This window comes from Lissotriton vulgaris, unplaced genomic scaffold, assembly GCF_964263255.1.
Source record: "Lissotriton vulgaris unplaced genomic scaffold, aLisVul1.2 SCAFFOLD_1907, whole genome shotgun sequence".
NCBI lineage: Eukaryota > Metazoa > Chordata > Amphibia > Caudata > Salamandridae > Lissotriton > Lissotriton vulgaris.
Genome location: NW_028250116.1, coordinates 5,588 through 77,676, shown reverse-complemented (window position 1 = coordinate 77,676; position 72,089 = coordinate 5,588).

Sequence of the window (72,089 nt, the reverse complement as noted above, 5' to 3'; positions counted from 1 at the left end):
CAAGAAGGGTCAAATGGCAGGCCTTCGACTTTGTTTATAAAATCCATGGTGTCCCTCAGGTAGGATGGCACCTGGACCACGAGGGGTTTCAAAAAGACATCCACGAATTTGGAAATGGGTTCAAACGCAGAGTCGCAACCGGAGACGATTGGACATCCTGGGGGTATTTTCGGGTCCTTGTGCACTTTGGGGAGAAAGTACAAATGCGGGGTCCGTGGGTGTTGCTTGACAAGATATTCCGATTCTTTTGGTCCAAGAATTCCTGCTTCCCTGGCAGTATTAACAAGTCTTCTGACTTCATCCTGAATCTGGGCAGTGGGGTCATGGGTGATACGACGGTACCACTCCTGATTGTACACATGATTCCGACCCTCAGTGCGATATAAGTCTTTGGACCAAAGGACCACCGCGCCCCCCTTGTCAGCTTGCCTGATGACAGCTTCCTGTTGAGTCTTAAGTTCTTGGATAGCTTCTCTGTGTTTTTTCGTGATGTTTCTCGGAACAAAGGGACGTTTCTTCTCCAGCATGTTCAAAGATGACATAACTGAGCGTTCAAAGGCTAAGATGTTTTTGGAGACATTATGATTGGGGGGACAGAAGGAGGATTTATTCCTCAAACCTGAGGCCTCAGTAGAAACTTGATCGGTCGCATCCTTGAAAAACCATCTCAGACGAACCTTTCAGAAAAATTCCATTACTTCCATTTTGATTTTGGTGAAATCCATGGCGACCCCGGGTACAAAAGAAAGGCCCATTTCTAGAACTTCTTGCTCAGCTCTTGACAGGATCTTTCCAGAGATGTTAATAATGGCAGACGGTCTCACGAGTTGTAGTGTTTCTTGCGTGTGGTCATCTCCCATTGGGGTTTGAATCTCGTCCGCTTCTGCTGTTGGCCCTGGCCTAAAAAAGGCCTCTTAGGAGTGTTTCTATTCTGTTGATTCCTATTTGAGGTGCCTTCTCCTGCATCGGAGTCCTCCATTGATTCCGACGAGGATGTCTCCGAGAATGTGGTGAATCTTCTCTTAGATCTCCCCTGGTTGGTATTCAAATACCTAATCGAATCAGATCTACTGTAAAATTCATCCTTCAAGTAGGGGTACACAGTCTTGATGTTAAAGTTTTTCTGGTCTTTTTCAAACTTTGAGGTCTTGAAGTTGATGGTATTATCTCTGAATGTAACCAGTTCCTTTTCAATCTTTTCTAAAAGGGCCTTTGCCTCAGTTTCGGTGTGGTTATCCCTGATAGCTTGGAGTTGTTCTTCAATTTCCTCCTCCTCTTTTTTAAGGATTCGCTGGGCAGTTTCCACTGTGTGTACCATCAAATCCCTACTGCATTTGGTACTAATGAAGCTAAATCCTTTACGATAGACTGGATCGTCGGTAAAGATGACAGGGACGTTTTTAATCTGGAGGCCCCAAGGGATCGTTCCAGCTCTAAGGTTGGCAAGTAAGAAGTGACCATGAAGCTCCGTTCGGACATGTTTTTTCCGAAGTCTGGTCAGTTTGTCGGCATAGTTGAGTTGTTTAGCTGTGCTGCTGAGTTTTACAGAAGAGAAAAGAGTGGAGTCAGAGAGGAGTTTCTTAATATGATCCTCACTGAACGACAGCGTATCCTGTTCGGCCATGTGAAATTCACAGGAAGGCGCCTTGCTGTGTTAATTACGAGTAATTCCAATTCTTATGAAGGATGCCAGAGGGTCCCAGATGGCTAGTACTGTGCTTTCGAGTTTCGCTGTGAGCATGTCAGAGTTACACCACAATGAGTTGCATGCTAAAAAAAAAATATATATATATTTGGGTTGTGAATATGCGTATGTTATGCTTTTGTGAATCACATCGTATAGTATTTTTTTTTTTTTTTTTTTTTTTGTCCTCATTAGCCCTTGACTCGGTCCAATTGTGCTCCTGACCATATAGCCATCGGGGTGGCTCGCTACTCAACACCACGAAGCCCATCAGTGAACTCCCAGTGTACAGAGAGACCGTCCCGGTGTCACCCGCAGAGCTTGGACGTACCTTCTCCCTTCAGGTCGGTTTGACCAGTTGTCCAAAATCTATACTGTGCCTCCCTTTGGACAAGGAGATTTTGGGCCTAATCATCGGACCCGGGGAAAAGAAAGAAAAAAAAAAAAAAAAAAAAAAAAAAACCCCGGGTTGACTAACTGTCCCTTTTCCAATTGACCAAATAATCCCAAAATCTCACCGATCGGGGGCTACATGTTCTGGATAAGTCCTGCTTTGATATTACATATAATGAAGACAGCCACTCTGCATGTGTTGGGGGGTTTATGCTTATCCAGTTTTTGCAGATCTCCCTTCTTGCCAATAAAATGGCATAAAACAGAAATTCTCTTTCTAGTCCCTTGATGTTATCGTTGGTTCCAAAAATGATCAGCAGCCATGAGCACCGGATGGATAAACCCAGGATAGATTCAAGTGTTGCTCTGACTTCGTTCCAGAAAGTAGCGATGTTCGGGCAATCCCAAAACATGTGGAGGTCTGAGGCAGCTGGAAGAGAGCATTTGGGACAGCACTTCCCTGGTTGAAACTTTGACAGGCGTTTAGGAGAATAATATGCTCTATGAAGTGTATAAAGATGGTTACGCCGCAACCATGCGGGCTTGATAATTTTATAAAGGAGGAGAAAAGATTCCTCCCATGTGTCCTCCATATCTGCTTCCCCCTCCGCGCCCCAGAGCTTTTCCAGTAAGTTGAGATCCCTCTCTTCATCCTCTATGATATGCCAATAAAAAAGTGCTACTTCCTTTTTCCCAGGAGGTCTATCAACTAGGGTGTTTTCTAGCAAACTCTCCTCGCCCATCATTGCTTTCTTCTTAGTTTGAGCCCGAAGCCAGCTACTTAGTTGCCAAAATACTAACCAAGAGAGTGTTGATGTTACCTTATGCTTAAAAATATCCCAGCTTATGATTGATCTTTCCACCAGTATATCGCCCCACTGTGTGATATTCGCATCTAACAATACCCTTTTAACTGTGTTGGCTTCTTGTGATGTTAATCCCGGTAAATCCCAAATCGGGGCATGTTTAGATAAGTAGCCTATCCCAACTTTAGATTTAATTCGAGACCATTCTTTTACAGTGCCTGATAATGTTTTTAATCTAATTTTTTTGAAGAACTTCTGGTGCCCGAACTTGAAAAGGAAACCGTTCACAGGAAGGTCCGAACCTATTAGCATACCCTTATACATATGCCCATTTGCATTTTCCCAAGGGATCTTAAGCAGCATCCTAGAGTGGGTCAGATGAAATGCCCAAGAGTAGTATTCTAGGTCTGGCAATGCGAGCCCCCCTTTTTCTCTTCTCCTTCTTAGTTTTTTCCAGGATATTCTGCTGGATTTATACCCCCAGACAAAGGAATTTATGTTTTGCTGACATTTTACAAGCTGTTTAGTATCAAAAGATAACGGGATAGAATTAAAAATAAAAGTAAATTTCGGAAGGATATTCATTTTTATCAGGCTGGTTCTCCCATAGATGGTAAGCGGGAGAAAGGACCAAGCTTTCATCAAGGTTTGAGATTCTCGAGAGATACGAGCTAGATTGTTTTGGGCCAAATGTTGTAACTCTTTAGTGATTGTAATTCCCAGATACCTCAATGAAGATTTTATCGGGAGCTGAAGATTTTGAATGTTCCAGACCATAATTTTGGTTTTCCCTGCGTTAATTTCATATCCTGAAAATCTACCGAAGTCCTCCGCTTTCTTTATAATAATTGGATATGCCAACGCAGGATCAGATGTGTAGATGATTATATCATCAGCGTACAAACCAATCTTTTTTTCCCAGCCCGAAAAATTAAAATGTGGAATGTTAGTATCCTCCCTAATAGACTGAGCAAAGGGTTCTACATACAAATTAAAAAGAAGTGGGGATAAGGGACAACCCTGCCTTGTTCCTCGACTAATTTTGAAAGGAGTGGTCCATGTACCATTAATTAATAGGGAAGCTCTGGGATTATTATATAATAAACTTATAGCTCTGCAAAACTTAGGGCCCAGATGGTATCTTTCCATAATTAAGTTTAAATATTCCCAGTTTACCCTATCAAATGCTTTAGTAGCATCTAGAGTCATGATAGCCAGGGGTAGACCAAAGGTTGAGGCAATATCCACCGCTCCCACCAAGTCATAAGTTAAGTCGGCCAGTTGCCGGCCTCTAATAAATCCCTTTTGATCAGGGTGGATAATTGTGCCTATCTCGCTTCCCAATCTCTCGGCCAAGATTGAAGTAAAGATTTTGTAATCGTTATTGAGAAGCGAGATTGGACGGTATGATCCACACTCAGCTGGGTCTTTACCTGTTTTCAATATTAAAGCTATATTGGCTTCTCCCCAGGAGCTTGGTGGTGTCTCTCCCTTAATCATTATGTTGTTGAAAAGATTCGTAAGGACAGGGGTAAGGGTAGAATTGAGTACCCTATATAATTCTCCTGGGAGGCCATCTGGGCCCGCAGCCTTGCCCTGGGCCAGTAGCTTAATGGTATTAGAAACTTCCAACTCAGTTATGGCTTTATCTATTTTTTCCCTTTGGTGATTTTCCAATTCTGGGAGAGTTGTATTACTCAACCATTCATTCCTTTCATTCAGGTTGACATTGAGCTCCTCTGTGTAGATATTTTGAAAGAACTCATTAAAAGCTTCGCCGATAGCTGTGTCTGTAGATCTACTCTCGGCTTCCCCAGCAACCCTCACTTCCTTAATGTGATTCCTGGACTGATCAGCTTTGATTTTCCAGGCCAACACCTTGCCAGCCGATTCGCCATATTCAAAATGGGCAATTTTGCTTGCCTGCCATCTTTTATTTATCCTTTCCTGCAATATTGTATCCAACTTGGCCTTTAATTCTATTTTCTTCTCCTGGTTATCAAATGAAATCTGGTCTGATGATTCTAATTGTGACAATTCATGCTCTATTTGACTAATCCCCTCTTCATATTTCTTTCTCCTGAAAGAAGCCCTACTTGTAATACACCCCCTAATAAAGGCCTTCCAAGCCTCCCATACGTTGACTAGAGAGGCAGAACCTAAGTTTTGCTCTAAAAAGAAAGCCGTTTCCTGCATCAAATATTCTTTTTCCTCATCATCCAATAGAATTGTTCTATCAAAAGACCAGGTTCGATGAGCAACTTTCTGCTCTAATTTTAGCGGAAAAAAAATGGCAGAATGATCTGACATATGTAAAGGCAGATATGTTATGTTTTTAACCAGATCCTTAATTGAAAGACTGAATAGGGCATAGTCAATACGCGATTTGTGTCTATATTTGTAGTTGTGATATGAGACGCCCATAGCGCTCCCAGCTCTTTGTCTCCATAGATCTATCAACCCAAGATTTGACATAGATCTAAGCAATGTCTCCCTCATATTACTATGTACTATGGCCCTAGAAGTTGCCGATTTATCTAATTTTGGATCTAAAACAAGATTGAAGTCTCCTACCCATATTATAGGGTCAGGGCAAGAGATCAGTTGGTTTTGTAAGATATTTAAATAAGAAGGATCATCCTGGTTAGGCCCATAATAGCTAATGATAGTAACAGGCCTTGAATTTAGTTGAGCATTGGCTATCAGTCATCTACCGCTAGCATCTGTTTTCCAGCTCATAATCTGGGCTTTTGCTGTTTTTTTAAAAATAATGGCGTTGCCGCGAATACTAGCGTTGTGGTCCGTAGTTATAAATTTATCGACCCATTTGAGCTTCTTAAATATATCGGTTATTTCCTGTTTATTCAGATGTGTTTCTTGGATCGCAATTATCTGCGCGGGTGAATCTCGTAAATATTGTAAAATTCTATTTCTTCTAGCCCTAACGCGCAGACCATTTACGTTCCAAGATAAAAATTTAATGTCTGGCATTAATTTTGAAGCTAATTGTCACTATATCCCTGTCCTTAGTTCTCTTAGTTATCTTAACAGATATTTTATCCTGAACTATATCCCTACAAGTTTTGGTGAAATAATATCTTTGAGACACAATTGGATCCGTTTTATGCGTTATTGTAAACTTTATTTTATGAGGACTTTTATTCTTTGCCTTCCCTCCCCCCTCCCTCCCACCCCTGGAAAACCCCCCCCGACTTACTCTGGCATGCTGGTTTGCCAGCTTGTCATCTCTGACATGTTCCCACTCCATACCCAGATGTCTACCTTTTACATTTTCTTTCCTGGTCACTGTAATTACGGTATAAGTAATGGTGGTTAGTAGGTGGAGTCATATATCTTTTATCTAGTGATGCTTCCATGACGTATTATTACTATTCATAACACTTTAATATGGAAAACAATAGATTAGGGTAAATTGGGGTAGTAATGTGGGAATCATGAATAAACGTCATTACAACCTATGGGTTCAGAAATTTTAACGTGTATATATGTTGTGTTGGAGGTCCATAGTGAAATTTTCCGATTGATGCTACTTTATAGTGGATCCCCCATAATGCATTAGTGGATAGATTGTGACCCCTCACCCATGTGCTGAATACTTAAGTGTTAGTTATTCATTTATTCATTCCTTTTTATTTATTTTTTTTTTTATTTATTTATTTATATATATATATATATATATATTTTTTTTTATATTATTTTTTTCCTCCTTTTTTTTTTTTTCTCTTTTTTTCCCCCTTTAGGTATTATTATTATTTTTTTTTTTTTTTTTTTTTACCCCTATTTATCCTTTCTATTCCCATCTTTTTTTTTTTTTTTTTTTTCCTCTTCCTTTTTTCCTTCCCCTTTTTATTTAAACTCTGATTACAGAAAGCTCACGAGAATGTCATCCCCTGTCCGGGTGGGTTGCGTGTTCACTAATCTCAGCAAGTAGCTCGTCTGCCTCCAGGGGGGACTTAGCATTGTACATTTTATTATTGTACATTATCCTTAGAAAGGCAGGAAATCTTAATTGCACTGTGGCTCCCAGGCTTCTGAACTTCTCCATCCGTTGACCCAATTCCCACTGTCTATCCAACGTTGTTCTGGAGAGATCCGATCTCACTTCGAAAGAAAAATCAGATGCTTTCACAGACTTGACTTTCAATGCTGCGGTCAAGATCCTCTCTTTCATTGAATATGTTAAGAAGTTTACTAAGATCTTCCTAGGCTTGTCTCTGCCCTGTTTAATGCGGAAAGGGTCCCGATGTACCCTCTGAATATCTAGCTCAATCTCGGTCAAAGATTCGTCCAAACTCAGTGACTCTTTTAGTAGAGCTGCGACAAACTTTTTTAGATCTCCTCCTTCCTTTCCCTCCGGTATTTTCAGAAGTCTTAGGTTGTTCCTTCTGGAAAAATTTTCTAGAGACTCTACCCTCTCTTTGACTGAGTTCCCTTCTCGTCGTAGAGACTGGATCTTCCCTTCTGCGGCCTCCAATTTAGCCTTTAGCTCATCAACGCAGTTCTCTAGACCCCCGGTTCTAAGTGTAAGACCATCTACTTTAGATTCTAGATTTTCACACATTGTGCGGATCTCTGATTGGGTGCGTCTGGACTCTTCAAATGATCTCTTTGACTCTTCAAACCCATTTCTGATCTCTTCTCTCATACTGAGAAGTATGGCTTCAATAGTATCGTCACTGCCGGAGTTTTCACTTCCTCCACTGTCTTGTTCCAGCCCTTTATTCTCACTCGCTGTTCCTGAGATCATTACTTGCTGTTCAGGCAGAGAGACTGCATTAGTATCACCCTCTGCTGGGTCTCCCATCCCTGTGCCGCAAGTTCGCGCACCAAGCTCTACTGCTTCACCTTCTTTCTCTTTCAACTGGGGTGTGGAAGTGTCACTTGCTGATGGAGGAGCGAATAAGGTAGAGTGTGAGTTTTGGGACTCTTGATTTATATTTAAGACCTGAGGGAGAACCTTAAAATATGACTTCAACGAAGGTGTAATTCGGGAGGTTTTACTAGCTTTTGTTATAGGTCGCCCCTTACTCAAGCTAGCCTTGTGTGGCAGCTCCTTCGGAGCAGTATACCGCAGCTGGCGTTCTTTTCCCCTTTTTGATGACCTTAACTCAGGAGGTTGAAAAATCTCGCCTATTAACTCCCGCTCAAGTTCAGACCCAGGCTCTACGGAGGGCTGCTCTCCTTGGGCTCCCTCTGCAGCTAGTAATTGCCCAGTATCATTGGAGTCTATAGGGACAGTTAATTCTTTGTCCTTATTGCAGCCCTTTCCTTTCCCCTTAGCCTTCCGCTTCCCCAGTGTTCTCTCAGTAGTTAGGTACAGAGATTGTGCCTTAAATCTAAAAAGACCTGGTGAAGGGTCCAAGATTTGTGGGGAGTGACAACCCCTTGTAGCTATGGACTTCTGGATTTCAACAGGCTCAGCTTCCCCCCCAAAAGGGTTTAACCAACTTGCCTGCTCCCTCTGTTGACCCCCCTTGCTTTTGCAGAATCCAGTTGTTGCCAGCTTTTTTGATGAGGCGCTGAACACAGCAACTCTTCTGCTTCTTCGAAGCTCCACAGCTGCGTTGCTCCAGCGATGGAGTGCAGGGAGGAAAACCTGATCCAGACACATTGACTGTATTCCTCCCTTTAACTAGAATGCAGACAGTGTTTGCTGATATTCCCTGTTCAGCCTTTGCAGCTCTACAAAAAACGGCTGCTCATTTCTGTTAGCCTGCTACGAGGTGTTGGTGTCTCTAATATGTAGCGCTAATTCAGCTTTTGCAGCTCTACAAAAAAACGTCTGCTCGTTTCTGTTAGCCTGTTACGAGGTGTTATTGTCTTTAATATGTAATGCTCATTCAATCAAATGCAATGCGGGCTAGCGGAGCTCCGCCAGCCCGCCTGCTGCCCCTGCTCTCCTCTCCCCTCCTCTCTCCTCCGGAGATCCAAATCCGCTGCAGTCCGCAGCCCAGCGCCGTCTATACCGATCTCCGCAGCTCACCTCGTCTCGCCCACTGCTCGGCTCGGCTCTCCTCCCCCCTCCTCTCCGGAGATCCGAGTCCGCTGCAGTCTGCAGTCTGCAGTTCAGCGCCTTCAACCAAACGCCGAAACACCGCAGCTGCAACGCCTCACCTCGCTGCTCGACTTGACTCCCGTCACCGCTCACCGCTTCCGTTCCACCTTCAACCTTCTGGCGCGAGAATCACCACTCACGCCATGCAGATTACTACCACGACCGTCTCCGCTACCTCTCAGCTACCTCTGGGCATGTCTGTGGGAACTGTGAGAGATGAGCGCGCCGCCCTAGCTAGCGGCCGCCATGTTTTCCCTCAAAACAATCACATCGTATAGTATTGCAAGTGTTGAAAATGTGTAACCACACAATCAAACTGTATTTCTGTACATGCGTTTTGCAGTGTTAATTGCGAGTAATTCCAATTCTTATGAAGGATGCCAGAGGGTCCCAGATGGTTAGTACTGTGTTTTCCAGTTTCGCTGTGAGCATGTCAGAGTTACACTACAACGTCCAGCATTCCATAGGGGCCCTTACTGGACACACCCACCAGCCTAATGACCCGGTTGTTTAAAATATCCCTGTAAGGCGCCGCGCCTAATCCACAAATGGAACTTCGTTTGGAATTGATGGATTAACTTCTTCCACACGAGTAAGTGTTTCATGTAAATCGCCAGCGTGTTTCTGTGCTATTAGATTGTCGGGTTTCAGACTATGAGACTAACACGCTACCGCTCTCATTCCTTATTGCAGCGGGCTCCGGTGACATTGACACCGCCTGCCGACTTGAATTGAGTTCTTTTGTCCAGGCGCCCCTATTACCGATTCTCTGGCTTTCAGGTATGAACGTTTTCCTTTGCTCCCTGCCTGTGATTAGTTAACTCGGTTTTCACAACCGGCAACCGTATTGACCTTGGGAATCTTTTTCATTTCTCTTCGGTGATTATTCACCTAGCCAACTACAACGGCGCAGCAAAAAATGTGAGCTGTTCATCTACTCTGAGTGTGTACCGCAAGGCGGACATCACGTTTTCAGCTCATCATCGTATGAATCACAGGTATGACTCACATCCCCGAAGGGCGTATGTAATTTACGACTGCTCTAATATCCCACATACAATGAGTTACTGGTTGTGCTGAGTTTTCCTTGTATGTTTTTTCAGAACTGATTGCTTTTTGGGAATTGCCCACACTACGGCAACGCTTGTGCCCTTGTGCAGGTAATTATTTCCTTTTTTCCTTTGGAGCCAGAGTAGACCTTCATGGTACTATGATATACAAACCTGACACCAACTCTGTATGTCTTTACAGATTTACTATCCCCAGTCCCTGTCCTGAAGAGAACCTATAACATCCAGGTTCGAAACGCGTCGACACCCCACCCTGTGGCAACTTCAAAGGGTGCCGCCAGGATACAATTAATTCCACTCTATTGGACCCTAGTAGTGCAACCCCATTTAAATATCTGACCACAGGCTTTGGTAGACAGGCAGGCATCCATTTCCATCTTTATCCCGCCTGTCCCTTGGTTTCATAGTTCTAAGGACTGGTTTTCCTTCTTGTTTTATGCATCAGTATTGCATTATTTAATCTGCAATTGAATTGAATCACTTTATGTTTCATTGTCTTGGTGTGTTATTAGTTGTCTCGTTTGACTCGATTGTTGTAAATAGTGTACATTTGTAAATTTGTATTTTTGTAGATACTGTGTACATGAACCTACTGCTTTGATGGCTTTTTTTGTTTGTGCTCATGTTTCTTGAAACTTTAAGAATCTGAAAAAAAGAAAATAAATGTGTTTTGGAATATAAATCCAGTGGTCACGTGGTACATATAGACTGCGTGTCTGTAAAATTTCTTTGTTAAACTGTCCTGTCCAGCCACCTTGTTCTGTTTTTCATCTCTTGAAGAATGGCAGGATAGGGAGAAAATATATTTTACTGGATCTCTTTCTGATGAAGTGATTGCATCTTTTCGGAAATATTCTGATGTTCTTGAACCTGATGATGTGATATCTGATTCTAAGAATTGTGTAAAGGTCTTTTTCCTCCTTTCCAGGTGCCCAACGCGGTTCGACGGCTGTTTGCGTTGTGGGACAAGATGTTTCAGCTACAGGACAGAGCGCGGAAAAAGAAAGCGGACGAGGAGCAAGCGAATCCGAGCGGCGGCGGGAAGCAGTCACCTATCTTTCATTCAGATAAGATTGAGCCAGTGCATGTTAAGCCTATGCGATGGATTTGGGCCCAGATCTTTGGACTGGGGTGAGTGTGTGACATTCATCCACATTCGGTCCATCACCTGTTTTGTTTGCAAATTCCGCCCTAAGTGCGCTGGGGATGCCCAGACGTGGGTCCCAGGCACTCCACACCACTGGAGTCAAGCTAGCCGGGCTGATGAGAGGTGTTACCTCGAAACCGGTCCGGTCCTCGGATGCTTGATTCCGTTCTGGGAAGGACATGGCTTTTGTAGTTCGGACTGGACTGTTCCCATGGGGCACAGGGTCAGAGCTGATTTGCATATCGCCATTGTCTAACCCAGGGTGGTGTGGAGTGCAAAAAAACGATGGATTTGGGCCCAGATCTTTGGACTGGGGTGAGTGTGTGACATTGATCCACATTCGGTCCATCACCTGTTTTGTTTGCAAAAGCCTATGCGAGAGGCAGCGCCTTTGTATGCTCCTCCTAAAGGAGCGGGTACTAGTTCGGATAAATCTTCTCCTGATGCTAGAGGGTATTTCATTTATAATTGGGTTTATACTCCTTGGAATGGAGTGGATGTGATGGCATTAAAAGCTGCACTACCTGATCCACAAAAGAATCCTGCCGCCTTTTATGAGGAAGTTGAGGGGGCTCTAAACTCTTGTATTATGACATTAGCTGATATTGATTTTTTTTTGGCTCATATTACCCCCTGATATGTGGAGATCTGTGCGGAAAGTAGATGATCTTGTTGGTTTTAAAGCTAGGTGGGCGGATCTCGAGGATGAGAATAGAGACAGGAAACCTGCGCCGAAGCCACCCCAGTCGATTTTAGACAGTCCTGCTGCTATTTTGGCTAAACTGAAAATGAGTATTCCCCCTAAGAAGATTGATTGGACTATGTTAGCGTCATGTAAGCAGAAAGTCGATGAGTCAGTTTCAGATTTCTTTACTCGATTTGTGGAAACTTTCCATGATTTTAGCGGCCAGTCGCTTACGGACGACACGGGCCGACATCTTTTCGTTGATAAGTATGTTTCGAATTTATTGCCAGGAGTGGCAACTCGGTTAAAAGCGAGTGAAAGCTCTTGGACGACTTCGCCTCCGGATCCCTCCTGACGATGGCTCAGTATTATGAGCATCAGGAATTAGAAGCAAAGGATACTGAAGAGAAGAAGTCTAAAGATTTGAAATCAAAAGTTATGTTAGCACAAATGTATGGACCGCCCCATAGAGGTACTGACAGGGGTGGTCGAGGGTCTCATGGTTCTTCTTTTACTCGTTGGGATTTAGCTAGGGATCAATGTGCGTATTGCAAGCAGATGGGCCATTGGGCTAGGGAGTGTCCATTGTTGTGCGCACAGAGGCAAGGGTGTGGTCAAGGACCAATGAGAAATCGAGGGGGCTTTCCAGGCCCTAGAGGTAACACGAATGATCGTGCTAGGTTTGATTCTAATATGCGACCGCAAGAGGGGTCTAATATTTTTGATCGACGGAATCAATGCCAAATATCTGATTACGAACGTCCTGAATGTCATGATTCGCAGTATGCATAGGATGGTGTAGGATGGGGTAAGGAATCAGTTAAAGTGCCAGTAGATCAGAGGGGTCCTTATGTTACAGCACATGTTTTGGGTTCTACTGATCGGTTTCTGGTTGATACAGGAGCTACTCGTAGAGCTTTGTCTAAACAATTGGTTCCGAGGGCTCCCCTGTCTTTCCTAACGATCACATCGATAGGGTTAGATGGAACACCTTCTCTTAGCCCACTGTCACAACCTCTTGCACTTCATGTAGATAGGTTTGTTACACCATGTCCCTTTTTGCTCTCCCCAAACACGCCTGATAACATTGTGGGTTTGGATATGCTCAAGCACTTTAGAGCTACAATACGTTGCTCCCCTGACGGAGTGCGTGTTATTTTGAACAACAACTATCCGACAATGGAGAGGGTGTGTACGATTAAAGAAGATACTGCATTGGCCTCTTTACCTCGTACCTTGTGGCGTACTTCAGATACTGATGTGGGACAGATGGTCATTCCCCCGGTGCACATCAGTGTAAAGGAGGGAGCTGTGTTGCCACGCCTACCTCAGTATCGTATTTCACAGGAGGGGGAGGAGGCGCTTATACAGATCATGCAGGATCTCATGAAAGTGGGGGTAGTAGAAGAGGTTCCATACAACGTGTGTAACAGTCCTATCCTACTGATTTTGAAGAAAGACACTGATACTAGGATTTATCTATTAATTATCGATCTCCGGGAGGTGAATAAGATACCTCAATACCCAGTGGTTTCTGACATTACGACACTTCTTACTCTGGTTCCACCAACTGCAACCACGTTCTCCGTTATAGACTTGAAGAACGCTTTCTTTTTAATCCCTATTCACCCTGATAGCCGATATCTTTTCGGCTTCACTTTGAATAATCGATCGTATAGATATTGTAGAGTTCCTCAAGGCTAAACTGAGAGTCCTAGCATTTATAGCCAAGCGTTGAAACAGCATCTGGATTCTTTTGTTCTTCCTGAAGGTGTGGCGCTTATACAATATGTCGATGACATCTTGTTGGCAGCCGATACCCCTGAACAATGTGAGAAGTGTACACTGTCTTTGCTTGCTTTTCTAGAATCACATATTCACAAAGTATCGAAGGAGAAATTGCAATATTGTAGACCAAAGGTAACTTACTTAGGTCACCTTTTGTCTAAGGAGGGGCGTGCACTTACACCAGATCGTATTCAAGCAATTTTGGACACACCAGCACCCTCTACGCAGAAAGATGTTCGAGCATTCTTGGGTCTTACTTCTTTTTGCAGACAGTGGATACTGGGTTTTTCACACATAGTTAAACCACTGTTAGCGCTTTTGACAAAGGATACTCCAGTCCCCCTTCCCTGGACAAATGAGTGTGAAAATGCTTTCCAGCAATTACGACAGGCCCTTTGTTCAGCAAAAGTGCTAGGCACCCCTGATTACACAAAGCCTTTTACATTCTATGTACATGAGAGAGATGGATGCGCATTATCAGTGCTAGTGCAGATGCACGGTGATAAACAATGCCCTTGCGCATACTTCTCGGCAGTGCTTGACCCGGTTGCTCGAGCGTTACCTGGTTGTTTTCGCTCGGTTGCAGCGACAGCTGTGTCAATACGTCAGAGTGAGGGGATTGTGTTATCTCATAAGCTGTTGGTATTGGTCCCCCATGCTGTTTTTGCCCTTTTGAATCAGACGAAGACGCAGCACTTAACTAGTGCTCGTCTAACAGGATATGAGGTGACGCTGTTAGCTCCTCATAATACACTAAAGAGATGTGCAACACTAAATCCAGCCACGATGTTGCTATTTCTGTCGACTCAGCCTGAGGCGCGAGAAGCACATCACTGTGTTTTTGTGACTGAGGAACAGACAAAGGGTCGTATTGATTTGCAGGACACGCCCTTTAGAGATGTGGATGGAGAGCTGTGGGTGGATGGGTCTTGCCTGAAGCTATCAGACGGTACTACCTCAGCAGCATATGCAATTACCACGCTACACACAGTAGTGGAGACAGCACGCATACCGCAGAAATCAGCTCAAGCAGCAGAACTGATAGCGTTGACACGAGCATGTGAGCTTAGTGCAGGATTATGTGTGAATGTCTATACGGATAGCTGCTATGCTTTTGGAGTAGCGCACGATTTTGTCCTGCTCTGGAAGGAAAGGGGCTTTTTGACATCACATGGAGCACAGATAATGTATGGAGAGTTAGTGCATAACCTCTTGCCTGCATTAACTTATCCAAAGAAGATAGCTATAGTGAAATGCAGCGCACACAAGAAAGTGACAGATAAAGTGGGAGAAGGAAATGCTTTTGTAGATCGAGTAGCACATGAAACTGCAATGCAGCCTGACTCCACTCCAATGTACGTTGTGAAGTCACAAGCTGAGCGGTGGCACAATGCTAGGAAGGAGGTGCTAGAGATACAGAGGAAAGCTTCTGATAAAGAGCAAGAGCAATGGTCCAAGTATGGAGAGCTGGATGATGAAGGTTGTTGGAGAAGTAAACAAATGGATAAGTGGAAGTTACCCACAGCCTGTGTACAACCTATGGTTCAGATGGCACATGGGTTAGCACATGTTGGAGCTTCTGCAATTGTGAAATTACTTACGCAAGTTTGGGAGCATGCAGAGATTGCTAGCACGGCTAAGAGAGTAGTACAGACCTGCATGATTTGTCTTAAGTACAATCCAGGAAAAGGGACACGAACTCCCGCAGGAGGATTTGCAACACCTACTGCACCTTGTGAAGTATTGCAAATGGATTATATTCAGCTGGAACGCTGCAATAATCCAAAATACGTCTTAGTTGTGGTTTGTGCGTTCAGTAAATGGATTGAAGCATACCCTACGAAGGACAATACTGCAATTACTACGGCAAAGGTGTTATTGAAGGAATTCTTCTGTAAATTTAACCTATTCCCTATCCTATTGCAAGTTTGGATACTAACAGGCTATGGAGCGCTTCACAATAATTATCAGGGATTATTAACTCAGATTATCAAAAATTGGTGCTTCTAGAGGGAGGGTGTGTATCCAACACCCGCAACTCCTGTAGTTACAGAAACAAAATTGTATACCACCCCCTGAGCACACAGATAATATTATTGTTTCTCTCTCTTCTTATTCTTCTCTTGTTACATAAACAAGTCCATGGCAAGATAGTATATATATCTGAATAAGCAAAGTCCACTCCTTCTGTGGTTATGGTCACTTCAAATCTTCAAATTTTATTCCAATCAGGCTTTTCCATATAGGTGGTACATACTATTCCCTTATTCTTCTTTGTTGGAGCTGCTCTGAACAGTAGGAAGATAAGGCGATTGATGAGAGTAGTAGAAGCCGTAACGAATCAAACTGCCGCAGCTCTTGGCAACCTCACCGAAGAGCTGCAAATTACTAGAATTGTTGCGTTGCGTTGCAGAACCGAATGGTTCTGGACGTGATGCTAGCAGATAGAGGTGGTGCTTGTAGAATTATTGGAAGTAGCTGTTGTGTATTTATCCCCGATCACACTACTTCTGTGTACAAGGCAATTAATAAATTACACAAGATTGCTGCTGATATACATGTTGAAAATGGAACTTGGACATTTTCCAGTTGGTTCTGGACTCTGATCTCCACATGGGGTTGGAAAGTTCTTACTGGTCTCTGTATAATTATTGCAATTATTTTTACATGTTGTGTATGTATTCAATGTAGTCCAATGATATGTTCCCTATGTGTTTCATTTTGTGTACCTAATAAAAGAGCTGTTACTGAGGCTACCCACCAGAAAAGTATAACTAGAGAGGTAGCTGAAATGACGAGCATCGATATTAACGATGAGTATCTAGATTATCCTAGAAAACCGAATGTCTTCAGCTAATGCTGAAAGGGTCGTCTGTTGTAAATAAAACAGCGATAATGTTAAGCATTAGCTAAAGACATGATATTGTGATTCACTTGTTGCATTTTCCCACTCAAACTCTCAGTACGGTTAGACTCTATTTTGTTTTCTGTCCTCCATTTTGTTTGCTACATATTGCCATGTGCTCGCCATGTGATGAGTCCTACCTCTTCGCTAGTCACCCTTAGGATCTGCCCAGCAACAGTCTATAAATAGCCCTTTGTGCGTCTAGCGCATTTTCCGTAGAAGTCACATCTGTCTCTGATTAGCGTAGATAGGAATGTGCATTTTCGCGGGCCTCAAGAACCGTTAACTCCACCCATGTATTGATCATGTTCAGAAATGTCCATATATGATCGTAAATCATGCTCTAAGTTGTACCCGTCTACTTATGAGCCCCTTCTTAGTTTATAAAAGGGGACTGTGTACTCGAGTTCTGTGTGCTACCCTGTACAATGCTGTAGAGTGTTGTGTGGGCTGTAGGACCACCTTTAAAGGTTAATTAAACCATGTTTTTGTATTTCCAGTTTCCGTGCCAAATTCTTTGTGTAGTCTGAGGACTTTGTGCACAGAAGGGTGAACCCTATGCACTTGCAGGGCTTGCTGAGGCCTGTGCTCATCATGTAAGCTTAACCATTCTTTTGTGCCAGAGATGCTTTTTATGGGAGATTTTAATATACACCCTTGCCCGTAGGATTGTTATGGTGGTGATTTTGCTGGGCACACGAATGGGAGGGTACCCCACTTTCAACATAGTAAACAGGGCAAGGCCTCGGAGGAACTACTTTCCAATTTAAATCTACTTGAACCGGGCAAGGAAAGTGGTAGTGAGATTGTCCCCACCTTCATAGGACGGGGAGCTAAGTCTGTTATTGACTACATTTTTCTTATCCCCCCTAGCTCTGATTAAGACCTTGAACTATAGAGTAGTGATGTCAACCTTCAGCGATCACAACCTCCTTGTATTGGAAGCTGAACTGGGGGCTAAGATTGCCAATACTGACCAAGGAAGGGAGACACCACGGAACTTATCTACAAAAGATCAAGGCAGACGGATAAAGTGGGATGCTGTAATACCGGAGGCCATTTTTGAGGATCTGGTTGCCAAGGCAGAGACCAATATTGGCATCTGCCTGGATGATCATGCCGTGGGTGCGGGAACTATAACCTACTTTATAGCAATCTGCAAGCAAATCGCTGAAAACCTACACAAGGGGAGTAGTCCACATTCTAGGAAGGCACAGAAATGGTTTGATTCCTCATGCACAAAGGCCCATGAGGCTCTTCTTAAGGCCCTTAAGAGGACCCCGAGGGACAGGGCTCTAGTCTCCTCTCTCTGCAAGGAGTATAAACAAGCAACCTCCATGCGGAAACATAAAATTAAAGAGAAGGCCTGGGATAATTTGCAGTCTATTGATGTATTAAGGGACAGCAGAAAGTTTTGGGCAACAATAAATCAGCCATTCTTCTCGGAAAGTGATAATTTAGATATGGAAAGCGTAATCCCGGATGACATCTGGCTCCAGAACTTTCAGAACATTTATGGCGATAAGGAGCATCATCAGTTAATATCAGGAATAGCCATTACAGGTTGACTACCAAACCCTGGTAAATTTGACCAGGCTGAAGTAGAAAGGGCCATCCGAGATAGATCTAAAAATAAGGCTCCATGACCTGATGGGGTTCCTGCTGACCTCGACATCTTGTAACTTAACTTCTGGGCAAAGATTTTAACCAATGTGTTCAATGCAGCATCCCTAGTGGGTTTTCCCCCTTCTTGGGCCTCTTCCATTATTGTGCCCATTTTTAAAAAGGGGAGCAGAGGGGGCCCCGCCTGCTATAGGCCAATGTCCCTGTTGGACTCTGCTGTTAAGATCATGGGCAGAGTCATTCTTCAGAAACTGAGAGATTGGATGAATGGGGTGCTCTCGAATCTCCAGTACGGCCTCAGGCAACATAGAAGTACCATGGACCAATGCCTAAATTTACATCTTTTGATTAATAAATATATGATAGCAAAAGAGGGTTTTTTTATACCTCGGGTTCATGGATTTATCATCAGCCTTCGATCTGGTGAACCGCTCCAAATTATGGCGCATTCTGCTGGAAATGGGCGTAGAGGCACCCCTGGTTTACTTTCTTAGCGACCTCCACCAGGACCTGGTGGCAGCCATTATGGTCATGCAGGACGGCAGGTGCACAGGCCAATTCAGCTCCAGGCAGGGGGTCAGACAAGGCTGTATCCTGGCCCCTCTTCTTTTTATGATCTATATTAACGGCCTGGAAAAATCTCTGGCTGGGGCCAGTGCCGACATTCTGCGTGCAGGGGGATCGGGCATCCCGGTCCTCCTGTACGCGGATGATGCTGTTCTCATTGCTCGCACAGGCCTGGGTTTACAGAGGCTGCTGGATAACTTTGGCGCCTTCATGGAGTCCCTCGATCTAAAATTAAATAGCAACAAATCCCATGTAATGATCGTTGGGGCCCACAGGAAGATCAGTAAGGTTAAAACATTTAGATGCTTGGGTGCGGAAGTTTCTAGGGTCCCAGTATTCACCTACTTGGGAGTACTCTTCGATGAGAAGGGCAATTGGGGCCCCCAGCAGAAGCATAAAAGTAATGCTGTTGTAAGATCTACAGCAGCCCTCCTTACTTTCGCCAAAATGCTGGGAACCAGGCCCATGGAGGCCATGCTCAAAATATACAACTCTAAGTGCTGTGCGATTGCCTCCTATGGGGCATCTGTATGGGGTTACGCGCCTGTGGGTAAAATACAATTGGCAGAAAACAGGTTCCTCAGATCCCTGTTGGCGGTACCTCAGTCGTCTCCAACTTTGTCTGTACATTCCGAATTAGGTTTGGGTTACATCACAGACTATCTAAAAGCAGCCCTACTGATCTGTTGGGCAATGACGTGGCTCAATGAGGATATTATTCTCAACCACCTTATCCTAAAAGACTGCTTGGCCCTTGACAAAGCAGATAGAATTCCATGGCTGGCATACGTTAGAGCGGCGTGTGTCAGACTGGGACGTCCTGAACTATATAAAGCCCCAGAGGGAATCAAGAAAGAGGATTTGGTGTGGATTAAATATAATTCCTGGATCATGTTGGAGGCAGATAGGGAGGGGGAGGAGCTTAAAAAAACAAGAGCAAGAAGTATTTATGTTTTACAGACCTCCCCATCCATTGAACCTTACCTGAAGATCGTCACTAAGCCTTTCCATCGATTCCTGTTGACAAGACTTAGGTTCAACTTAATTCACTTCATTCTAGGAACTTTCCCGCAATGGGGTAAACCAGAAGAGTCTGCACCATGCTCTTGTGATAATTTCTCGACACAAGATACCCTCCACCTGACCATGTTTTGTGAAAATGTTTCCAAGGCACGTAAAAAATTCCTACATCCCATATTAGGTGAAGCTGGGTTTCTGCAGGTAAGGCCTGCACTCTTACATCTGCAACTGCTGAGTAGTGTGTGCGTTATTTTCAGCGTAGCAAGCTTCTTGGTGGCTGCAGTTAGAGTGAATAATAAAAGAAGCATTTGTAAGTATTAAGTACTGCAGGTCGAGAGGGGGGCACTCTTGTTTTTTTAATCATGGAAAAATAAAAGATGTTTTTAGATTTTTTATATTGTAGTCTACATTGCGGTCCCACAGGTTAGGCGGAGACATTTGCTTATTAACTGTTTTGCATAAATTATGAATTGTAAATAGTGTAAATACATGAATGTTTGCAAATGAACGCATATTTATTTATTTGTATCTATTTTACCCCTTCTATGCACAACGGATGTATGTATTGCTGCTTCTTTTATTATTTTAATTAATCGAAATAAAGATTTTTGACTTACTGACTGACACTTCATATGTGCCTACTTGATGGTATTTTAAACAGCATTGAAAGTGGAATGTCAAAATTGTCAAAAAAATAACTGTGTGGATTATCCAAGCCCTGGAATGCATTGCTGAAATGTTAAACGGTAATTTTTCCAACTTTTCTCTGTGTAACATATTGTACATTGTATCTTTCCTTACCATTATTGTCTGCTGTTTTGTGAGATTGTAAGGTAAAAAGAAGCTTGTGGCATAAAGTGCCGCCATGGCACGCAAATGAAACGGAGTGTCGGCAGAGTCTAGCTTCATAACATAATTGATCTAAGCTGTGACTGCCCATATTGTAAAGAGAACATGTCATTCTGTAGGTGGCTATCATATATGATACTTTGTTACCCAGAGAGTGTAACCTAGTGAACAATGCAGTCATACCATTATCGTCTAACGCAAGAGTCCTTTCTAAATTTGCCCTGAAAATCTTGCACAGTCTCTCTGCAGCCTCCTGATGGGAAATCTTCCACAGTTTGTTGTATATTGCATACAAGGAGTGCTTTGGACGTGGTTTGCGAGGACCAGTAAAAAGAACTGTAGTCCAATGTCATCAGAAAGAAGGGACAAGTGTTGTATCACCTGGGCAATGTTGAGGTTTTTAGCCAATCAAGGGACAACTTCCCACCACTATAAGTTGCTACCACCCCCCCAGTGTTGGGTCTGAATGTAACGTGGATTGGGCCTGCTGATCTTGAACTCATTTGTGTCAACCAGGAAACGTACATGACTTCTGTCAGTGTATAACAACCACACTGACCATCTCCACTGATCATATCCTGAAGAACTGTGTAAACCAATGCAAAGCATGGTATCTAATGTTACTTCTGTGTTTCTTGTCAAACGTTGCCAGTTCACAAAACATGCAAATGTGGGAATGTTTTGTGTACTAAATATTTTATCTTAGCCTGCCTAAGATGATGTTTGCAGCTCTGATATGTTCAGGAGAATCAGTTTTTGTGGTATCTGACATGCTCTGAATAATGCCTTTTTTGCCTAACCTTGCAAATGCTCCATTCCCTAAATTGATTTCAAACCAAATGAGAACCTTCAAAAGACAAAGCTCTTGGGTAGACAGCTGGAAAAGAAAGATTCAGAATATATCAGGCTTGTGTCAGTAAGCATAGTTTTCTGTGCTGGTGGTGTTGTGAGCCTACAATAATATGGCCCTGAGTCTGTGGTCTTATGATCAGAAAAATATGCAAATGTTTGTACAAACATCTGTGAGCTACCCTGTGGTGGTGTAGGGCAGTGTTTCCATTGCATGCAATTAAACACAGCATGTGTAGTACTTGCTTTATGCAGGAAATGAAGTCCAAAGTGTGCACAACTCTAACGCCCTGAACGTCTCAGGATCGTTTAACAGACACGATAAAGAGGACGCAACCACTTGTGAAGGGTTAGTTATTTTAATGAAGGCAAAAATAATACAAAGAGTAAACAAAAGTTATAGTCAATGGAATCCTCCAGGCTAAGTACGTTACCAGCCCACAGCACGGATGGTCCTAACCGTCCTCTGCATATACGCCGATCCCGGCGTATGCCAACAGAGGGCAGAAATGAAATGGCCGACAATGCCAATCGGTAGGCTGTGAGGGGCACGAAGAGTGTTGGGGAGAATCGAGGAGTCAGGGAAACACCCAGCCGGGGTCTCTACCTGAAGGGAGCAGCCGCTCAACCTCTTCCTCAGACTGCACCGGGACGCGGAGTCACCTCCTGGTGATGCGTCACCGATACCCCAATCAAAAGCAAGAAGACTGAACCGAGAGCAGCCGCTCGATCGATCCTGTGGACTTCCGAGTCTGTAACGCGGCAAACACCTCCTGGTGTGCGTTACAGCTGGCAGTCCCTGTATCTCTGGTCAGGCTGGGAGTTACGACTCCAACCAGCAAAAGCGCCACTGCGCTTTGACTCAGCCGAGTCAAAAAGCGAAGCTCAATGGTTGACCGGTAGAGCTTCCGGGTCCTTCACAGGTGACGATGGGGCAAGACACGGCCCAGGGAGTAACGACTCGACCTACCTCCGTTCTTGCCTTACTGGAGCACCACTCCGGAACACTGCTCTTCACGAAGCAGGTACGTCGGTGTAAACACAATATCCGACAGCGTTGTACCTCCCGGTTCCTCCCTTTATAGGGCGTATTTTCCTTGAGTTATGTAACAGCTCTCCTGTTTACATAAGGGCGTGTTTTCCTTGAGTTATGTAACAGCTCTCCTGTTTACATAAGGGCGTGTTTTCCTTGAGTTATGTAACAGCTCTTTTGTTTACATAACCTCTCAACCGCTAAGCATCCTGGGAGATGTAGTCCGTTTTCGCTGGTTACCGTTTTCCTCCCCTCGCATGACAGGAATTCTTGACAACAACAGAGAAGGTCCTCACAATCAGTTCTTTCCTCATACATTTTTTCCAGAACTGAAAAGAGTGGAATATTCTAGATCTTCTAGCATTCACACACTGTATCAATGTCCCAATCATCGGAGTAAGTACTAAGGGTGATAATATAATTTAAAGAAATTCAAAATACATATAGTATTTTAGAACTTCAGTTGGCCTAAATGGATCAAACAATACCCCAGCCCAAACAATTATATCGGGAACTGAAACATCAAACATGTGTACCAGGGAAAGGTCTCTTTTCACTTTGTGTGATGAAGAATGGGGAGTTAAAACCAAGTTCACCAATTGTACAGCAGAGGGTTCTGGGATATAGTGTTGGTTTAGAAGCAAGAAAAAGGCTGTCACAAAACCAATCCAGAGGACAAGAAAAAGTAATGAAATTGTAATCCACAGGTTTTGCTGTGGAGGAACAAAGTATGTCTTCTTCAGCCAAAAGTAGAATACACACAATCAACATCAGAGAGGGGAAATCGCAGATGGTAGTGGCTTTGATGAATCTGATGAGAAGTCATGAAAGTTAACAGAGTAGCTGGAGTCTGTACAATCTATTTTTGGTAGCTCTGGTGGATGTGTGGACTGTGAAGTTGACTCGAATTGTGATACATTGAAGCAGATACCATGTGTGTTTGGGTTTCCAAATAGAAATGTATGTTTGTCTACAAGTTTTGGGTATAGTTGTTGTAGATGTAGCAGGTAGAAGAGATGCTTCATTATTTGCTATCCCCAGCCGTGGAGTAGAAGCTTTATCGCTGATCATGTCTTCCAATGGGACTTCCTGGATAGTAGTGTGAAGACACAGATATCTACTCATGATCCTATGTGTCCTACTGTGTGCCACATGTTGTGGTTTTATGAGATCTATTGACCGAAATTTCCTATTTTTGCAATCAGCAAGGAGCCGCAGAAGTACAGTTCTGGTACCTTCAACAGCCAGGACAGGGACAGGCGCTCCGTAAGATGACCCAAATCCTTTCTGGTCCACTATTTTCTCCTTGACCAGTTCACCAATCTTGGGGATCCAGCCGGAGGCTGCTTGTGCTTCCTTCACTTCTCCAGTGGCAGTGCTTTTTACTTGGACATTGCTCAGTGCGTCCCGGAATCTGTTAAGTACCTGTAAAACAGCCAAATATTCATTGATGTGAAAGGGAGTTTCTGCTGCCACTGTGCGAAGATGGCCTAGGTCAGGTATCCACAATGTAACCCCTAAATATGATCTCTTAGGGAGTCCGTCCACCCAGGGATTTTCTATGCACATTGTTTAGTGCTCTTTGGACCCCATATAGGTGATGGACCCCCTGCGTCCTGAGCCTAATACCCTTCATGTTAAGGACTGCTTTAAGCCCCAGTTCTTCCTCTCAGCTACGGAATTACCCTCAAGATCATAGGGGGATATGTACTGCAAGGTCACACCCAATTTTCCCATGATGTCTTTGTAAACCTTATAGGTGAATGCCGGGCCCCTTGTCCAAATGGAAAGTGCCAACTATGTGTGTCCTAATGAAGACTCGCAGATCTTAGAGTTTAGTCATCGGTCAATCGCTATGGGCAAACCAATAGGCATTAGGAGCTGGAATTCACTAGATACACAAGATGTATTTGTAAGCCCCATCGAACTGTAAGGGGCCACAGTGATCAAGACAAATACAAGCGAAAGACTTGTCTGAGATCAAAAGTAGTGGTCGTGCCACAGTGGAGCCCTTCATCTGCTGGCAGATGTCACATTCCAGGACAAAGTATGTAGTCTGATTGTGAATACCTGGCCGCAATTACGTTGCTACAATAGTGAAATTGTACCCACCACCGTGTGTGTGTGTAGATGCTAAGCCCTAATGTGCTGCTAGGATCAAACCTAACTTGGGATATGAATTGGATATTACTAAATCCCCACTCCTGGAATATAAGCACATGGTATTTTTTGAGCACTTAACTGGTAGGAGTACTTAGCTGGAAAGCCTGTTGGTGAATGGGTATCTTCAATTCAATGTTTGCAGCCATCATGATGTGTCTATCTATTCTTATACAGGAACGAATATTCACAGCGACTTCAGCATTTTGCAATGTTGCTTTTGTAGTTTTGGAATTCCCTACAATGTGTATCCCTACATGTTGGTGGCTCACTGTGTGAATCACATGAGTTTGTTTCAAGCATTCTTGCAGCTTAGTCACTTGTCCCCAGAGAATATTGTGCTTTATGGTGCTCCTTCAGATTCTCTGAATCCATTCTGGCTCCAAATAGTGTAGATACTCATAAGCTTAGATACAACAAAATGAATTGCAGACAGTGAGTATGGAGAATTCAGGATCCACATTCTCCAGTGCAAGAATCAGTGCTCTATGTTCTGCCAGCTGCACTGAGCAGTCACCAACTGAATGAGTGTAGGTTTTCTCAGGTTGGAATTCACTAACCTGCATTCATCCCTTCATGACTGTGCATGCCCATTGTGTATTGGTGATTTGTTCCTGCCATAGGTTGTGCAGAACCATCAGTATAGATGATGTAATCATACTGATCAAGAGGCATGACTTCATTAAGCAGAGGATATTCATGTTTATATTGCAGAATTTGCTCTGTATCGATGAGAGAGTTGGACCATTGTATCCATCTTGGATGTAATGCTTTTGCATTTGGAAGACTAGCTTTTGTGTCAACCTCTAAAGCCTGCACCGGAGTCACAAAGGTTATTTGTTTTCCCTTAGCCATTGCTCTCTCTCTCACCACAGCAGTCGGTACTATCATCAGAAACTTTTCTGTCAGGGCAAAACGCATCTCTGCATTGGTGAATAAGGCGATTTATATACAAAATGGTAGAGTGTTACCTTCATTGAATCTACCATAGGTATACCTTAATGACCCTCAATTATCTGGATCACCAGGTTTGTGATATTTACACATGTGTGTATGTATTTTGAATCTAGCGTGTTAGCTTGTACTGAACGTAAAATCTCTGTATGTTCAGTTGTTCAATGTGTGCTTAAAGAGTCTGGTTGAATTAAGTTGAATGAATGACTGAATGAATGATTGAATTAATGCATTTGATTACGATTTGGCGCTCCAAGGAGTTCCACAAATATACACAGACATCTCCAATATACCAAATCAACCGACACTTAAAAGCAAGTTAAAATGAGACAAAAAATATTACATATTACAATTTTTCATAAAACAATGCAGAATTCATAGTTGCTTACGAAGGGTAAAGGCATAATTGCAAATGAAAATTTTATTTCATGAGTCCTTTTGAATACTAAAACAAGACGACTTGTGCCATTACATTATTTCACGACTTCAACTATGTGATATAAAGAAATGTAAATACATTTGTATAAAAAAGAATATTGCACAATAATGATTGGAATCAAAAAGAGTAGCAATTCCAAATACAGTACACTATAAACAGCAGCAAAAAGATAAAGAAAGTATATTAGGTTTGTATCCAAAGGTAGCCATATGTTACCAACTACATCTACATGTAGCACTGTAATCCTCGAAAATATATATATATATATATATATATATATATATATATATATATATATATATATATATTGTTTTTTAAACAGAAAACTTTAAAACATACTGGTTCAGAAGGAGAGGCCAAAAGGAAATTTCGGGCCTTCTCAGCAGTGGTAATATTATATTTTAAGAACAGCGGTCCCAAAAAATTATGTTGTGAGGGATTTAGTGGGGGGCAAACAAATACAACATGATTTAGATCCTGCTCACAACTTCCACATAAGTGACAGAGTCTATCCTCTCTAGCAAGACCCTCCCACACCCCTGTTATTATTCATAAGGGAAGCAAATTCAATCTTAACAGCAAGGTAGTTCTGCGCACTCCATGGGGAAGATTTCATACACCATAATGTTGGGGCTGTATATGAATACTACTCCCCACTATAATATCGCTATTGGAATATGCTGAACATAATTCACCATCTCTTTTGCAAGAGACTTCATAAATGCTTTTTTTTATTTGTGCTTTCAACACTTGTTTAGGAAAAGAGCATGTGCCACTGTGCTCTATTTCAAACATGTTTGTAGCTTTTAAGTCATTTAGGTACTCAGCACTATTCAATAGGGCATTGCTCCATCTCACATTTGGCGCCAAATACACCCCTTGATTTTCTTGAAATAGTCAAACTGCTGTTCTCCATTGATTCACAGGCATAGCTCAGCACAGGAGGGATTTTAATTTTATAAACTGATGAGACATGTGCAAAGTGACTTTTCCCACAGTGTTTATGACATCTGCCAATTGGGGAGGCCTGAGATATTGCCTTACTTCTGCACTGGTTAATGTGATCACTGCTGGAACACTTGCTTGTAAAAATTCTTCCTAAATATGGGTACAAGTTGCAGAATGTTTTAACGCGTTATGCATAATCTGGAATGTATGCTCTGCCAAAAATTTAAGAATATCAATATGGATTCAAGTTTCTGTTTGGTGGTTTTAAAAGTGCACACTTCTCTAAGAAGTGCATCACAAGGCTATAGCCTTCATTTGATAGTTTTTATCCCAGGAACAAGACATTGTGGTGGACAACTTTTGATTTTTTAAATCAAATTTGTAACCCATGTGAGCAAATCCCAGAACTATGCGATCTACTTTTGTCAAGTGTGTAGATAGGTCATCATCTGTAAAATAAATGTCATCATTAAAGGAAAATGGCTGATCATAATATTCTTGTAGAAATTCTGTAACCAGCGCCAAAAAACAAACTTTGGCTGTTCTTATACCCATGGGGAAATCAACATAACTGTATCTGAGTACCCAGAGTGGAAAATGCAAACAAATACCTGTTTTCAGACTCTATATTTTGGCAGAAAAATCCATTAGAGATATCTAATATTTGTATTATTTTCACACTATATTGTTCACTACTGCTGCGCTGTGGGCATTCTCTACTGCAAATGGACGTATAGCTGTGTTTAGATGTTTGTCATCTAATCCAAGACAATATGAATGGTCAAGTTTCAGTGCAACTTCTTTTATAACACCTTGATATTCAAGTTGTTTGAGAATCTATCTGCCTTCCTTTTTAGCCAAATTTTTAATGGGTTATTGTCTTTGAGGATATGGAGTCAACCACGATGATATCTAATGCTAAGGAGAACCATCATCCCACCGCACATGGTTGTGGTATAACACAGTGTTGTGTGGCGTTTAGATTTCATATACATTTTCCCGATTCATGACCTTATATAGGTACAATTCACATTGCCCTTAGATAGGCACAGCAATCCAGTCCTTATTTAGGCATAGCCAATGCTACTCAAATACAGGCATGGCTACTTCCATCTATTCATCTACGTCACAACGATTTCTTGGAAAACCAGACTCTTAAGTAAAAGGGACTTCCCATAGCCTAGATATTGATTTCTCCAAGAAACTCATTATTATGCATGAACAACTATTCCTTAGGGGTTCATTCATGACGTTCATATGCCCAACTTTACGTCAAAGCTGGCATTCCTAAACACCTTCAAGGTATAAATATACCTTCACTTGCTATGGTAAAGCACAGTGTGGTTCGGTGCAGTTCGACTACCTACTTGCACTGTTGCGGTCTGATTGTTGTGTGCTAGTATTTTCTGATTCCCTCTCTTTTCCACCTCGGGGGGGGGACTGTGAGAGCGGGACTTTGCGGGAGGGACTTTGCGGGAGGGAAAGCTGCGGGTTGGGCTTTGAGGGTGGGTATCGCTTGGGCGGGACTTTGCAGATGGGATTCCTAAGGGAGGGACAGGTGGGAGGGAAGGCTTTAGGCCAGAGTTTGATGCCGGAGCTGGATTGGTGGGCAGGATTCTTACTTCCTATTCCAGGACTGTGACGGATGGGTGGGTGGGACCTTGGTCAGTATATAAAGGCCTTTCTCCCTGCTTTCCTTGCTTGGGTTCACTTCCGGTTTTCGGCCCCAGAAGCACTTCGGCTTTGACATTCTGGCATCCTGTGGTTTGGATATTTATCCCCTGCTCTACTGCTGATCATTCTTTTGATTCCTGCTATCCGTTCTTGGTCAGACCGCCTTCCTCAGTGATGGACTTGTCTGTTTCTGACTGGAGCAGACTAAACAATGGGAATTTATTCCCTTGCCGTTCATGTTGATTTTTCCTGGGGTACCTTGGATGATAAAACGAGCAGTGGATTTTTGTGGACTCTGTGAGAGTTCTGTTGTTTACACTTTTGGGAGAACATCTTATTTTTCTTCAGTGCACTTGAATCTTTTTTGGGACTATATTATTTTTCCTTGTGGGTTTTTTTGGTCACACGTTTTTGAGGTGTTCCTTTTTTCCCTGCATTATTGGAGGACTTGGTGTTACGGGACATTCCAGAAAAAATGTTTGTGGATACCCTCCTTTATAGTTTATGACACCTCTGGATTGCCTTACATTCTTACAAGAGAAAATTACATTCTATTCTGTGGTATGCCTGCAGTTTAGAGGATGGGCGTATGAATGCCCGTACACCTTCCATCATTAACTTGCCCGCTCGGGTGATATTTATTGAGTGTTTCTCGAGGGGGCAAGGCAGAGAGACAGGGGGTGAATCGGGCCATCTTCGTTCTTGTAGTACCTGTAATTCAGGTGAGTGGGGTCGGAACAGAAACCCAAGCTCACGATATTGTACACTACCCGAGCGAAGATGGATGTAGACTCCTTACCGGGTGTGTTGGGGACAGGCCCTTCGCTACAGGATTTGGCCCTGGCTTTCACTTCATTACAGGAGGAGGTGAGGGATTTGCGACAGGAAAATTGCAAGGAGAATTGAATGCCTACAAGGCTAAGCAAAGGGTAGGGGTTGCTAAAACACCCGTACAACCAGCTACTTTCCTGTATGATCATGTCTCTGATAGCACAGGAAGTGTGCCAGTTGTAGTTACAGTGAATACACCAGTACCGGTACCTTTGGCAGTCCCTGAGCGCTTTTCTGGGGATAGCAATAAATATGGCATATTTATGAATCAGTGCCATTTGCACTTCATGTGCAGACCAACAGCCTTTCCTGATGATGCAGCAAAGGTTGCTTATGTGATATCCTACTTGGCTGGGATGGCTGCATTATGGTTTGTACCCTTCGTGGATAATGACGATCCTATTATTTATATATACAGGGCTTTTAAGGAGCAGATGTGGCGCTTGTTTGCGAAGCATACATTTATGCAGGCTAGCGATGCAGCGCTCCTAAAATTGCAGCAGGGTAAACCAGATCTATTAGTGTAAATTGCTACCTTTAACCGTTTGTTGTCCGTGACACATTGGCCCAATGAGAAGAGAACTTCCCTTTTTTATCAGGGTCTATGTTAAGAGCTTAAGGGCGTCATATAACAGATTGATGATCCCCCTGAAGATTGTACTGAGTTTATTGAACTGAAGGTCAAATTGGATCACAGACTATCGGAGAGAAAGGGGAGAGATATAATTTGTCTATGTCTAGCTATTAACCCTGGGCAAAGCACTATGCTTCGCTAACCTAGTTTGCAAAGTTTGCGCAACTTCGCACTACGCGAACTGCACGTAGCACAGTGCCAACGTGCATAGCGTAGCGTAGTGCAGCTGTCATTTTTTGCTTGCTCGCTGTCCTCAACAGCAAGTTGGCGACCGCGAGCAAGCAAAATTACATCCTGGTGAGACTTATTCCTTGTTCGCGAACAGCAACATCAAGTTGCCGATCACGAGCGTGGAAAATAAACCTCCTGGTGAGATTCTCAACATGGGGAGGTCAGGTTTCTCATTGCGAGTGGTCGCGTATGCCTGGGACCGCTCGCGATGAGAAACTACAGTCCTCGTTGAGAAAGCTGCAAGCTCGAGTAAAAATCTCCTTGACCAGCAGAAAACTATAGCTCGCACTGTGCAAGATGCCGTTTTCAATGATTGCACAGTGCCAGATGCTTGTCCGCACTGTGCAATCATTGAAAACGGCATCTTGCACAGTGCGAACAGGGTACTACTCAGTTTGCGTAGTACTACCCGTAGCTCGTGTAATGCAAAGTGCACTTCACGTAGCTACGCATATCGCTACTTCGCGAACTACGCCCAGAGTTACTAGGTATTATGCTAGCCTTAGTGACATTAAAACAGAGACAGGAAAAAAAGAACCATTCTGAGCCTATGCAGATAGGGAATGTACTGGGTCCCCTTTCCAAAGACAAAAAAGAGAGGCAACGAAGGGTTAATCTTTGCTTGCATTGCGGAGGAAATGGGAATTTTGTGTGTGAATGTACGGTTAGGCCCTCTTTAGTGCTGGTACGAAAGTCTGTAGCCTTTATTGAACAGGGAAAAATGTCTAATGCACAAGAATATAACCATGATCACAATCCTTATGATGTGGCAGGGTTGGTGTCTCGAGTACTATGTCATTTTACCATCACAGTCACTTTAGTGATATCTGGTAACAAAAGAAATACATTTCCGGTTCTCCTTGATTCTGGTGCCAATGGAAATTTTATGGATATACAGCTGGCTAAGACATTCTGTATCACTTGTGTTTGTAAGACCCACCCAGAACCAGCAAGGGCGATTGATGGCACAGAGTTGTCCTCCGGATTGTTTGTGAAGCAGACTGAACCGTTGATCTTGATTTGTGATAATGGTCACTCGGAGTCCTTGAGCCATGATCTTATTGATGCTTCGGCTTTTGGTATTATATTGGGGGTGCCTCGGTTGCAGACACATAACCCCAAAATAGATTGGGTAAAACGTATGGTTACCATGGACTCCGGATATTGTTTACAACACTGCTGTCAGGAGGCATCGGATTGGGTGTCCCCTTTGGTATGTGCTACTGGATGTCTCTTGGCAGGTTCTGGTTTTCTATCACAGTATATGCTGTTTGCGGATGTCTTTGATACGGTAAAATCCGGTGTTTTACCACCTCAACGTACTTTTGACTGCCGCATTGACTTGGTTCCAGGGGAAAGTTTGCCTCGTAGCAGGATTTATGCCGTGTCTGAACCGGAAACACAATATCTACGCTCATATTGAGATGAAATGTTGGCTGCTGGTTTTATTTAGAATTCTTCTTTCCCGGTGTCACAGGGCTTTAAATAAAGTAACGATTAAAATTAAGTACCCTCTACCATTGATCTTGGTGTTGTTGGACCAATTGCGACATGCTACCATCGTCAAAACTGGACCTGCGGGGGGCATACCATCTCATTCGTGTCCGTGAAGGGGAAGAATGGAAGACCATCTTCAGAACGAAGTTCGGCCTTTTCAAGTACTGCTTTATACCTTTTGGGCTGTATAACGCCCCTGCCGCGTTCCAGTTTTTTATCAATGAAGTGGTGAGGGACTTGTTGGATATCTGTGTCATTGTGTATATCGACAACATTTTGGTGTTTTCTAAAAACATCGGAGATCATGAAAAACATGTGTATCAGGTTTTGCAGCGTTTACGTGATCATTTGTTATTTGTGTAGCTTGAGAAATGTATTTTTCAGACATCTCATGTGTGGAATTTCTGGGTTTTATCATCGCCGCTGAGGGCATACAGATGGATCCTAAAAAGATAGAAGCCATTACATCCTGGCCAAGTCCTACATGTGTCTGGGATGTTCAAGTGTTGTTAGGATTTGCCAATTTCTTTTGCCGCTTTATCTCTCATTTCTCAGACATAGTTACACCAATAACATCATTACTGAGAAAGGGGGTGGTGTTTCAATGGACACCAGCAGCTCAAACGGCTTTTCAGACTTTGGTGGAGCGGTTTGTCATGGTCCCCATTCTGCATCATCCCGATCCGGCACTACCTTCCTTTGTGGAGGCGGATACCTCACAATACTCAGTGGGGGGAGTATTGTCGCAACGTGACCTTGAGACCGGACACATGAACCCTCTCGCTTTTTTCTCTAAGAAATTGCTACCTGTCGAACACAACTACACTGCGTCACAAAAGGAATTATTGGCCATTAAGTTAACCTTTCAGGAATGGCGACATCATCTATGGGGTGCGAGACATTCGATCACGATTTATACTGAACACAAATATCTGGAGTTCTTTCATTTTGCTCGTGCCTTGACGCCTCGTCAGATAAGATGGGTAAAATTTTTAAATGAATTTGATTTTACCATTACATATAGGCTTGCTGCTCAGCAGGTGAAATCTGATGCCTTGTCTTGTATTCATGTATCTCCATTGTGTAGAGACCCTTCTCCTGGTGAGGGTTCCATGATACCGGCAGAAATGTTTGTGGGGTGTACCTCTTTTCAAGAGTTTGAAGATGAGATTAAGGTTTTGCTGTGTTCTAGCGATTTGACTCCTTGGTTGATGGATACATCTTTACAGTTGAGGGAAGGATTATTGTTTCATGGCACACAGTTGTTTATTCCACCTGAGTTACAAAATAAAGTCTTGAAGTGGTGTCATTTATTCTCTCTTATGGGTCATCCTGGTGTGACTTAGACATGGGAGATGTTTCTTCACTGATTCTGGAGGGCCCCAATTTCCCATGATATCCATGTTTCTGTTACCTCATGTCCGGTATGTGCTGTTAGCAAGGCCTCACATACTCCTCATGTAAGGTTATTGCAACCACTACCTGTTCCTCCTGCGCCATGGCATACCATTAGCATGGAATTTGTCATTGATTTGTTGATGGATGCAGGTTGTACTACTATCTTGGTGGTTGTGGATTTATTTACTAAATCGGGCTATTTTGTGCCATTACCCAAGGTAACAACGGCTCAGGAGTTGGCTACAGTCTTTATTGCTGAGGTGTTACATCTACACAATATACCCACCGCCATTGTGTCAGATAGGGGGGCCCAATTTGTGTCTCACTTTTGGAGGGAGTTATGTTCCTCGTTGTATATGGAACTCCGTTTGTCCTCGGCTTACCATCCCCAGAGTGATGGGCAAACGGAATGTACCAACCAAACCATGGAGCAGTATTTGTGTTGTCTCCTTACTTCCCTTACTGGCAGTTGGGTGAAGGCCTTGCCCATCGCTGAATCCGCACATAATAACAGCTTTCATTCCGCACTGGGTGTTTCCCCTTTTTTTGTTCTATGGGTTTCCATCGTAGGGCAGTTTCTATTCAGCCTTCTGGCAGGGTTCCGGCCGTGAATACGTCGAGTCGGGAGCTTACTGCTGTGTGGCAGGCTACCCATGACCAATTGGTGGCCGCCAAGACTAAGATGAAGGTGAATGCCGATCGGCATCGTATTCCTGCACCTTCTTATATTCCTGGGGACCAGGTTTGGTTGTCGTTCAGAAATTTGCATTTGGACGGGCCTCGAAAATTGTAGCCACGCTATTTGGGTCCTTTTTGGGTTTGCCGGGTCGTGAACCCTGTTGCTATTGAATTGGATTTGCCTGATGACTATGGTATGCACCCTGTGTTTCATACCTCTCTCCTTAAGCCCTATGTCCCTACTACTGTGCTTTTGCCCCCTACTCCTCCTTTGTTGGTTGATGGTGATGAAGAGTATGTTGTGCATGCCATTTTGGATTCTAGGAGGCGACAGGGGCAGTTGTTTACTAAGTGGATTGGGAGGGTTATCCCCCTGAGGACCATACTTGGGAAACTGCTAGTTTTGTTCATGCTCCCCAGCTGGTCCGTTTGTTTCACTGTCACCACCTTTCTAAGCCCCGGCCTGTGGGTGGTCTTTTAAGGGGAGGTACTGTTGCGGTCTGATCGTTGTGTGCCAGCATTTTCTGAATCCCTCTGTTTTCCATTTCCTGGGCGGGACTCTGAAGGCGGGACTCTGCGAGCGGGACTTCGCGGGCAGGAAAGCTGTGGGTGGGGCTTTGCGGGCGGGTTTCTACCGGGCAGGATTTTGCGGGCGGGATTCCTGAGGGCAGGAGTGGTGGGCGGGAATGCTTTAGGCAGGAGTTTGATTCCGAAGCTGGATTGGTGGGCAGGATTCCTACTTCCTATTCCAGGATTGTGGCAGATGGGTGGGTGGGGCCTTGGTCAGTATATAAAGGCCTTTCTCCCTGCTTTCCTTGCTTGGGTTCACTTCCGGTTTTCGGCCCCGGAAGCACTTTGGCATCCTGGCGTCCTGTGGTTTGGATATTTATTCCCTGCTCTACTGCTGGTTATTCTTTGGATTCCTGCTGTCCGTTCTTGGTCGGACAGCCTTCCTCAGTGATGGGCTTGTCTGTTTCGGGCTGGAGCAGACTAAATGTTGGGAATTTATTCCCTTGCAGTTCGTGTTGATTTTTCCAGGAGTACCTTGGAGGATAAAACGAGCAGTGGATTTTTGTGGACTCTGGAAGAGTTCTGTTGTCTACACTTTTGGGAGAACTTCTTATTTTTCTTCAGTGCACTTGAAAGTTTTTGGGACTATATTATTTTTTTGGTCACACGCTTTTGAGGTGTTCCTTTTTTTCCCCGCATTACTGGAGGACTTGCTGTTACGGGACATTCAAGAAACATTTTTTGTGGATACCCCCCTTTATAGTTTATGAGACTTCTGGATTACCTTACATTCTTAGGAGAGAAAACTACACTCTATTCTGGGTATGTGTAGGGCAAGGTGGAAGGGGTTTTGTTAGGTATAGCTATCTTTTGATAGCATTCTTGCCTGTGGGTCTATCCTGTTCTTATTTTCTGTTGTTTGTGTTTTCTTCCTGCTGCAGTATGTTCCTGGTATGGAGATGTGGTATGCCTGCAGTTAAGAGGATGGCCGTATGAATGCCCGTACACCTTCCATCATTGGCTTTATCCAGTTCTCCCCCGGGTGCGTTGCCCGCTCTGGTGCACTTGAAAGTTTTTTGGGACTATATTATTTCTTCTAGCAGGTTTTTTTGGTCACACGCTTTTGAGGTGTTCCTTTTTTTCCACGCATTACTGGAGGACTTGCTGTTACGGGACATTCATGAAACATGTTTTGTGGATACCCCCCTTTATAGTTTTTGAGACTTCTGGATTACCTTACATTCTTAAGAGAGAAAACTACACTCTATTCTGGGTATGTGTAGGGCAAGGTGGAAGGGGTTTTGTTAGGTATAGCTATCTTTTGATAGCATTTTTTCCTGTGGGTCTATCCTGTTCTTATTTTTTGTTGTTTGTGTTTTCTTCCTGCTGCAGTATGTTCCTGGTATGGAGAGGATCTTGAGGGCACACCTCAAGAATGGAGAATGGGCTCAGACAATGTTGGACAGCGCAGCAGAAGTCACCATAGCTCGCCGGATCTTGAAGGATTGTCTAGAGACAGTGGACTTGAATGAATTCATCTAAGTTGAAACTGCAGATACCAAGGTTAGCCCTCCACATAGGTTCTATGAAATAACACTCCGGATGGAGGAAGACATACCAAGAAAAGTGGGAGCACTCTTTTGGGAGTGACTTTCTAAGGGTTATGACATTCTTCTAGCTGCACAAGACTGGTCACCAGAATTTGTCAGGGAGTACCCACATGGTGAAGACATCATTATTCTAGCCTTCTCTAATCAAGTTCCAATTCATTTAAAATATACCTATGCGAGGAAATGGGCAGTCATCCAATTTACTGCATTACATAAGAATCATGTAGGATGGGATGAGGATTCCCCTCACCATAAAATCCAGCTAAAAAATCAACCAACTGCATGGAGGCAGTACCCAGTTAAGCAAGAAACTAAAAATACAGGTCAGGGAGATATTAGATCAACTTGAATACCAATGGGTGATTGAAACATGCACCTCCTCAATGAACAATCCTTTGTTTCCTGTCTTCAAACCAGACAATACATATTGTCTAGTATTGGATTACAGACATCTAACTCTTGTTGCAAAATATTTGCTGTACAAAATGCATACAGTCGGCACTAATGAATAACATTATGCGTAAAAAATATAAAACCACATTGTATATTTCGAATGGTTTCTTCTGTCAAAACATTGCACCTGAAAGTAGGTATTTGACCTCTTTCTCAATTATGGGAACAAAGCGTCACTTCTGTTGTCTCCCTCAGGGATTGAAGAATAGATCTGAGTTGTTCTCAGCAAGGGTACCAGAGTTACTACAGACATATGATCGCTAAGCATTATGATATGTAGATGACATCTATCTGACAGACGATGACTTGGACAGGCACTTGAACAGGGTGAACACCATTATACTGGGATTCGCCTCTGAAGGGTACAAATTCAACTTTATGAAATCAAGAATTGTCCATCTTCACGTCCTTTTTCTAGGATATGAATTATCAAGTGAAGGCAAAAGCCTGGCAGCAAACTTTCTAGAGAAATGTCCGCTACTCCAACCTCCAAAAACGTGGAAAATCTTACATTAAATTCTAGGTTTCCTGAATTTCAGAAGAACTTACATTCTAGATTACCCAGAAAGGGTAAAACCGCTCTATAAATTAATCAAACCTGATTTTAAAACAGTTAATTGGACACAAAAACACACAGAAATGTTGTGTTCATTGCAAACAGATATGTTAGCAACTAAACATTTGCAAACACGAGTAAACGTACAAAACTTAGTGATCCAAATTATTCCAGGACAATGATAATTAACTTTTAATGAAGGTGAAAAAGAACCAATAGCTTACAAATAACACTTGCACACACAAGCAGAAATTAAATTCACTTCTACAGAAAAAATTCTGACAGCTGTTCAAACTGCGGTAGCAAAAGAGAGAGCCCTCGCACACGGTAAGGGCATTATGTTGTTACACCTGTACCTGCCTTAGAGGCAGTGACAAAAGCAAGCATTCCAAATGCTAAAGCTTTACATCCGAGATGGATGAAATGGGTTAATTCTCTTGCTGCAACAGAAGTTGAATACCTTTTTGATCCTTATTTGAAAACACAAGCATTTCTACAATACAAAAAAGAATGTCCTCTGCCTACGGAAATTCTGCCTCTAGAGCAGTATGAATGTATAATTTATACTGACGGATCAGCTCAACCCGCTACGGGGGGTAAACAAGCCACTAGTGCGGCGTGTGCAATTGTTAAAGGTCGTTGGTGCGAAGGCAAATTCCGACCAATGGTCACTAAAACGCAATCTCTAGGAGATTGTACAGCTCAGTGAGCTGAACTACAAGCATTCAAGATGGCACTAGAGAAACGGACCGCAAATTCCCCACACTCATAGTATGCGATTTGTATTATTGTGTTCAATCTTACAATGAATACTTGCAAAACTGGCTTCAAAACAGTTACAAAGATGGAAAAAAGTGGCACAATGAAGCATAAAATGCTTTGGGAACAAGTAGTTCAGTTACGACAAGGACTAAAATAAACTCACGTGATACATACACTGAGTCATCAACGTGATGGCGTTCACGTTGCAGGTAATTCATTGGCTGATGAAGCCGCGAAGGCAGCTGTGCAAGCGGCTTCTGTAGCTGCAATCACTCATTCAAAAATAAAAATAGACAGCGAAATAATGCAAGTTGTCAATGCTTTAAGCAAAGACAGTGGTAAAACATTACCAAAAGGATTTCCACTCAAATACTCTTATATAACTGATGCGAACAATGTTCAGTTTGCTCGAATCCCTGGAGTGGGGGATAGAGTAATTCCAAAGATGGAAAATAGATTAGGGCTAATCTTAGCAGCAAATGAAGGGCTCGCCTCTGCTCATGCTGGTGTTTCCACCACAGTGTCATTATTAAAATAAAGATACTGGTGGCTGCGCATGAGGAAACAAACCAGAAATTATGTTTTGGAATGTGAAATAAGGCAAAAGATGAAAGTCTCTACTGTGAAACATCCTGCACAGACACCCCTGTTAATTTCAGATAAACCATTAGCTTGTGTTTACCTGGACCACTGCGGTCCCTTACAGAGGGATGGTAACTATAAATATATCATGGTCACAGTGGATTCGTGTTCAAGGTTTATTTGGATATGGCCTCAGTGCTCGGTTGACGCTTGAACTGTTATAAAAGATTTGCGAGTCTTTATCGGCACACACGCAGACAGCACGCTACATTCTAACCAGGGTTCTGCATTTAGCTCTCGAGCTTCATGGAGGCCATGGCCAAATTGGGCTTTGCATTACGGTACTCTAGTCCATTCCATCCTGAGGGAAATTCGGATGTGGACAGAAAAAAACAGGACATAAAGCCAGCTAGGGTATTAGGTTCGGGTAACTGGTAAGTCAAACATGTAATAAGTATCCAACGTAGTCTTAACAACTTGCCAAGAGGTTCTCTAGGGAGTATCACTCCAGATGAGGTCCTTTTTGGAACTAGAATGCTGGTTGTGGACCTTGATTGACATCAGTGGTGTACCAAAAAGATTTTGATATCAAAGATCATTTGGCTGTTTTACAGGACTTAAAAGAAATAAGAACGAAACAAAGTAACGTGATCCTGAAACCCACAACCAATGAGGAAAAAACGACCCTCCCAGCAAGGCCTGTCTGGATTCCTAAGCTTGGGGATCTAGTCAGAGAAATGATCGCGGACAAGAAGGAATTTGGGCCTTCTTACAGACAACCAGTACCTGTCCTAGGAATCCACGGATCAAGAACAGTATTACTGACGCCCCTTGCTGGTAAAAAGGAGAACAGGTTTGTGTCCATCGACCTGGTCAAACCACATCATGTGGACCGATAATAAGCAGTAGGCCAAGTGGACTCCGCCAATGTAGCAGACGCCCAGCTCTAGCTACTATCCAAGAGGATCAAACTGAGAGACTCATCACCTTTGAAGAATCTGCAGTGCGAAATGAAGGACTAAGCAACAAAGCTATGGAACTTGTACCTCTTGAAACCCAAATTACAGTTTGCCTAGTAACACCGGGCTACAATGAAGTAGCATCTAACTACACAAATGTAACAAGTGATCAAGTGGTTCCAGCGATTTCGACGAATCCTGATGCAATCCTAACAATTGACAGAATTGCCTCTGGCTATTTCAATAACTTTAATACGTTTTCTGAGGATCCCAGCAAATCTGAAACAATGCCAGTAAAAAGAACTTTGAAAGAACAAGCAACAGACCTTTTTCAGCACCTGGAAAAGACTTATCTGGTTTCACCTTGGATTTACCTTTGGATTGTGTTGGGTGTACTTTTTCTTCTACTTTGGTTGACTCTGTTAATAACTTTGGGAATGCTGATAAATGGAAGATATGTCAAAATGGACACATCGAGTAGGAACATCAACTTACTCCTCAAGCCACACAAATCATCCCATTGTGAACAAAGAGTCTTGTCATCAGTAAACATCACAGCCGTTCCTATACCTGGTGGTATAGCTCGGGCAAAACGGAGTATGACATTTTTGGCCCGTCTGAGCTGTTGAAGATTCCACACTTATGCAAGATTTCATTAAGTGACTTTGTTTCATCTGGTACGTTTTCTGATGATTGGGACTTCAAGACTGTTAATAATATGTCAGAACTAGCAATGTCTGCAGTATTCAGAATGCATGAATATTTAGAAGGTTCATCTGAATATAAACAAATGTATTGTTATAATCACTATGGTCATCATTTCCTGCACAAATCTGCAAATCCTAGAAATGGATTAATGTTTAATCAATGGGAACATTGTCCTATGCCACCATAGGGTAGCTCAAAATCATTTACTATGAAATTTCCATACTTTTCAGGGTTCAATGTATCCAATACAGAATTGTTTTACCTTAAGAATGTAAACAAGACAGGAATGAAAAGTATATTGACAAATGCCAAACAGATTTTTTTCTGCAGCCTTTTTATGCTCAAATGCCTAAACTAGGTTTCGACATTTGGAAAGACAACATTGAGACGAAAACTGTCTGGGGCACAAAAGATTGGCAGGTCTAGGGTATAGAAGCTATGTTTAGAGCCTGTATCATCCCTGAGCTGATTATGTTTTTGAATGACACTGTCCAACAGACGGCTTGCCTTGGGTTGGCCAAGATGAAAGACATAAACAATCCGTGCATACCTACACCTGATAGTAGTGGGAACCATCCTTTACAACAAAACTTTTTCCACGCAGTACCTATACAACGCAGGAATTACAACGCAAGTCATTACAACGACTAGCACTGGAGGGCGCTATAGGATAGGGCATAGTTGAATTTACTATCCAAAACCTTCCCTACTATCCTTGGGGACTGGAGTTGGAATAGTAAATTAAACTATTCACTATCCAGCGCCCCCCCAACGCAAGTTGTTGTAATGACTTGCGTTGTAAAACCTGCGTTGTAAAGGCATGCATGGAAAAAGCATGCGTTGTAACGACATACATCCATAGTAGTAACACTTCAGAGGGGGAGGTCGACGTACATACTATTTTGCATCACAACAGAACTGATCCCGATTGGAATAAATGGTTGATCGCAGCGGAAGCGTACTGGGCCCATAAGTACACATCGCAATTTGAGATGATATTAAATGAAGAAGCGATATTTTCATCATATTGGAAATTGAATACTCATGTGATAAACTTGAATGTTACAAAGTGATAACACATTACATTTGGAATAAATACAAGTCCTTTTGGTTTAACTATGAATTTGTGTTGATTACATCATTTGAACAAAAACGGTTTACACCATCACTACCAACAGAGACTGAGTCTCGAAAGGAGTGCCTGTAGGGCACAGTGCCATTTACTTGACACTGCATCCTGTGACATTACAATTCTTAATCCCCCAGGGTCAGAGGGGACTATACCCAGAGGCACCCAAAAAAAGCTATTTGAAGTACACCCATTTAATCATTAAGTGAACAATGGTGTACCGCACACCCCAAACCAATTCTAATTGATCTGGTCCACAGACACAAACAACTGTCAAGATAGATTCTTGAACAAAACACAGGATTTCACATTCAATAGGCCAGACCCGATGTATGTTCAAAGACAGCATTCTGGAATAGTAACAACATACAGTTTAGGGAAGCTTTGCCTTGATTGGCTACACTTAAGGATGTAAAGCAACACTTATCTTTAATAAAAGATGGCGCTGATCTTATGGAATTCTTGCTAGGACCAAGAACACATCGTCATAAACATTTTATATATGTCGGTATCTATGCTGCTTATAATGAAGCATAGAAGATTACGTAAGCAGAGACTGCAGAAAGAATACGAGAAATTGATCGTAATAATTCAGGGAAAACTCTCTCTGTGGTTGACAATGGGTTAACGACTCTGTCACCCAGGATGTATTCGTTGGACAGCATAGTGTCTTCTGCCAAAGACGTCATTGAACAGGACTTAGTCATGTTGCAACATGGTCATTCACAACTATGTTCTATCATGCTATTAGGCTGGACGTTGCAAAACCTTCATTCAGACGATGTCCGTTTAATCAATACTACGTCACTGTTTTCAGAATTCAATCTCCCTGATAAGCAGATCAAATTGGCACAAAGGGGAGCAGACTATACGGTGCTGAGTATTGAAAAACTGGAAAGATTACCATTTACAGTAGCAGAAAAAACAGCTATTGAATGGATAATACATGGAACAATCACTCTGCCTATTCCAATTTTCTATTTTCAGTATTGCCTAAAACACATACCAGAAGGCACATATGAAAGGTTGGGTAAAGAATACATCAAGACATCCTAGGAATTACCGTACACACATAGATGTTGGAGTGGGGGACGTGAAGAGTTTCTTAGTGGAAAAAACTGTGAAAACGCACTAAGCGGCTCTTTCCTTTGTCAGAGTATATACTTACAGAGGGCCTGTTATGGTTCCTCTAACAATTCTTCCTGCCATCTGCAAGGTTCACCGGCTGCAGTGATTGATCCAATATTTGGACAGCTTTCAAATGGGAGTTACCTCATGTTGAACGATCACAGCTGCTGTGGCATGTTGCCAGGAGTACCATATCTAGTAACTGTGTCAGCCATGATTACTTGTTTATGCAAGTATTGTTTCCAAAAATCAAGACAGACAAGGAGTCGCCTTTATGGCCTTCACTGAACATCTCTTCTATACAAAATGATACTTTAAGCAGAATGAAAGCCATTCTTTTGCAAAAACTGTGCCACTGACCTCAGCCAAAGAGACCTCTGATCTGCAAGTCGCAAGGCCTTCTGCCGAGAGACATGGCCTCTTAATTACAAACTGCCCTATACATTTCTCGGAAATGTTAAGTCATATCTTAAACATGTCTGAAACGAGTGGTATTGTACATGTATTTAAGACTGTATTTTCTGGACTGTTAGGTTTCAAGCAGTCCTAGGAATATTTCCAAACTTTGTGCACTCTGTGTTTGGTGGACTGCACCTCCTTTTGGGACTCATTGCAGGGATACTATTTTTGCTCCTACTGCTGCGATATGGCAAACCAATTCACCAGCGACACCCAGTTCTCAATGGAGACAACTCTACTGGCGATGAAGTGTAGTGAGCGCATTGTCCAAATTTTGGAACTACTTCACCTACGAGAATTAAATAACACATGGTTTCTGTCATTCGGACCAATTTGGCAAAATTGCATCTTACCTGTTTTACGCTGCCTGCTATGCGGAGAAGAATGCGTGTTAGACACATGTCTCACACTCCCAACAGTGCTGCTAACGGATGTTGATACTGTGCTTGACCCGGTACGGCCCATGTTCTGTGTTGACACCAGCGGCTACCAATTCTGATGACGGGCATTCATTGAGATCTCACAGACGCAAAATACTGAAACTGAGGTACGAGATGAAATAGGCGCCCAGGTACCATCCATTTTGAACATTGCTAATGCGACCAATGCTGACGGCAATGCCTCACATCTATGTGCAGTTGATCTTCTAAACTAGGTAATCCAACTTTCACCTACAATGGTAGATGACTTTTTTACAGACATACAGATTTCATGTTTTCTCCAAACCTTAACACTGACTTTTGATTATGGCACACAGTGTTCTGAGAGACTTTGAATTCGCTCTTCATTTTTTGAAAACAAATTTGTAACTTTGGGACTCTTTTTTCTATGATTACATTTTTTTTCTCAAAATTTGTAGTTTTCCTTTTTTTGGCACAAGTAATCTGCTTATAGTAGAACTATTCATAGAGAATATGAATTCTTTGAAAACACTTCCAGAGACAATATTTGACCTTGTCCACATAGAAAGAGTTTTATGTAGATCTGTCATGAAATGGTTTCGCACTTTTTTCTTTTGTATTTATGGTTCATTTCATGAATGTATATTTTCATGATTCATTCATTTAGCATTTCAAAATGTAAATATATGCTTAGAATGAAACATTGCTTTGAATGCATACAGCACCAATGCTGTTTTGTGTACAAGCAGTACCAAAGCATTTTTATGTATTTTAGGTGGGTTTTATTAACACTTCATGCTTAGATATGTTTAACATGTTTAGAACTTAGTAATGTTGTACATAACAAAGTGTAGTGGGTGTTGTGTGGCATTTATATTCTGTATACAATTTCCCGATTCATGCCCTTATATAGGTACAATTCACATTGCCCTTATATAGGCATAGAAATCCAGTCCTTATTGAAGCATAGCCAATGCTACCAAAATACAGGCATGGCTACTTCCATCCGTTTATCTACGTCACAACGATTTCTTGGAAAACCAGACTCTTAAGCAGAAGGGACTTCCCCTAGCCTGGATATTGATTTCTCCAAGAAACTCATTATTATGCATGCACAACTATTCCTTAGGGGTTCATTCATGATGTTCATATGTCCGTCTTTACATCAAAGCTGGCATTCCTAAACATCTTCAACGTATAAATATACCTTCACTTGCTATGGCAAAGCACGGTGTGGTTCGGTGCAGTTCAACTACCTACTTGCACGATGCAGCTCGCTACAGCAAGTGTCGAAGGAAGCCAATTCTCCAGCTGACGCACTGATCAGAAGCTGCCCTCCTCTGCCCGAGAAATCCAGCTCCAGTGTTTCTGACTCCCCTTGCGGGGTGTTGGGAAATCGAATCTGTGAAAGAGATACCGACCTCTCTCATTCTAAGGTATGGAGCTGATTAGAACCTAGAGAAACCTTTGGTAAATCTTGGCAAAAACTAAACCCATGCTAAAGACCACACTTACTTCTTTCCTCATACTAGACCTAGGATAGGTACATTGGGGTAGGCGTATTTTAGAAGCACCAGTTGCGTATTTTAGCTTGTATTATTTTTTTATGTATTTTTATATGTCATAGCACCAGACAAAGCTATTACAGTATTATTTTATACTACTGTTAATGCTGTACGCACTATACTTTGCATTCTGTCTAGCAATTGTAGCAGTTCACCTCTCTTGCATGAGAAAGAAGACTGTTCAATAAACCCCTTTTATTGAAACACCCGTCTCTCTATTTTTCTCTGCAACTCTGTAGAAACGAAGCATGCACGATTGACTGAGTAAAATAGTTATCTATTGTTTCCACAACTCTGAAGATAAGTTTTATTCTTGGGAAACAAAGGTGTCATGTTTATACGGTTGTCAGAAACAAATCCCTTATTGTCTATTCGAGAAAGTTTCTCGTGACCTCTGAGCTAGCTGGCACCCACAATTAAATTTAATATACTCGATAGAGACATACTGACCTCAGTCCTAAGTCAAATCTATAGTGACAATCCTTTTTGGCAAAGAGGAGAGGAGTGGGCCTAAAGGCTGGGGAGGTTGAGCTCGAATCTGGGGAACTGGGTTTGAGTCTCGCCAATGACGCTGAACATCCTGTGATTCTGGGCAAATCACTGAATATTCACATGCCTACAAAAAAGAAATGAATGTGTCCTCATGTAATGCAACTGGTGCTATGTAAAGTGCTCTGATACCCGATTTGGGTCAAGCTCGCACTATATAAAAACTTTGTAAAAAACAAGAGATTGTCACAGCTGAATAGCAAGTTCTCCCAAAGTAATATTTCTAGGTATGTCCTGCTCCAACTGGAGTTGTACAATGTGGTACACTTATAATGATATCCAGTGTTTCAATCTGGATATATTCATTCAATACTACTCCCACTAAACAATTTATCAGGTTTCGGCAAACTATTGTGACTTCTGCTAAGCTGTCCACCATGGTCAGAGACCGCAACCAGCTCAGAAGCAGTGTCCTTGATATCTGTGGTATGTTTGACCTTTAGTCCTGCTTCCTTTGCTCTTTTTTAATTGAGGTTTTGACTGTTTAGGTATATCTACTTTTTTATGTGGTCAGACGAGATCTGTGAGTCCTTCTTTGGTTTCACATATTACACTGATCTGCGATCTGACTGTCCACCTCTCTATGATCGTTTCTCTGATGTTCCTGAAAGGAATCAGATGAATGTGTATCAGTATCCTGAGACCTGTCAGACACTTTTAATATTATCATGGCTACGCAGATTATAGCATTTTTCAGTGGGCTCCTATTTAGGAGATCCACTCCATGACTTAGTATTTTCTCTATGTTTCTTATATCCCACTTTTTCTTCATAGAAGAGTCAAGTGCTTGCCTTGAGTTACCCATTTCAGAATGACTATTAATTTGAGGTTTACTAGGCCAGGCTCCCAAATTATTTCTATCCACTGCTGCGTTAGTTTCTTTGATAAAATTTGGTAGTTCAGGCCCCTGTTGTCTTGGAGTCAAATTAGTGAGTCACTGGTGTATAGCAAACACTTCTGCTTTCCCTTTAATATTAATTAACATAATAGCACAATATGTGGCAAACTTGCCCGTCAGTTTCACCCCCAAATCCAGGGCAAGGGATGCCTTGTACTCATTTAGAATCTGTTTAAGAGCATCTGGCACAGAAGCTAATGAGGGTGTATCATGAGTTTTGGTACATACTGCAGCCAAGACCGTATCCCATGTGGTGCTGTGATGTCTTCCACTGGGGATGCCGTCCCTATTGGCAAGCATATTGTTAGAATTCTTGTTTTTCCTTGGTTCCTATATGGGGCAACACTGATTCAAGCTGGCTTGATTTTTGTGCAATCCAGAACAAAATATCCTCCAGTCTGTTGGTAATTTTACCCATATCAATGTTGATAATCTGTGCACTAATGCTTTGTGAAGCCAATTTTGCTTGAGAAGCTCTCTCAAGATTTATTGTCATTGTTTGCATGCAAACTGTGTTAAACATCTATGTTTTGAACAGATCTGTGTACAATGTAGGTAGTTCTGGTGCTCCCAGATTATCTTAATCTGGATATGATGTGTAACTGTCTAAGACTGGCCATGTTGCTTCCTCAATGCTAAAGGGTCCTAGTCTAACATTGATATGTGTATGTGGTAGGGTGCCTTTAAACCAATGTTGATGTTCTTGGTAAGTTAATGGTACTTCTAAAGCTCCATAACCTAAGTAGTTGCTAAGTACCATATCTTAAGTGTATGTGTGAAACAGTCTGTAGTGTAGTTCCTATTTTCCGAATAGGCCCTGCGCATTGGAATAACATAAACAGTAGTATGGACGTAGAAGTGCGGATCTTCCAGGTCTCCACTGACTATGCTAAACTTAATTGGGTTTGTTACCAACTAGCTCAGAGGTCACTGGAAACGTTCTTGACTGAATAGGAAGTGATCAGCTTCCCTGGTACAGACAAGAAGGGATTCAGTTTTCCAACAACCGCATAAACATGACAACTTTGCTCCTTAGAATAAGAGTCAATCTCTAGAGTCGTGTGAAACAATAGACAGTTATTTTACTCAGTCAGTTTTGTGCAGATTACTTTCACCAAAGTGCAGAGAATAGAGAGACGGGCGTTTTCAATAAAAAGGTATTATTTATTGAACAGTCTTTCTTCTCGTGCAAGAGAAATGAATTGCCACAATTGCAAGACTAGTTATTATAAAAAGTGCGTACAGTAAAATGAGGATTGCGAAATAATACTGTAAAAGCATTGATATGGTTTCTTAGCCATACAATGGTTTAAAATGAATAAAACATATATACATTCATATATACATTAGCTAACGTACTCAACTGGTGCTTCTAACTACGCCTACCCCAGTGTACCTGAGCTAAGCCTAATACTTGGGAGGGAGTAAGTAAGTAGCTTTAGTTAAGTTGGTTTTGCCAAGGTTTGCTTCAAGAATTCTCTCTAAGGGTTTAGTCAACACCATACCTCTGGAATAGAATGTTGGAGGTCTTGTATCTCCTTCCAGGACTCGATATCCCAGTCACTCGCAAGAGTAGGCTGGAAACGCCGGAGCTGGATTTTCTCGGCAGGAGAAAAGACAGCGTCTTTCTCAGCACGTCGAGGAAGAGGAGGGGCAGCGTCCGTGGGCAGCTTGTTCTGCTCCTATGTTCACCACACCATCGCTATCACCGATGTCGTTGAGACAGCATTAGCGGCAGTAGTAACATCAGCGTTTGCTCAAGGCAACGTTGGTAATATTTATACCTGAAAGGTGCCTGGTTTGACGTAAGTTTTTGGACATAAGACGTCAATAAAGATGTCACTAGGAAGTGATCGTCTCTCAGTGCTCATTAGAGTTCTATTACTAATCAAAACATAGCCAGCGGGGTTTTCCCAGGTTGCTGAGTTTTATCTTGTTGAAGAACTCGGAGTGTAATCTAGGAATCTTAGATAGTGGCTTCTGCTGTGTCATTTGCTCTAATGAGCTGCAGAGGAAGCTGCAGAGGAAGAGATTCTGAAATGTGGCTCTGATCGTGTTAGGCCAGAGACGAGTTTCTGAAATATCACACTTGATCGTTTATGCCATTATAGGGGAATAAATGGATTATAGCCATATAGGGGCATAAGGTCACAGTATTGATCGGGGTCCTAGATTAGAACGCGTCACCCACTCCACGAATTTATGTCCATCAATTTACTAAAAACTATAGCAAAAGATGCATGTGTAACATTACCCACCCCAAAATACATATATGCATTTGAAATGGCATATTTGAAATACATGAAATGTACTGTATGTCTTTAAGCATAGTAATCATTCAAAATTATAGCATATGTATTCAGTGAACGATTTGGCGAAAAAATTACACATGAAATATCTCTTAATACAGAAAAGAAGGGCGAGTTAATTTCATCACATATAAATGCATTGCTGTAAAATGTGCTAGAGGCTGGTTTAAAGTTATTATGTCTCTAGATTTACCTAAAAATAGAAGCTTCTGTTCTTTATGAATAGGTCTACTTTAAGCAAAGAATTTCGTGCCAGAAAAAGGTAAATATTTTGAAAAAGTGTTCAATTAAAAAAAAAAACTTTCTTGTTGAACGGGGGAATAGATTTCCAACGCTTTTCAGCAGTTTTTGTTGATCAAAACTGAAGGCCGAATTCAGAGTTCATGGGAACGCTGTGTGTCGGAATGCTTTTCTAAAATTATTGTTTCTGTTCGGTGGAGAACATCATATCAGACAGGCTCTCAAAGAATTGGTCTACAAAATCAGGTGACAGTTCGACCAAGTTCGATAGTGCTGTAACTTGGCAGGTGTGAGAGTGATTGCTATCATCAAAGTCTGGATAAGCAATGCTCACAGAAGGTCGTACCTGGGTGATGTTTCTCGCTCCACTGTCACTACCTAGTTGTAGCACAGGAGTCTCAACGAATGCCGTCATCAGGATTGGTAGCCACTGGGGAAAACACAATGCGTGAGCCAGTATAGGACTTAGCAAAGTATCGATATCCATTGGTACTGCTGATGGAAGTGCAAGACAGATGTCCAACACGCACTCATCTCCGCATAGCATACATCGAAGCACAGGTAAGATGCAGGTCTGCCATATCGGTCTGAATGAAAGAAACCAGGTCATGTTCAGATCTCTCAGCCTGGCCAGTCCAAGGACTCTAGTTATTCGGTCCCGGTAGCGTATTGCTAGGATCGTTTCTTCCATCCTTGTCGGAGTCATGTCTGAGTTTTGGCTTGCCATATCGGAGCAGGAGGGTCAAAAATAAAATCCCTGCTACAAGTCCCAAAATCAGGGGTATGCCGCCAAAGACTGAATGGACAAAATTAGGAATGATTCCTAGAATTGCTTTGAATGGTGTTAACAGTCCCGTAAAAATCGTCTTAAATATGCCTGGGATGCCTGTGGCACTAGACATGTTAAGGAGTTGGCTAAGCATTTCCGTGAAATGCACAGGGCAATTTGTTGATAAAAGGTCATGTATCTCCGTAGCCGTCCTTGCAACTAGGAGATCACACGTCTCTTTTGATGACGTGATGGGCACTGTTGTCTGCAAAAGCACAGACTTCATTCTGCTTAAAGTATCGATTCGTATAGAAGAGAAATTCAAACAAGGCCATATGGGAGTCTCAGTGTCTCCAGGGCTGTTTGGAAACAATGCTTGCATACAGCATTTGACCATGGAAGTTACGTGTACGAGATATGCTTTCCCTGGCAAAAGGCCACAACAGCTGCGATCCGTTCTTAGAATGGAACTCCCATTCGAGAGTTGCTTAAAGAAAGGCTCTATCTGCGTTGCAGGTGTGTCATGCTGGTGGCATGAAAGGTTGTTAGAATTTCCTTCACAGGCTCCGTGTAAATTAATACCCTGGCACAAAAGTATACCGCTTAGTGAATGTTTACAGTTTTCACCACTGAGAAATACATTTTTGTTGCTGTCACTATAGCATGTGTGTGTGTATGGTAATTTCCATGTTGACTTAATGTATCCTTTACCTAATCATTCATACTGGCCAGTAGGTATGTATTCAAGGCATTTTTTAAATCGGAAAGTTGTTATCGGAATTGTGATGATCCCGTGTATTATCCATTCAATGACAGGACTTTCTGACATTGTCAAAGGTAATCTCCCAAGTTTTTCGATGCTCAGGATTGTATAGTCCGCTCCTTTCTGTGCCAAGCTGATTTGTTTATCAGTAAGGTTAAAGATGGAAAACAATGACGTTGTGTTGATTAAACGCCAAGGCACATAGCCTTAACGAAGATTTTGCAGTGTCCAGCCTAACTGTACAATAGAACGCAATTGCGACTGGCCATGCTGTAACATTAGCAAGTCTTTGTCTATTATATCTATGGCAGAAGATACAATACTGTCCAGTGAATATATTCTGGAGGACAGAGTCATTAACCCATTGTCCACTACAGAAAGTGATTTTTCCAAATTAATACGATCAATTTCTCGTATTTTTTCAGCTGTCTCAATTTGTGTGACTTTCCAAGCCTCGTTGTATGCCGCATAGATGCTGGCCGCTATGAAGCGTTTTTGACGCCGTTTGCATGGTCCTATAATAAAATCGCGCAAATCAGCACCATCTTTAAGTAAAGATAAGTGTTGCTTAATTTCAGCCAGTGTGGATGATTCTAGCCATTCAAGGCACAGCTTCCCTACACTGTATGTTGTTACTATCCCTGGATGTTGTCTCTGGGAGTATCTAGGGTCTTGTCTGGTCATTGTTAACCCCTGTGTTTTATTCAGGAATCTATCTTGACAGTTGTTTGTGTCAGTAGGCCAGATTAACCACTTTTTCCAATCAGGATGTATTCTGTTTAGATGTAAAATTTTGGATACGTCTATCTCAATATCTGTTGTTGCATTATCAGGTATTGGCTTTGGAATAGACGGTTTGTTAAGGTCTTTGATCTTAGCTAAGCCAAGACAGGTTGTTTGTTGAATTGTTTCATTTAAAAACATTATTTGCTCTGGGATCATGCAGGCTCGAAATAGTGCTTCTATGCCTTGTACCTGCCAATCTTTTGTACCCCAGATTGTTTTTGTTTCAATGTTATTTTTCCAATATTCAAAACCAAATGTCATCATTTTTCATAAAATGCTTCTGAATATATCAATTTAGTATTTGTCAGCATTGTTTTCAATCCTGTTTTATGTAACAGTTTATAATAAAACGTTTCTGCATCACTGGTGTTAAACCCTGAGAAGTACTTGAATTTCTCATAGAATGTTTTAGAACTGCTTTTAGGTGGAGTAGCACAATGTTCCCATTGGTTATACTTAAAAAATTTCTAGGTTATGCAGATTTATGCCAGTAATGATCACCATAGTGTGTGTAGCAGAACATCTGTTCATAACTAGACGAACCTTGTAAATAATCATGTTCTGTGAATCTTGCTGACATTACTAAATCAGACATCATATTATTAATAATTTCAAAATCCCAATCATCAGAGAATGTACTATGTTTTACAAAGTCACTTAATGAAACCTTGAATTGATGAGGATACTTCAGGATTTCGACCGGACCATATATTTCATAGTCAGTTTTGTCCCATACTACCCCGCCGGGTATTGGAATGGTTGTGACATTTACTGTTGACAGTTCTCTTTTCTTCACGTGGGATGATCTGTGTGGTTTGAGGACTAAGTTGATGTTCTGACTTGCTGTGTCCATTGTATTGTAATAAACTTTCCTAAAATTAGGCATAGTAGGAGTATAAATACCCCCGAAATAATCCAATGCTCGATTAATGGTGCATCCAGATATACTTCTTTGATTTGTTGAAAGAGTTCTGTAGCTTTTTCTTCAAAAGTCTTTATTTCTGGCATCACTTCGGGGTCGTTTTGATCCTCAGAAAAGTTATCGAAGTTGATGAAGTAGCCAGAGGCAGTTCTGTCAATTGTTGGGATTGTTCTTTCAATTTGTCTTTCGGTAGCACATTCTGATGCCACATCATTGTAGACTGGTGTTTCTTGACGAACTGTTTCAATCTGTGTTTCAAGAGGCACGAGTTCCATGGCATTATTGCGTAGTCCCTCTCTGTGCACTGCAGGCTTATCGAATGTGATTAGTCTTTCAGTTTGAACCTCTTGGATTGTTGCAAGTTTGGGTATTCTGTTGTTTCTCGGGAGTCCACTGGGCCTACTGTTGATTATAGGCCACATGCTTGTGGTTTTACTAGGTCAATTGATACAACTCTGTTCTCCTTTTTAACAGCAAGGGGCAGTAGTACTACTGATCTTGTTCCGTTGATTGCTAAGACAGGTACTGCTTTTCTGTAAGAAGGCCCAAATTCCTTCTTCACTGCTATTTTTTCTCTGACTAGATCCCCAATCTGTGGAATCCAGACAGTCCTTGCTGGGGCTGGTGGTGCCTCGTCAGTGGTAGCTGGCTGTTGCTTTAACTTTATGTTGCTTAAGGATTTTCTTGTTTCGTTCAAGTCCTGTAAAACAGCCAAACGATCTTTGATGTCAAAGTCTGTTTTCTTGTCTTCTACCACTGATACCTGACTATCTAAGTCCTGAATTCGCATTCTAGTTCCGAACAATAGTTCATATGGGCTGAAACCTTTTAGAGAATTTCTTGGCAAGTTGTTTAGGCTTAACTGGACACTTATTAAATGTTTGACCCACCCATCACCCGAACCTAATACCTTCGCTGTTATAGATTGCTTTATGTCCCGGTTTTTTCTTTCTACCACACTGTTCCCTTCGGGGTGTGACGGACAAGAATACCGCAAGCCAACGCCCATGCTGGCCATGGCCTCCTTATAGGCTCGAGAGCTGAAAGCAGGACCTTGGTCAGAATGGAACATGGCAATTGCGTATGTTCCGATAAAGACTCACAGATCTTTTATAACCGTTCTGGCGTCAGCCGAGCGCTGGGGCCACATTTTTAGCCTTAATTATATACAATGGGACACGTTTCTCTCGTTTGATTGCGCGGATAGATCGCCTTATGCTTTCTATTAGGGTTTCTGACACTACACTGGCCGGTTCTCCACTGCGATCTCTGTTGCAGTCTTCACAGTTTTTTGCAAAATCATGAATTCCTTCACTCATTTCCGGCCACCAGTACTCTGATTGCAATTCTCTCAGAGAGTCCCTGATTGTTTGGTGTCTCAGACCCAACCCCATATGTGCTTCCTGTAATAGGAAACCTCTCCTGTTCATGTTTGGAATTACTCTATCCCCCACTCCAGGGATTCGAGCAAAAGGAACGGAGTTTGCATCAATTAGGTATGCATAATTGAGTGGATAGTTCACGGGTAGTGCTGCACAGTCGCCTTTTACTGACGTTTTTACTGCCAGCATGGTTTCCCCGTCTATGTGTTTTTCTGAATGCTTTTTTGTGGCTACGGAAGCCGGTTTAGTTGCTTCCGCTGTGGCTGTATTAGCCAATGAATTCCCTGCAACGTGAACGCCATCCCGTTGATGACTCAGAGTGTGTATCACGTGAGTCTTTTGTAGTTCTTTCTGTAAAAGAGCTACCTGTTTCCAAAGCATTTTATGCTTGATTGTGGCACCTGTGTCATCTTTGTAATCATTTTCAATCCAGCTCTGTAATTTGTTATTGTAAGAGTTGACGCAGAAATGCGAATCGCACACGATTAGTGTCGGGAATTCACGTTCTGCATTTTCAAGAGCCATCTTTAAAGATCTGATTTCAGCTCTCTGAGCCGAACAGTTTCTAACTGATTCAGTTTTTGTTATTTTTGGTCTGAATTTACAGCACAGCCAGCGACCTTTAACAATCCCGCACTGCATCGTAGGATTTGCTCTCTACGTTGAAATGCTGTACAAATCTATCTGTATAGATTATACAGGTGTACTGTGGGAGAGGCAGAAGTTCGATTGGCAGAGGATATTCTTCTTCATAAGTCAATTCATTCAGTTTTTCACATCTCCTGCTCCAAGAGAATCTATACACTGTATCCATTTCGGATCCAGTGACACTGTGGGCAGATTTACTGGGCTGAATAGCGCCTCGAAGGCGGATTCCGCTGTGAGGATATTGATCCTTCTACCGTGTGCTAGTTCTCGTTCATTCGCTAATGCAGTTTCTACTGCTTTCACAGTTTTTTTTGTTGGACTGAATGTTTTTTCCGCTTGTGTGTACAAGTGAGATTTAATTGAAATTGGTACCTTTTCTCCCTCATTAGAGGTCAGGTACGTGAATCCGCATCCTCCTGGGATGACTTTGATTACAAGATCGCGTGACTTGTCACGTGTATCTAATTTTGTTTTTGCTAACATGTCTGTTTGCAGTGATCTCAAAATTTCTGTGTTTTTGAGTCCAGGTGATTGGTTTAAAATCAGGTTTAATTAGTTCATAGAGAGGTTTAACCCTCTCCGCATAATTTAGAATGTAAGTTCTACCAAAATACAGAAAGCCTAGAATCGATTGTAAGTTCTTCAGCGTTTTTAAAGCTTGGAGTACAGTGCACTTCTCTAAGAAGTTGTCCGCTAGGCTTTTTCCTTCACTTGATAATTCATATCCTAAAAATAATACTGTCAGATGGGCAATTCGAGACTTTTTAAAGTTGAATTTGTAACCCTCTGCTGCGAACCCCAGTATAATGGTGTTCACTCTTCTCAAGTGAGTATCCAAGTCGTCGTCTGTGAGATAGATATCATCTACATAAGATAATGCCTCATCATCATATATTTGTAGTAACTCTGTTACTCTTGCTGAGAACAGTCCTGGGCTGTTCTTGAATCCCTGTGGGAGCCTACAGAAATTTTTCTGAGACCCCATTACTGAGAAAGCGGTCAAGTATCTGCTTTCTGGTGCAATGTTTTGACAAAAGAAACCATTAGATATGTCTAATGTTGTTTTATATTTTTTCCTAACTATGTTATTCATTAGTGCAGCACTATGCGAATTTTGTACTGCAAATGTTTTGCAACATGCATTAAGGTGTCTGTAATCCAAAACTAGATGATATGGATTGTCTGGTTTGGAGACAGGAAACAAAGGATTGTTCATTTGAGAGGTGCATGTTTCAATCACCCCCTGGTATTCAAGTTGATCTAAAATCTCCCTGACTTGTTTTTTAGCTTCTTGCTTAATGGGATACTGCCTTTGTGCAGTCGGTTGACTTTTTAACTGGATTTTGTGAGGAGGAGAGTCCTCATCCCATCCTACATGATTTTTATATAATGCCGGTGCCTGGGCTACTGCCCATTTCCTTGCATAAGTATATTTTTTGTGAATCGGAATGTGATTCGAGAAGGCAGGCATAATCATTTCTTCGCCACAAGTGCACTCCCTGACAAACTCTGGGGGCCAATCTTTTTCAGCTAACAGAATATCATAGCCTTTTGAGAGTTTGTCCCAAAAAAGACCCCTTATTTTTCTAGTCTTATCGCCCTCTATACGCAATGTTATTTCGTATATCTTATGGGGCTTGCTAACTCTGGTGTCGGCAGTTTCAACCTGAATGTATTAATTCATGTCCACTGTCTCCAGATGACTCATCAGGATCTTGCGGGCTATACTGATTTCTGCTGCACTGTCTAGCATAGTCTGTGCCCACTCCCCGTTTTTCAACTGTGTCCTCAGTATTCTCGGCATGTTCGATTACTCTAATACTGGCTACCTTCTTTATTGGAAATTGAGATTTTTTACTTTGAGCAGGTTCCTTGTCTTTGGACTTGGTGTGCTCCCCTGGGTCTGACCGTCCTCTTCTTTCCGATTTCTGCGAAAAAGATCGAGAGGGACGTGTATCAGTACTTTGATATCTATCAGGCTTCTTCAAATTATCCCTATTTCTAAGGTTATATCTTTTCTCAGAGGGCTCCCTCTGGGGAGACTGGTGTTCTCGAGTCGGAGTTTTTTCCCTCCGTCGAGGAGACTTTCCTCTGGACTGGAAAACTTTTTCTTTGGAAGTGGATTGTTTATTTCCATCCCAGCTCTTTTTAGGAGTGTTTGAATTATTTTTAATAAATAATTTTACTAACTCTCTATATTCCTTTGTTAATTCTCTTATTTTAACTAAGAGTTCTTCCCTTGACATTTTATCAATGTCTGGATGTGGTGTGTAGCTGGCTAGAACCGGCCACGTTGCTCCTGGTCTACCTAGTGGACCGAGCCTGGTAATATGATCATTGTGTTTCAGGGCACCTTTAAACCAGAGCAAATGCTCTTGGAATTTAAATTGGATTTCAATCTCCTCGAAAGGAGCGTACTCATCTGGTGGATCCCCTACTATGTAGTAGTGGAACTCGTGTGTTGCGGTGTTTGCCGCTGGAAATTTTATCCATGAATAGAATACCTCTGTCTGCCGATATTCGTGTGCCTCTATCACGAAGATGACTGTGCCACCTTGTGTGGTCAGTCCATTTTCTATAAGTTTTGACGTTATAGATTTTCTTAAATGTGCCAGGATGATTATTGCACCCGGTTCAGTAGCCCCTGTACCATCGGGACCCTGCTGAGTCGCATTTACTGCGGTATCATCGTCTGACATTTTATTGTCAGGAAGGTTTTTCAGAGCAGGTCTCCAAGGAGACAAAGATTAGGTGCACAATATTTTGGAACACTGTATCCTTCAACGTTGAATAAACCAGAGCTTTACATAGGAATCTCTTCCTACTAAGTTCGGGCGGATTTTAACCTTTCACCCACTCCAGACGTCTAGTGGAGTATTTACGGTAGAAAGGGGTCTGTGTGAAAAATGCACGACTGAGTTACTCTAACGTCTTGCGTTAGTTTTATCACCTTACCAAACGTTGGGCGCCATGTAGTGTAGTTCTTATTTTCCCAATAGGCCCTGCGCATTGGAATAACATAAACAGTAGTATGGACGTAGAAGTGCGGATCTTCCAGGTCTCCACTGACTATGCTAAACTTAATTGGGTTTGTTACCAACTAGCTCAGAGGTCACTGGAAACTTTCTTGACTGAATAGGAAGTGATCAGCTTCCCTGGTACAGACAAGAAGGGATTCAGTTTTCCAACAACAGCATAAACATGACAACTTTGCTCCTTAGAATAAGAGTCAATCTCTAGAGTCGTGTGAAACAATGGACAGTTATTTTACTCAGTCAGTTTTGTGCAGATTACTTTCACCAAAGTGCAGAGAATAGGGAGACGGGCGTTTTCAATAAAAAGGTATTATTTATTGAACAGTCTTTCTTCTCGTGCAAGAGAAATGAATTGCCACAATTGCAAGACTAGTTATTATAAAAAGTGCGTACAGTAAAATGAAGATTGCGAAATAATACTGTAAAAGCATTGATATGGTTTCTTAGCCATACAATGGTTTAAAATGAATAAAACATATATACATTTATATATACATTAGCTAACGTACTCAACTGGTGCTTCTAACTACGCCTACCCCAGTGTACCTGAGCTAAGCCTAATACTTGGGAGGGAGTAAGTAAGTAGCTTTAGTTAAGTTGGTTTTGCCAAGGTTTGCTTCAAGAATTCTCTCTAAGGGTTTAGTCAACACACTACCTCTGGAATAGAATGTTGGAGGTCTTGTATCTCCTTCCAGGACTCGATATCCCAGTCACTCGCAAGAGTAGGCTGGAAACGCCGGAGCTGGATTTTCTCAGCAGGAAAAAAGACAGCGTCTTTCTCAGCGCGATGAGGAAGAGGAGGGGCAGCGTCCGTGGGCAGCTTGTATCTGCTGGGCTCTGGAGGGGACAGCTGTTCTGCTCCTATGTTCACCCCACCATCGCTATCACCGATGTCGTTGAGACAGCATTAGCAGCAGTAGTAACATCAGCGTTTGCTTAAGGCAACGTTGGTAATATTTATACCTGAAAGGTGCCTGGTTTGACGTAAGTTTTTGAACATAAGATGTCAATAAAGATGTCACTAGGAAGTGATCGTCTCTCAGTGCTCATTAGAGTTCTATTACTAATCAAAACATAGCAAGCGGGGTTTTCCCAGGTTGCTGAGTTTTATCTTGTTGAAGAACTCAGAGTGTAATCTAGGAATCTTAGATAGTGGCTTCTGCTGTGTCATTTGCTCTAATGAGCTGCAGAGGAAGCTGCAAAGGAAGAGATTCTGAAATGTGGCTCTGATCGTGTTAGGCCAGAGACGAGTTTCTGAAATATCACACTTGATCGTTTATGCCATTATAGGGGAATAAATGGATTATAGCTGTATAGGGGCATAAGGTCACAGTATTGATCGGGGTCCTAGATTAGAACGCGACAAGTCTTGTAGTTTCATTGACTGCTAGGAATGTAACCCATCACTAGAATACCTCTGTCCAAAATCCTTTGTGTATCTCCACTATGAAGGTAACGTCTCCACCCGTGTGAGGCAGACCATGATGCAACAACAGTTGTGTACCTGCATGTCTACAGTTACACGGTATGTTGATAACCGTGTTGTTGGTTTCAGACATTTGGTTATGTAGAATTAGAGAGGGTACCCCTATGGGGAGATTATTTGAAAGGATCAAGCTTGAACAACCTATAGCCAATATGTAGGGTTTAACCCACTCAGCTGAGAAGAATTTTTCTCAAACACCAAGAGTGTCTCCTGTTAATGGGTGAGTAGGAGTCTTTGAGTACCCAAAGGAAACTACTGAGGCGATCCATTAAATAAGAGTCAAAACTATACCATTGTTATTGCCATGCTGTACAGCTTGTGCCTCCTTCAGTAAAACTGTGCATTGGTTGGATAACATAAATGCCAGAATTGTGCCAGACTGATTCAGTGCACAGCCTTGGGATACATTGGCCTCTGTTCCGGCTAGCCACAGTGCACCATCTCTACCCCTAACCTTACAGGACAACCAATGTGTGTGTAACCTTAGAATACACAATAAGGGGTGGAGAGCACAAAACAACACATATAGCGAAAACAGAAAAACTCATCTGTTTGGAAAAACTGCCCTCACTCACATACCGAAGTATATGACATGCTTCATCATTGGGCCTGCTTACAAAAAGCCCTGGTGTAGCCATACTCAGGGTGGACTCAGGGTGGAGCATAAGGGAGGGGGTAAAATAATAAATCAAACGCAACAAAACGTAAGACCACAAAACTCAACACTTAATACACGTAACATACAAAGTGATAGAACAGTGCATATCACCAAGTGACTGGAACTAGTGATGCGACAGAAAGTGCAGTTGATAAGAATGTGATTTAAAACTGGTTTGAGGATACCAACCAAGACTTTATTCCAAGGTTCCCCCACCAGGATTAAAAAGGAAAGAAAGGATGGATAGTGTCTAGAAGAGAAGATGAGGCTTCTCAAGACTCCCCTCCTGAAACTGCTAGTGTCAACATGTTTCGACCGACTTACTGTGCCTCTAAAGGTCACCCCGGTCTTCTTCAGGACGTATGTCGCTCCCAGTACCACCTCTGTCCCCACCGTACTTCGGTTGGTATGCCACAAAACACGAGCCGGTCTAATTAGATCCTGGCCCCTCGCGCCACGTGTGCAGAATACTCCCAATATTATGGGAGAACATAAACTAATAAGGAACAGAAATAAACAGAAATAGTATAGTCATGCTACACATCAAGGTGATCTCTTATCCAATCACTGTGTCTAAAAATATCTGTCTATGTTCCCAATGTGGTCAGAGGTGTAGTAATGCACCCTCTTGGTTCCTGTCCCGGGTTAGAAATTAGTCCCCCGGGTATAGGAATCCCAAACAGTACATAAATAGTATTAAAGGTAATATTTCAACAATGCTGCATATATATACACACACACCAGATGTCACCACGTCTCTTCTCCATAAATCTCATCTAGCCCCCTGGCTCCCGTGATCGCTACAGAGCTGTTGTGACATGGTGTATCATTAGGATTGTGGATTAGTACATCGGGCGTAATAAACTGTACCCACTTAGGTACTCACCGAGTTTATATATTATTTAAACTAAAACTGGTGTCCGGCAGGAGGGTATCCCAGAAGCACAACCTATGATTGAATGAGAGGAAAATATGAATGAATCTCTCCTCTCGATACCGGTATCTAGGATGTGCCCCTCCATGGGCCTGGCTGTCTCAATGTAGATCGTAACAATATTAAAAAAGGATGGAGCCCTCAGGTGCCTGCCACTGCCCCCAAGAGCCCCCCTCCTCCCTTCCGCGTCCTTACTGTTCCGTAGGCTTGCCCTGTCGCCTCTGCCTGTTTTCTGGATCATCCATGCTGTCTGTATTTAAAAGCATGTCCTGTCCCCTGATTGCGTTGCGCACGACCCACATGATCGGCCATCCCGGCGTGGAGCGTAATGACGCAGAAGATGAACGGATGTAGGGGTGCTGGGAGATGTAGTTCTTTAACGAAGCACATCGTGTTTGTGCCCCCTATTCCATCGATGTTAATCTCCGAGAGCGGGTATGACCCAACAACCCAATCAGGACAAACCGGGGTTAGTCAAGATGATAAATAATATATATAGGCCCAAAGGACCCCCGGCTCTGCTCCTGTTCTCTATGAGTATGTACAGTAAATCGAGGGAATGAGAGATAAATCGCGGGGAGGCTGGAACGAATCCTTTTCTCATGCAATGGCTCCACGGCCCTCACCACATCATTGTCTATGTAATAGAGAGCCCACTGCCCCCCGCTCATTCCCCAAAGGCAGTACTACGATGGAACTGTTACTAAAAGGCCTGTATGTCATGTATGCTCAGGTAGTAGGAGCCATCTGTCCATCTATATATCCTTAACCTATAAACCATCCCATCAGTAGGGAACGGTAAAGAGATGAGAGGTTGGTCTCTGTTTACTACAGGTTTTCTTTAAATGCTCCAGATGGGGCCCCATCCTGGTAAATTCTCCTTATACCCTCAAGCAGGGTTTCTGAGTGAGAAAAAAACAACAAACACCGTAGACATAGGGGGAAAAAAGGAAAGGAAATGCCTGCCAGGGTGTACTAACTCCCCATTACTTGTGCAGAAATGTCATTAGGCTACCCATCTTAGTGCAGAGCAGGACATCCCTCATGTTTGTTCGCATGAATTAGATGAGCTGGTATTCATACATGTGGTAACCCTGCATTGTCAGCTGAGTGTTTTTCTGTCCAAACGAGGAAGTGGTACGGCATTTATAACAATTGAACTCATGTTGCCATGTTGCAACCCCTTTCAGGCCGCAACTGTTGATTCTAGTAGGGTAGCATTGCCACCTACTGGACAATAACATAAATAACATTTACACAGTGAACTTTATCCTTTGTAATGAAGGTTCAAGGTATAGTGATAGTGTGCCTACAAATTGTAAATGTGAGCATGCAAAGTCAGAGAATCTCACCCTGCATGGTCACACATGTAAATGTATGTCAAAAGTCACTATGTGTAAAGGAGAGGGCAACTTAAGAAACATGAGCATGTAAATGGCAACATTTCTAACCTGGTCTACCCTGACCACATGACACCTCATTGTCCTGCTTTATCCCCATATTCCTTGAGTAATCCTTTAAGAAATTCAACAAATCCAAGTCAGGTTCTACGCTTGCCCCTTGACCCCTGGCCATTCTCAAACTGGCTGTCTCTGTGATGAATCCCACTGTGAACATATAACTCAATGTCTCCCTTGCCCAGATATTTGTTCCCTCTGTTTGGAAACAGGCTTGTCTACTCCCCCTGCTTAAGAAGCCCCCAGCTGATCCTAAAACTCTCAGTAATTTTAGGGTCATTTCACTTCTTCCCACAGTTGCAAAACTCTTAGAGAAAATGTGAATAGGCAGCTCACACACTCATTGGTGGAAAGCCATCTGCTACATGACTCGTGATCAGAATTTCACTCTAGTTATAATACTAAGACCACTCTCCTTGAGGTCTCTGAATATATCAAATTAAACCATGATTTAAACACCTCATCATGGTAATGCTTTTTGATCTGTCCCTTGTGTTTGATACGGTCTCTCATAGCATTTTGCTTGAGAGGCTGCAAATAAATCGTCATCAGAGATCACACATGGCTATGGTTTAAGAAATTCATTACCAATCATATTCAGGTTTTTTTCCATGCTTCTTTCACTTCTGCTGCAAATCCCTTGGCTTGTGGAGTTCCACAGGGTTCGGCTCTTTGCCATAAACATTTTAATATTTACTGTCACTCTTGGTTAAAATTGTTGAGTATTGGGGAGTGAGAATTGTATCTTATGTGGATGATACTCATCTCCCCTTTCATGAAAATGCTCCTTCTTCCATTAATTCCTATAATTGTTGTGGACTGGATGGATGCCAGCTTTTTAAAGCTTAACTCAGACAAGACGGACATTGAGTTTTTTTGGTGTTAAGTCTACCCCTGATTCTAACCTCTGCTGACCATCGGAGTTGGGACCCCGTGTCCCTCCCATGTGGTAAGAACCCTTGGGGCTAAATTTGACACTGAGCTTACCTTCGACCCTCAGATTAAAGCACTAGCTGCCTGTGGTTTTGGACTCTGAGGTCTCTAAGAAGGATGATGTGCATCATTCCTGTGGAGCATCGAAAAACAAGTGTTCATGATTTGATGACTTCAAAATTGGACGATTCCAATAGTTTATACTTACTTGCTCCCGGCTTTTCTCATCAAGCATCTCCAGCCCAAACTATTGAAAGTGGTGCTGCTTGGCTGATTTTTTCAAGCTCTCCTTGGGTTTCGGTACAAAGCTATGTACACCGGCTTCACTGGCTTCCGGTAATTAGAGGGATCCAGTTGAAGGCCCTCTCTCTGGCCTTCTGTATATTTAATAAAACCTTGGGCAATGCTTCAGGTTTTCTTTTCAGGTGCACTCATTGAGGTCTGAAAATCTTAAATTCTTTCAAACTCCTCCTGACATATACAAGTCCAGAATATGAGGCAGATCCTTTGCCTTTCTTTCAGCCAGACTGTGGAATGCACTTCCACTTGCTTTAAGAAGCAACCCATTTGAAATTATTTTTAGAAAAGGCATAAAAATGCTTTTGTTTAAAATATACGTAAACATTTCCTAACCATAGTCTTCTCTTTGGCGCTGTAGATGATCTTTTCTGATAGCACTGCAAGGCCTCCTTAAGGCAACTGCTTGCTTTAGAAATGCAATATATTGTATTTTGTATATTCATCTCCAGGTGGTTACTCCCTAGAGAACAAAGGTGGAGTGCTATAGAAAGAGAAGGTTTTCTGTGGTCTGGCCCCTGAAAAATCTGAGGCTATGCCTGTTTGACATGCACTTGCTGATTCAGACTGACCATAGGTCCTCAGGTCGTTTATGCAAATGAGGGATGAGAATACAAAACTTTTGAGGTGATCCATTCCCCTACATAGTATGGACTGCAGGTTGGAACACAGAACAGGGGTAGAACACGCCAATTCTGATGGTCTATCCAGGTTCTTCCACCTTGGTGATGAGAACCCCCTAGAGGTTGTGTAGATCTCCCCACTTTCAGCTCGGTAGCAGACGTGTTAGACCTGTCATCTTTAGTGTGGTCTTCCCCCAAACCTTTTGCCTGCTTACCCCTTCTTTTTGCTGTATCTTTTTGTTGCCCATAGGTCATTGAGTACCCAATCCCTGCTGACCAGTGCTAAAGTGCACGTGCTTCTCCCCTAGCATGGCAACATTGGTGTATACCCAATTGGCATATTTAGTTTACTTGTAAGTCCTTTGTATAGTGGTACACCATGTACTCGGGCCTGTAACCTAAATGTTGTCAGTCGGCATACAGCACTCATTGTGCCACCTACACAAGTGGCCGTTCAAACCTGCCTCAGGCCTGCCATTGCAAGGCCTGTGTTTGCAGTTTACTGCCACCATGACTTTGCATTTAAAACCCTTGCCAAGCCTTAAACATCCCTTTTATTACACTTAAGTCAAACCCTAAGGTAGGCCCTAGGTCTCCCTGAGGGCATGGTGATGTGTAAGTAAAAGGTAGGACATGTAATTGTAATTTTCACATGTTCTGGCAGTGACAAACCCACAAATGCATTTTGCACTACTATGAGGCCTACTCCTCTCATAGGCTAGCATTGGGAATTCTTAATACACTTTTAAGCTGTAATTCCTGATTGGAAAAGAGTGGCTACATCAAGTTTCATATCTTTGAAATAGTGTAGAGAAATCCTCTTTACTGGTAAAGTTTCATGTAACATTACAAATGTGGGGGGCGCTAGAGGGCACACAGCGGGATGGTTGGCTCTTGAGGCAGCTCCGCTGGCCTGGTTCATAAAGCGGCAAAATACGCTTTTTAATAGACTCGAAACAGAGATCACAGTGTGGATTTGGCTATCGGAATGTGGTGGCTTTCTAATGCGCGGTGGTAGACTGTGGTTCCACTGCTGAACAGTGATACAAACTCCTTGATGGCGGGAGCTCCCACTGAGGCCCGGTATACTGAGCACAGCTCGCAAGATGGCGGCGACCAGTCACTCGGCATTGGTATGCACCGCAGCTATGGCGGACCCCGAGTAAGTGCTGTATGAGAATTGTGCGGCTAGGCGAACCTGCCCTGTTTACGGTGTTGGCCTCAAAAGCGTGCATATGACGCAGGTGCCATGGTCTGGCTTGCGGCGGCTGGTGAATAACTTGGACGTCCTGACCAGGAGTAAAAATGGCGGCGGGCGATCAGTGCCCTGGTTCAAACTCTGTGTACTTGCAGCCACCCTGCCTTGGGAGCTCCAGACATTTGTGTAAAGCTGTGCAAGCATTCCTCATGGTCCCCTCCGCTCAGTAAAAACGGGCAGTATCTCACTGGCAAACGTTGGGGGCACTGTGTTTGATGGTGTCTGTGTGCCACTGCAATGCTGCCGTGGTGGTGAACTGGACTGTACGTGAGGTGGTGCTACCATATGCAGTGTGCTCTGATCTGGCGGTTTTGACCTGCATTGATGACGGGGATGCATGTGCGGACCTGTAGAAGGAAGCAGCAATGTCCCGACTGCGAAATGGTGGCGTCCACTGCCCGGAAGCCTTTCAATTAACCACCTATTTAAGCAGGGCTGCGTTTTGTTGGCTATAATACCTTGCTGGTACGGCTTTGGGCTGCGGACCTAACTTTTGGACGTTGGCGGCTCAGCGAGGATCTCAATAATCGATGCAGGTCTAGTCTGGATACTACTGTGACAAGATGGCGCCGAGGGATATCGAGTGGTGTGTGTGATGGCGTGTTAATAGGTCTCTTTACACAGAGGCGCTTAGTCTGTGGGGCGTTGCTACTGGCTTGTCAGTGACTGCGGCGGTGTGCGGGAGTTTGTCACATAAAAACCAGTGGCAAGTTTACGGCTTTTACGCGACTCCTGCCCCAATCACACTGTGTGTGTCGGAGCCAACACTACTAGTGCGTTTTGAAAAGACTGAGATATTTCTGCTACTGACCCATTCACCGTTCGTGCACTGTGCACCATCGCAGCGGGACAATGGGCAAGCCGGAGAAGCAGCAAATCAAGCTTACGTTTGACGGCGCAGTGGCAGTCAAAAAGCACGACGACAACGCCGTAGGCTGTGGAAGAAGGAGCGGCGGGAAACCCCAGCGACATGGCGGCTGTGCTGCAGGCCATACAACAAAGCCTACAAGATATTAATGGAAAGTTGGACACTATCACGCAGCGGATAGATAACATGGCAGCCAAACTTGATAAACATGGCAAACGCCTGGTGGAGGCTGAAACTAGAGTAGCAGCGGTGGAGGATGAATCACATAGCACGACCAAGAAGTGCTCTGTTATTAAAAAGATCCTGGAAGTGATTAAAAACAAGGCAGAGGACTTGGAGGCAAGATCTAGACGTAATAATATTCGTATTATGGGTGTACCAGAGTCAACCAATACTGGGAATCTGGAAACATATGTGGAGGACATGCTCAAGACTATCTTTGGCCCATAATCATTCTCTTCGGTCCTCATAGTTGAGAGGGCACACAGATCTCTGGCCCTGAAACCAAAGCCTGGAGCGACCCCAAGACCAATAGTAGCCTACATACTTAATTACAGGGATCGGGACGCTGTCCTTCGTCTGGCAAGGGACAAGTGTTATACAAACTATCAAGGTAATGCTTTGAATTCTATCCCGATTTTACCATGTTGGTCCAGGTGGCGCGCAAGGAATACAATCCGGTCAAACAACAGTTGCAGGAAATGGGCATTGAATATGCCATGCTTTATCCAGCATGATTACGAGTGAATCAGGATAGGCGTACCACTATCTTTCCAACACCGAAGTCGGCACAGGATTTCCTCAAACAACAATGCCGGAAGCGTAAAGAGCAAAATCGCAGTGAACGTAATGAAGACACGAATTGACAGAGTGCGACATTATGGTATGGACACTATGTTGGCGAGCTACGCCAGAGATGACATATGAGTATGAATCCGCTGTGACAGTCAGCTGGGGCAGACTGTGAACATTTGCTGAGTCTGGCTTTGCTGCACGCAGGTACATGCAAGGACATATATGAGACACGGTAGATAATATGGGTCATTTGACTGTGTCCTGTGCAGAATGTTCGAACAGTTCCGTGGGGATCACAGACCCATGGTGCCAGAGATATGCAAGGCAGGTGTGGATAACTGTCTGGTAACTTGTACTATAGCCAGTGCTGTACAGTTCAGAGCTAATGAAGCAGAACTAGTGGGTCATGTCTGTATGCACTGTGCCATGGCTCCTGTACTATAGTTGACGCATGATGCTGGTTTTTTGGGAGATCAAAACTACTGTCAAGTTGCTATGAGACTGGTGGATTTATTGGCACGGATTAATTGAGTTTCTTCGGATGTGAGGAGACTGCCATGATTATATAATGGGGGCCATAAAGACTTGGCTGAGATGTCGCTACATGATGACCCAACCATACATCCTAGGGCCTTTGGGGCATTACTGCTGTGAAAGACTTTATCACACTGTCTATATTTAATACATTGATTTGCATAGTCTGTTTTTTTTCTAATTTTGACACCTGGCCATATCCACTATGCTGGATGGAGAAAAGTGCACCGGGCGGACCACCATGCGAGTGTGTCCCACTCGAAGTTCAGTTCTAAGAATGTTTGTAGTTTGGGTGTGTCTTTGGCATAATTGGGATGCTGAAGTGGGCAGGGGGTGGGATGGGCAACAGGGAGTTCGAGTTTTCAGGCCTATGCATATGAGACGTATCTTAGACTTCCAGTATAACTTCATCATGCCCATAAGAGATACTGCAAATGTCAAGGTGATGTATGACATATATGCTTTAGATGCCATTATACAGGATGATACCTAGGATGTTCAAATGTCAACTGATAAGATACTACAGTCCAATAGATTAAATTTATTAACCTGGAATGTGAGGGGGTTAAATAATACGCAAAAAATCCGTAGAGTATTCAACTATCTTGATAGACTGCGGATTGACATAGCTCTGCTTCAGGAGACATATATAGAGCAAAATGCACACACGAATATAGGGCGCAGATGTGCAGAGTCGGTATATGGCTCAGGATACTCAACGTACTCTAGAGGTGTTCTGATATCGATACGGAAGGGATTAAACTTTACGATCACAGACACTATGCTAGATGATGAGGGGCACTTTGTGTTGATAACGGGGATTCTAAGGGGGCAGAAATGTTCTGTCGTTAATGCGTATGGCCCAAACATAGATGATCAGGAGTTCTATCATGGGGTGTGGGCAAGGCTGCAAGGGGTGCGTGATGTTCCTATGATATGGGGAGGGGACTTTAATTTTGCACTGCAGGATGGCTTGGATAGGTCTAGGGGCTCGATGGAACCACATAAGCAGGCTTTGACAGCCCTGAAAGATATAATTGTAGATATGAGTCTCACTGATATCTGGCGAGTGCGACATCCCACGCATACAGAACCCACGCACATTACAGCTATGTGCAATAGTTGGTCGAGAATAGATTACTGGCTTGGCACGGATGATTTGGTGCTGTGGACTGAGAAGATCACGCACATGCCACGCACTCTGTCAGACCACAGTCCTGTACTGCTCTCCCTGGTAATACCACACTATGTGCCACCACCCTTTAGCTGGAGATGTAATGCGGTAGCGCTGTTAGATACAGTATACACGGACACTATACATAGAGCCATTACGGAATATTTTGAACTAAATATGCCTACAATGGATGACGCGGGTTTACTATGGGAGGCTATTAAAGCAACAATTAGGGGGATATGCATCAGTACGGCAGCGGGCATACTCAAGGACATACGACATCAGCTTGCCACAAGAGAAACTAGGCTGAGGACACTAGAGAGGGAATATGCGCGCACGCAAGATGCCAGGCTGTTGGGAGAAATCAAGGAAGTTTTGGTGGAGAATCAGGGCTACGCTGAAGATGAACTCAAATATCTCACGAAACGTCATGTAGCGAGATCATACGGAGAAACGGGCAGACCTGGGAAAAGCCTAGCAGCTAAAATGTGTACGGGGAACGCTACACAGATAGTGCAGGCCATACGCGATGGGAGTGATGCGCTCATCTATGATGCCCAGGGCATACTGAAGGAATTCAAGACTCATTACGAGAAATTATGCACCTCTCAGGTGGCTGTCTCGTCAGATGAAATCATGACTTACCTTGAAGATGTAGCGATAGAGTGGCTATCGGATGCACAGCGTGAATATCTTTTGTTACCTGTCACTGTTGAGGAAGTCATCACAATTATAAAATCACTCCCAAATGGCAAGGCACCGGGCCTGATGGCTTTACCTGTGAGTTCTATAAGGCATTTGCAGATCAACTAGCCCCACATATAGTATCAATGTATGGAGAGGCGCATGAAAAACGAACACTTCCGCCTACATTACGTGAGGCCTTGATAATTGCCCTATTGAACCTGACAAAGACCCGGCACGTTGCGAGTCCTATAGGCCCCTATCCCTTATGAATGTCGACACGAAAATGATTGCAAAGCTGTAAGCAACACGCTTGCAACCATTGATGACCCGTCTGGTCCTGCCAGACCTGTCGGGGTTTATCCCAACATGCTCGACTGCTCACAACACCAGAACGCTGTTTGCGCTCTCTCATTACTTAATGCCCCATACTAAAGCTGTGGCTGTATTGTTGGATGCAGCTAAAGCATTTGATTGTATCGAGTGGCCTTATTTATACACTGTCCTTAGTAGAATGGGATTCCCTCCCATGTTTTTACAATGGATCACATTGCTATATACCGCTCCGACGGCGCCCATAAAGGTTAACAAATATATATCAGACACAATTAGCATTACTAGAGGCACGAGGCAGGGGTGCCCTTTATCCCCGCTTTTGTTTGCGCTTGTACTAGAATCCCTAGCGTGCAAGGTAAGGCAAAATCATCGCAGCTCGGCATTACAATTCATACGGAGACCATTGCACATATCACTATACGCCGATGACATGTTGCTCTATGTACGTGATCCTGAGCAGTATTTGAACCCCCTCCTGCAGGAATATATAAAATTTGGGCGGCATTCCGGCCTTACAATAAAGTGTTCTAAATCTGTAATAGTGCCACTGACTGATACCACAACCCCGCACCATACGGACTACCCATTATAGTGGAAAGTAGAGCCAATTAAGTACTTAGGAGTTTGGTTTCATCGGGACCCTGAGGTGCTTGTCCGTACCAATTATGGTAGAGCGATAAGCACCATTGAAGACAAAATCAATAGATGGAACCACCTACCATTATCGTTGGCTGACCGTGTAGCCATAGTGAAAATGGTAACTCTGCCGAAACTGCTGTATATATTCAATAATGTTCCAATAACACCACCAATGGAGTTATTTGCAGGATTTCTGCCATGGTACTGAATTTAATATGGGCAGGGATACAGGCGCGAATACAACTGAGAGCACTGACATTACCTTATGCACAGGGAGGGTTCAAAGTACCAGACTTCTTATTGTACTATCTATGTGCGCAAGCGCAATATGCGCATAATTGGTATCGTGAAATTCCGTTTCTTACACACGCTGCAATAGAGTAGAGTGATGCTTCCCCTGTACCAGTAAAGGCTATCATTACTCACCGCAGACCCCCCCTACATCAACACTATAGATACCACCAACAAAGCATTGCATATGTTGGGACGGAAGGCACATAAACTACCAATGTATGCGCCAGCACTGCCCCTACAGCATCACCCAGAACTGTCGGTCACTCAGGAACAAGTAGGCATGGGCCTTCTAGACCAGGCCGGGATTAGCACGGTGGGGATCTGTATAAGATGGTCAGTTGAAAACATTGGACGATCTGACCTATGTGAGTAATCAATCGCTTCTTTTTAGATTCACGTATCATAGGATGCAGGGAGCGGTGAAAAAATTGTACACTTCCTATCTGGCGGAACCCCAGCAATTAACTTCTCTGCAGCTCGTGCTCACCACCCCTACGATAAAGCACATAGTGTCTAGATTGTATGCTCAATTGCAAACAGACATAGCAGGAGACATGCTGTACATGTTAGGGAAATGGAATGCTAGTTTAGATATACTGCTAACACCTGAAGAATGGGTCACGGCTTGCACTATCAAGGGGCTATTGACACCTAATGGGAACCTCCATATATTGCATTACAAATACCTACATCAAACTTATTATACACCAGCACGTCTGCATTAGTATGGCCTGCTTGTGGATTCCAAATGTACTAGATGTCATGCAGAGAACGCAGATTTTATGCATTTAGCTCGGCACTGCCCTGATGTGGCACAATACTGGGCACGAGTTGTACAAATATTAAGCTTTATGGTGGGTGTCCCAATTTGTATGTACAGTGCGTGCAGGCTTATTAGGATTGGTGCCTGCTGTCCATGCTTCCAAACGTAAATATTGTGTGATTGCATTACTCATTGCTAAAAGGAGAATCTCGCTTAATTGGAATAGCAGACGAGCCCCGAGCACCCAACAATGGTTGCAGGATCTAACTTATTGTAAAGACACACTCCTGACTTATGAAGAAGAATTGCCTGCAGGCTCAAGGCCAAAGGAGTATTGGACTTAATTTTAATATTTAAAGACTGTGGACAACTAGGGCGAAGCATGTATGAAAAATGCTGTCAAGTTCTACTAATTTGTAGTATGCTGTAATGTGCTAATTCTGGGAGATGTATACTGTTTTGCTATGATCTGAATGTTTACTGTTAGTTTTACTGTATGATTTACAAATGCCAATAAATAAATAAATAAAAAAATAAAACATTACTAATGTGGAAATGCCACTTTTAAAAAGTGGACATTTTGTTGTTCTTACTACTATGTGTGCCTCGCAGCCCGTCTCCAATACACATCTGTTTCTATTTTTCTATTTAGGGGGTTTTGTAAAGCGCATGGTGACGCACAGCGGCGTGTCCCCGCGCTGAGGAGCGACTCTTACTGGAACCTATAGAAGCGGCATACCTTACTGAGCGAATAGTGCAGTTTTAAGTTTGGCTCTAAAAATTGATTCTGATGGCTCTAATCTCAATGCCATGGGTGGATGACAGCTACGCTTTGTACATTTCTTCCAGACAGCACCAACACAGGCAGGGTGGGTGTGACAAAGAACTTATCTGAATTCATCTGCATTCTGATAGCTAATACAGGGCAGGAAGAGAGGAGGAGCTGACGCTTAGACCTCAATAGGCAGTGTTGTGTTTCCCTCACAAAGGGCTGATTACCCCTTATTGATAGTCTGGAGCCAGGGCTGAGAATAGCAGTGTGCACTTCAAAGACCCTTCTTTAAAGTCACCCCCACTTCAAAGTCACAATTTGGTATACATACCGGGGATCTGGCCCTACCAAGGCAGACCTTTGAAGAATTCTGCCAGGGGTAAAGACTGCTGTGCTACAAGGATTGACACTCTACTTGACAGCTGCTCTGGAAAAACTGCTTTTTTACTCTCCTATGCTGCCCTGCTGAATGTTTCCCTTCTGAGGAGAAAGGGATGGACACACCTCACTTGAACCCAGAGT